The following is a 72,089-nucleotide window of genomic DNA, read 5'->3' as shown; positions in this document are numbered from 1 at the left end:
GAAGGTTACTTGGAACCAAAAGTACCCCACTCACAAGTTTCGGCCAAGGAAGGGTTTAGGGTTAGGAAGACTTTGAATTTAGACTCACCATGTTTATATGATAGAATATAGAGTTTCTTAAAGAGTTGCATGCTTGTATGTTGATAGAAACTCAGGAACATCACTTTTAATGTTTCGGCCATGGTAAGGTGGATGGTTTAGAATAGCTTAAACAGATTCTTTTTAACATGCTCAAAACCTTCATGACAATAAGATATGAAAGTTGTTTGATGCTCCCATGCTTAATTAGAGTATAGGAAAATTGGTTGCATGATATATGATAATTATGACCACAAGGGTTCTAGCTTGTATGTGAACCAAACTTATATGTATAGTTCCTTTGATGTTTTTGCCATAAAAACTTGTTTAGGTTTTCCATACTTTAGGCCACCTAAAACCTAGTTTAAAGACTTGGAAGGTTTCGGCCAAACATATGCTATGAGATAAAGAAAGGAAAAACCTAGGAAACCTAAGACACAATTTAAATGTATGCTTATAGTGCTTGACTTTTATACATGTTATGAAATGTGTTATGACTTTCTATGCTTTTATGACATTTGAACAAATTCCATGCTTGATGAGGTTCGGCCATGTAGGGTTTAAAGACCTAGAAACCTTAAAATTTAGACCTCATGTGTTAAAGATGCTTCTTATGAAATTGAGATAACATGTTGATTGTGTTCACATGCTTATATATTTAACTATGATTCAAATGGACACCTTAAAGTCTCGCCCATGAAGGGATACATGCCTTAGAAACCCTAGAACTTACATTGAACATGCTCATGTCACTCTCCATGAAATATGAAATGTAGAAAGCTAAAAATTCACATGCTATATGTTGTTAGTGACCTAAATTGATGCTAAGGGAAGTTTCGGCCATGACCACTTGTATGATGCCATTTATAAATTTATACATGATGTTAGAGTAAGTTCACATGCTTATATGCTTGCTTGAAAACCTAAATGAGTACTTGTAAGTTTCGGCCATGACATAATTTTAAGGGCTTAAAGGATTTAGGAACTAACTCAATTGTGCTTACCATATTCCTTGAAACAAATGCTATAAATATAGTTAAGGTTTCCATGCTTTATGTCATTTAGAACCTTGTTTCACACTTGTTAAGGTTCGGCCAAATGAGGTTTAAGGACTTGGAGAACTTAGAGTTCAAGTAAATCTTGTTTATAATACTTCCTATGAAAATGATATGTGGATGAATTAGGTTCTACATGCTTGGATGTTGTTTAAAACCTGAATTGGCACCTAAGAGGGTTTCGGCCAACATAAGAACCCAAAGGACTAGGAAGCTTAGTACCCAAATTAATCATGTTACATTGTTCCTTATGATTGGATGAGCACATGATACACTTTTATGCTTAGACATGTATGCTTGTGAGCTATACAAGATGAGAATTTCTACGATATGTTATGAGTTCAAAATATGCATGCTTTATGTTATGATATGTGGGTAAATTTTACATGCTTTGATGATATGATATGAGATGAAAACATGCATGCTTATGTTATGATATGTGGTTAAATTATGCATGCTTTGATGCTATGTTTAGTGCTTAAAATATGCATGCTTTCATGATATGCTATGTGGTTAAATTATGCATGCTTGATGATATGCTTTATGCTTAAGATATGCATGTTTTTATGATCTATGCCTAAGTGATGCATATTGTTATGATATGATGTATACTTAAGTGATGCATACTTTTATGGTATGATGTATGCCTAAGTGATGCATACCTTTATGACATGATGTATGCCTAAGTGATGCATACCTTTATGATATGATGTATGCCTAAGTGATGCATACTTTTATGACATGATGTATGCCTAAGTGATGCATACTTTTATGATATGATGTGTGCCTAAGTGATGCATGCTTTTATGATGTACGATATGTATAAGTATGACATGTACTTTACTTTATATGGCTTGTACCAAGAGTGGGCTCCATAAGTGCCCTCGGGGTCGATGGAATAAGACTCGGGCCTTGTTAGGGATGGGCTCCTAAGTGCCCCTAGGTCGATGGAGTAAGACTCGGGCCTAGTATGTTGCCTTGTAGGGTTCAAGATTTGCTACCTTGGACCTACATAGGTTGCGCGCAATATGTAAGTGGTACATAGCCGGGATCCCCTTTAAGTTGAGATTATGTTCAAGTATATATGTAAGAAGAAATGGTTTTAAAGATCATGAGACATACACATGTTTTTCGGATACATGTTTTTCAAAATCATATTGCATATACCTTATGATGATTTATGATATGCCATGGTTAGATATGATTATGTTATGTTCCATGATATGTCCATGTGTAGGATATGTCATGACTCCTTATGACGATATGCCATGATTAGATACGATTATGTTATGCTTCATGCTATGCTTTATGCTATGATATGCCATGACTTGTTATGATTTCTTCATGTTGCATGATATGCTTAAAAGAGTATGTTACATTATGTCATTACTAGTTGAAATGATGCCATGTTGAGACATTCTTTGATTATACTATGATTTTCGGTTTTAGTGAGTAGGAAAGGAACTTACTGAGCCATGAGTGCTCACAGCTTACTGTCCTTGTACCACAGATAAAGGAAAAAGCTGGATGAGCTAGAGGAGCAGCAGGAGAGGCAAGGAGATGTATGTGGCAGTGGCTAGGCAACCAAATAAGAACCTGCTTTAAAAAAAAAGAACTTTTAAAGAACTATGCTTTGGTATCATGAATTGTAGTACCGTATGTGTGACTTGATGTTATGTTTCTACTAATTTTGATATCATGTTATTGAGGCCATGATAGTGTAGTTCGGATTTGATGAAAGGGAAAACAAAAGAAAAGTTTTTATTAAACTAAGAGAATTATTTTAAGTCTTCCGCTGTTTTAAAAAAAAAGAAAAATTTGTACATAGAGTATCGTAGTCCCGTCCCTTTGGGTTAGCAGGGAGGGCGGGCATTACAGGTTGGTATCAGAGCCAGGTTTTTGCCAGCTCACTACACACACATCAAGCCTCCGACCTGCCGCTCCAAGTAAGAATGTTTATGCTTAATTTTCTTGTTATATGCTTATGCTTAGTTTCATGTTATATGACTTATGCTTTATTTTCTTCCTTGTTATATTGCCTATGCTTTATTTTCTTTGCTATATTGCTTATGCTTTATTTCCTTATGTTATATTGTTTGTCACTCTATTCTTTATTTTTCCTTATGTTGCTTATGCTTTAGTTTCATGTTTTGCTTGCTTATGTTTGATGCTTTATTCTATGCTTTTAGTTATAATTTAGATTAGGATTACATATTAGTAGGTTAGGAATAATACCAGAACAAATAGATAGAAACAAAACAGTACGTTAGATTGGCTAAAAACGATAACCACTTACACTAGTCTATTTGTCATTATTTAGATAAACATGGTTAGGACACGCAATGGCCGAACCGAGGGTACAGGGACTCCACCAGACCTGACACAGGTAGTCACAGACCTCCAGCGATCACTACCTTAATGGGTCGGCAACCTACAGCCGCACCAGTGCCCCCGGCAGCCCCTACTCCGATGGTCCGACAAGAGGCCTATCTGATTCAGTGGCAAAGGCTTAAGCCGGAAGCCTTCTCGGAAACTGCGAACCATGGGAGCATAATGGAACCACTGGACTGGCCTGAACACGAGAAGGTCAAATGCGCGTCGTTCTGCCTTACCGGAGATGCCCGGATGTGTTGGGACCGAGTAAAAGCGAAAAGACAAATAAACCAAATGCAGTGGACGGATTTTGAGACAGAGTTCTTAGAAGAATTCTTCCATATGCAAGTGACCAACAAGCACTATGACGAGTTCACTGAGTTCCGGCAAGGTGATCTGTCAGTTAACGAAGCCGTCAAGAAGTTCAACCGCCTGGCACGTCTGTGCCCAGAACTGAAAGGGTCCGGTTAATGTTAAAGATGCTCCGACCTGAGATAGCTCTGAACGTAGCCGGCGGAGTTAATAGACCGCAGGCTGCAGAGGAGCTAGTCAGCAGTGCTCTGATTACCGAGCACTACCAGAAAACAATGAACAAGGGCAAGAACCAAGCACTGACCGGAGGACAAAAATCGCACAATACCAGAACCGGTTGGAAAGGAAACTCAGGTGGAAAGAGGAAACAGTGGAACAACACAAAAGGTGGTCCGACCAATAAGCAAACCAAGTACCCTCAGTGTGCCACATGTGGAAAGATGCATTCTGGAGTATGTCTCCTAAGCACCAGAAAGTGCTACAACTGCGGAAAGGAAGAACATTTGGTAAGAAATTGCCCTACTCAGTCTCAGGGAGTACCTCCACAGAATAACCAGAATAGGAGTACCCCCGCACAGCTTCATCAGATGCAAACTGCCATAGAAGGGACTTCGATCAGCCAAGGAAGATTGGAAGCCCCTCCCATTATGACGAACGCCAGAGTCTACTCTCTTACCAAGGAAGACGTGGCGAATGCCTCTATTGTTGTCACAGGTCAGCTACTTATTTACAATCAGTATGCTGTAGTATTATTTGATACTTGGGCAACACACTCGTTCGTCTCAATATCTTTTATGAAGAAGCTAGATATACCACCCCGAACTCTAGAGGACACATTCTTAACAACCTTACCATCCGGGGAGATTATGCCATCGGACCATATGCTGCAAGCAGTACTCATTCGGATCGCAAACAGAGAACTCTACTGCGATCTGATAGTACTTGATATGCAGGATTATGACATAATACTGGGTATGGATTTCCTGAGCAAGTACGGCGCTTCAATCGAGTGCCGCAAAAGGAAAGTGGTTTTCCGACTCGAAACTGAACCAGAGTTTGAGTTTTACGGGGAACCGAAAGGAACGGAGAAGTTATTGTCATCTATTAAAGCACAAAGGATGTTAGATAAAGGATGTATGGGGTTTCTAGCACACGTGGTTGATACCAATCAAGTCAAAGACCCGAAGCTAGAAGATGTCAGGGTAGTATGCAACTATCCAAAAGTATTTCCTGATGAACTACCAGGGTTGACCCCTGACAGAGAGATAGAATTCGAGATCGAATTGATTCCTGGTACTCAGCCGATCTCAAAAGCACCTTATTGTATGGCTCCGGCTGAATTAAAGGAGCTTCAGGAACAGTTATCCGAATTACTCGACAAGGGACTTATTCGTCCTAGTCACTCTCCATGGGGAGCTCCAGTGCTGTTCGTAAAGAAGAAGGATGGGTCTATGCGAATGTGTATAGACTACCGAGCGCTGAATAATGTGACAATCAAGAACCGGTACCCACTCCCACGAATCGATGACCTGTTCGACCAACTGAAGGGTGCGACCGTTTTCTCAAAGATAGACCTACGATCCGGTTATCATCAAGTGAAGGTGAAACCAGATGATATACCAAAAACAACATTTCGAACCCGATATGGACACTATGAGTTCATAGTTATGCCTTTCGGAGTAACCAACGCTCCTGCAGTATTTATGGACCTGATGAATCGGGTATTTACGGCATATTGATAACCATGATTTTTCTATATTATTTTGAATCACAATGCATGTTTTTAGTGATCCTTTTCATAGATTAAATCCATATTTACATCATAATTCATAATTACATGTGATTTTGGACTTTAATGCAAATTAGTAAATTTTCATGGTATTTGATGCTAATATTTGCTTATTATTTTGTAGGCATCAAATGGGTCATGGACCCGATCAGATCAGGCTGCACTTGGGCTCAAATCAAGGGCTAATCAAGTCGATCAAGCCTCGGAGCATTATAGGCCGTTCATCCAAGATTGAGCAGATCTGAGTCATCCGTTGAAGATCTGGCCCAACCAACCTAATGAGGAGCAGATCTCATCCGTAGATGAAGATCCAGGAAGTTTGATCCAGATCAGAGACAATCCAACCGTTGATCAAGCCCCGAGAAATCTGGACCGTCCGATCAGATTAGGAGAGGTTTAAAAGCTTTGAGAAGCTACAGTGTCTTGCGGGCTCGGCGTTTCCTCGCGATTTTGCTACAGTGTTCCTCCTTCTTCTTCCTTGCGGCGCCGTTGCTCCCATTCCTCGATCCAGATCCGTGAGCTAGATTTCTTCGACGACAACGATCATTAGCTGCCGGCGTTCATCTTCTGGTGATCAGAGAGTGTTGAGAGAGGTTTCTCGGACGCGACTCAGGTTCTGCTCACTGCCGCGATTCCGATTGTGGAGGTCTCCCAATCGGCGATCTTCGCATCCACCAGAGCTTAGAGGGAGGTCTCCTGAGAGCTACTGGACCTTTTCCGATCTTCATTATGCAGCAAAGCTGGGTCGATTTGGCCGATCGATCTGATTTGCGACTCAACAGAACTTGAGCTCTGTTTCTTCGGCCGATGAGGTTTCCAGATGGATGGAGCTTGAACGGAGGTTTCCGTGAGCTGTGAGTGCCCTATGGAAATAGCTAGAAGCTCAGAGATTATTGTTGAATGCTTAAGGGGTTCCGAGAGCATTTTTGTTGGTTTCACAGCAGATTGGAGAAGTTGAGTTCGGGATTTTGGTTTGTGGAATGCTAGGGTTTAGATTTCTTTGTTCTTGTCCTTGAATTGTTCATCAATTTGCTCAGATCTTCAGATATGATACTTTCTCTTGCAATTTCAATTTCGTTTGAGTTTTTATATTACAGATTTTGATTTTGTGCTTATAAATCCAGATTTTACTAACCCATTAGAATTGATTTAGGTTCTATTATGTTTCTGAAAATCTATTACTGCTTGTTTATAGGTTAGGTAAATTTGTTAGCGATTCCTTGCTCTATACAATCAATCTTGTTACTGTGATCTTGTTTTCATGTTAAATGCTACTTGAGTTTCCGATTATTACCTCTATTTCGCATTATGTTGTTGAAGATGGAATGTTTAAGTTGATTGAAATTGTGAATTGATTGTTGATTTTGTCCAATAACATTGTGTTTGAACTCTTGAGATTAATTGTTGATTGTGATTGAGAATTGAAGATTTGGAAAGTGAGATGAGTATAGAATTGGATTATAATGGTGAATGCAATGTTGATTTCGGTTCACAATTGTCTTTAGTTCTTGAGTTTAATGGCTACTGAGAATTTGAATGCTTTGTTATTGTGAATTGAAAGGGTATGTGTATTAATTAACTCATTTGATGAGATGATACTTAAGAATCTGAATTCAATTGCGTTTATCTGAAGAGAAGGAAATGGATCATGTTTAGATGAGAGTTATCTTTCTTTGATACTATTCTTGATCAAGTTGAGATTAGATTTTGATTGGAACCAATAATATGATTCATACACACCTACTAGTTATCCTTGGAAAAATATGACTTGGGACTCCTTACTACACGCATTTTCTTTAGCTTAAATGAGTTCCAATCTTTATTAATTTGGAGCGCCTTGTGACATGCAAAAAGACCGACACCACATATCTTGATAAATTTGTAATCGTCTTTATTGACGATATACTTATCTACTCGAGAACCCCAGAAGAACATACTGAACACCTGAATACTGTACTACAGATTCTTCAAGAGAAACAACTATATGCAAAATTCTCCAAATGCGAGTTTTGGCTTGACCGGGTAATATTCCTAGGTCATGTCATCTCCAAAGATGGAGTTATGGTGGATCCAAGAAAAATCGAAGCTGTAAATAACTGGAACAGACCAAGGAATGCCAGCGAAGTCAGGAGTTTTCTCAAGCTAGCAGGCTATTACAGGAAATTCGTAGAGAATTTCTCTAAAATTGCAGCCCCTATGACAGCCCTCACCAAGAAAAATACAAAGTATGAATGGACAGAAGCTTGCGAGAAGAGTTTCGCGGAATTAAAAAGGAGACTGACCAGTGCTGCGATTCTTACTCTCCCGGAAACCAACAGAGGCTTCGATATGTACAGCGATGCTTCCATCTCAGGACTTGGAGCTATACTCATGCAAGACGGCAAAGTCATTGCCTACGCTTCTAGACAACTTAAAGAGCATGAGAAGAATTATCCCATTCACGACTTAGAACTAGCAGCCGTGGTCTTCGCTCTCAAAATATGGAGACATTATTTATATGGAGCTCAGTGTAAGATTTATACCGACCATCAGAGTCTGAAATATTTCTTCACACAAAAAGACCTGAATATGAGGCAACGCCGATGGCTTGAGCTAATTAAAGATTACGACTGCGAGAATCTTTATCACCCAGGAAAGGCGAACAAGGTGGCCGATGCACTCAGCCGGAAGTCCAGTGCCACCTGATGTAGCTATTTTAAAGTTCGAGGACGAACTTTTTATGAGGTACGGGGTACTGTAACACCCACTAAGCTTTTAAGATAAATATGAGAATGATGAATTTGCCTTAGAAAAAAATATTAGTAGAATGTTGAACCAAAAAGAAATAAAAAGAAATAAAAATAGGGAGTGGTCAAGGATTGAACCTTGAACCTCTCATGATGTAAATGATAGGATTAATGGGTAATAACCAGTTGGGATAGGAATGATATATTGATAGCAAAGGAGGGAAACTCATGATAAGGATGAGAGTAAAAGCTAGCCAAAAGAAAGCAAGAAAAGAGCAAGAGAAAGGCAACTTGCCTTCCTTCTTTTCTCTCCCTCTTCCTCTCCCTTTGCCGTGACTTAAAGAGGACAATTAAGGGGATTCATTCCCCCTTGTTTCATCATGAATGATGAGACAAATAAATAAATAAAATAAAATAAAATAAAAAGAAGGGGGCTAAGGGAGAAGGAAAGCAAAAAACTAATTTTGCTACCTCTTCCCCCTTAACATAAAAGGGAACATGTAAAGTGAAGATTTTATTTTTCTCTCATTTCTCTCATTCTCTCCTCTCCACCACCGAGAGCCTCAGCCCCCTCTCCTCCATTTTCTTCCCCCAAAACAAGGTTCCTCCTAGGATACAAGGAAGGCTACCAAGGGAAATCAAAGAAGGAGAACAAGAAGAAGAGACCTTTCTTCCATCACCACACTTTAGAACCACAAGCGAAAAGGAAGTAAGTATCCCCTCACCTGTGGTACAAGTGGTTTTAATGTGTTTTTGGATTTTATGAGGATTTTAAAACCTAGAAACAAAGTTGTGAAAATTCGGCCAAAGAAAGGACTTGTTGATCCTAGGAATGTTTAATATAAGCCTTGATTCATGATAATCTTTCTATGCTTTGTAAGAAGGTTTTCTCTCATATTTTTATATATATGTGATGCTGGATTAGAGATGTACCTAACCCTAGTGTTTCGGCCAAAAAGGTTTTATAAGGGCTAGGGAATTTATTTGTTTACCTAACTTGCACAAAACCCTCTAAATAAATGGTTAAGGATCCATTATTGTTTTCATACTTGAAGGTTACTTGGAACCAAAAGTACCCCACTCACAAGTTTCGGCCAAGGAAGGGTTTAGGGTTAGGAAGACTTTGAATTTAGACTCACCATGTTTATATGATAGAATATAGAGTTTCTTAAAGAGTTGCATGTTTGTATGTTGATAGAAACTCAGGAACATCACTTTTAATGTTTCGGCCATGGTAAGGTGGATGGTTTAGAATAGCTTAAACAGATTCTTTTTAACATGCTCAAAACCTCCATGACAATAAGATATGAAAGTTGTTTGATGCTCCCATGCTTAATTAGAGTATAGGAAAATTGGTTGCATGATATATCATAATTATGACCACAAGGGTCCTAACTTGTTTGTGAACCAAACTTATATGTATAGTTCCTTTGATGTTTTTGCCATAAAAACTTGTTTAGGTTTTCCATACTTTAGGCCACCTAAAACCTAGTTTAAAGACTTGGAAGGTTTCGGCCAAACATATGCTATGAGATAAAGAAAGGAAAAACCTAGGAAACCTAAGACACAATTTAAATGTATGCTTATAGTGCTTGACTTTTATACATGTTATGAAATGTGTTATGACTTTCTATGCTTTTATGCCATTTGAACAAATTCCATGCTTGATGAGGTTCGGCCATGTAGGGTTTAAAGACCTAGAAACCTTAAAATTTAGACCTCATGTGTTAAAGATGCTTCTTATGAAATTGAGATAACATGTTGATTGTGTTCACATGCTTATATATTTAACTATGATTCAAATGGACACCTTAAAGTCTCGGCCATGAAGGGATACATGCCTTAGAAACCCTAGAACTTACATTGAACATGCTCATGTCACTCTCCATGAAATATGAAATGTAGAAAACTAAAAATTCACATGCTATATGTTGTTAGTGACCTAAATTGATGCTAAGGGAAGTTTCGGCCATGACCACTTGTATGATGCCATTTATAAATTTATACATGATGTTAGAGTAAGTTCACATGCTTATATGCTTGCTTGAAAACCTAAATGAGTACTTGTAAGTTTCGGCCATGACATAATTTTAAGGGCTTAAAGGATTTAGGAACTAACTCAATTGTGCTTACCATATTCCTTGAAACAAATGCTATAAATATAGTTAAGGTTTCCATGCTTTATGTCATTTAGAACCTTGTTTCACACTTGTTAAGGTTCGGCCAAATGAGGTTTAAGGACTTGGAGAACTTAGAGTTCAAGTAAATCTTGTTTATAATACTTCCTATGAAAATGATATGTGGATGAATTAGGTTCTACATGCTTGGATGTTGTTTAAAACCTGAATTGGCACCTAAGAGGGTTTCGGCCAACATAAGAACCCAAAGGACTAGGAAGCTTAGTACCCAAATTAATCATGTTACATTGTTTCTTATGATTGGATGAGCACATGATACACTTTTATGCTTAGACATGTATGCTTGTGAGCTATACAAGATGAGAATTTCTACGATATGTTATGAGTTCAAAATATGCATGCTTTATGTTATGATATGTGGGTAAATTTTACATGCTTTGATGATATGATATGAGCTGAAAACATGCATGCTTATGTTATGATATGTGGTTAAATTATGCATGCTTTGATGCTATGTTTAGTGCTTAAAATATGCATGCTTTCATGATATGCTATGTGGTTAAATTATGCATGCTTGATGATATGCTTTATGCTTAAGATATGCATATTTTTATGATCTATGCCTAAGTGATGCATATTGTTATGATATGATGTATGCTTAAGTGATGCATACTTTTATGGTATGATGTATGCCTAAGTGATGCATACCTTTATGACATGATGTATGCCTAAGTGATGCATACCTTTATGATATGATGTATGCCTAAGTGATGCATACTTTTATGACATGATGTATGCCTAAGTGATGCATACTTTTATGATATGATGTGTGCCTAAGTGATGCATGCTTTTATGATGTACGATATGTATAAGTATGACATGTACTTTACTTTATATGGCTTGTACCAAGAGTGGGCTCCATAAGTGCCCTCGGGGTCGATGGAATAAGACTCGGGCCTCGTTAGGGATGGGCTCCTAAGTGCCCCTAGGTCGATGGAGTAAGACTCGGGCCTAGTATGTTGCCTTGTAGGGTTCAAGACTTGCTACCTTGGACCTACATAGGTTGCGCGCAATATGTAAGTGGTACATAGCCGATCCCTTTAAGTTGAGATTATGTTCAAGTATATATGTAAGAAGAAATGGTTTTAAAGATCATGAGACATACACATGTTTTTCGGATACATGTTTTTCAAAATCATATTGCATATACCTTATGATGATTTATGATATGCCATGGTTAGATATGATTATGTTATGTTCCATGATATATCCATTTGTAGGATATGTCATGACTCCTTATGACGATATGCCATGATTAAATACGATTATGTTATGCTTCATGCTATGCTTTACGCTATGATATGCCATGACTAGTTATGATTTCTTCATGTTGCATGATATGCTTAAAAGAGTATGTTACATTATGTCATTACTAGTTGAAATGATGCCATGTTGAGACATTCTTTGATTATACTATGATTTTCGGTTTTAGTGAGTAGGAAAGGAACTTACTGAGCCATGAGTGCTCACAGCTTACTGTCCTTGTACCACAGATAAAGGAAAAAGCTGGATGAGCTAGAGGAGCAGCAGGAGAGGCAAGGAGATGTGTGTGGTAGTGGCTAGGCAACCAAATAAGAACCTGCTTTAAAAAAAAAAAACTTTTAAAGAATTATGCTTTGGTATCATGAATTGTAGTACCGTATGTGTGACTTGATGTTATGTTTCTACTAATTTTGATATCATGTTATTGAGGCCATGATAGTGTAGTTCGGATTTGATGAAAGGGAAAACAAAAGAAAAGTTTTTATTAAACTAAGAGAATTATTTTAAGTCTTCCGCTGTTTTAAAAAAAAAAAGAAAAATTTGTACATAGAGTATCGTAGCCCCGTCCCTTAGGGTTAGTAGGGAGGGCGGGCGTTACACATATTACCATGGACTTTGTGGTTGGTTTGCCGAGGACACGATGAGGCCATGACATGATTTGGGTAATCGTTGATCGATTAACCAAATCCACGCACTTCTTAGCGATCCGAAGGACTGATCCCTTGGATCAATTGGCAGATTTGTATTGCCGAGAGATCATCAGATTACATGGTGTCCGTTTGACTATTATTTCGGATAGAGACCCCCGGTTTACGTCCCGTTTCTGGCAGAATCTGCAGTAGGCCTTGGGCACTTAACTCTAATTTAGTACAACTTTCCATCCGCAGACTGATGACAGTCAGAATGGACTATTCAGACTCTAGAGGACTTGCTGAGATCGTGTGTATTGGATTTTGGAGGCAGTTGGGAGGACCATTTGTCATTGGTAGAGTTCGCCTACAACAACAACTTTCATTCGGCTATTCAGATGGCACCGTTTGAAGCATTGTATAGTAGGCCTTGTCAGACACCCACCCTCTGGGATGAGGTTGGGGATGCCCAGCTGTTGGGACCTCAAAGAGCTCAGCAGGAGGCAGAGTTGGTCCGTACTATCAGACGGAGAATGTCAGAGGCGCAGGACTATCAAAAGAGTTATGCTGATCGGAGACGCAGATCTTTGGAGTTCTCTATTGGCGACCATGTTTTTCTGCGAGTATCACCCACGAAAGGGGTGAAGAGATTTGACCTCAGAGGTAAGCTAGCTCCGCGATACATTGGTCCTTTCCAAACCTGGAGAGGATTGGAGCAGTAGCTTACCGGCTGGCACTACCACCGTCCCTGGCAGGCCCTTTCCAAATCCTAGAGTCGATTGCTTCTTGCTTCATCGGAGACTGACTTGAGCATCGGAGAGCCATCACCGGAGATCTCTTACCTGGCTCGGCACTGATGCTGCTTGTGTTGCAGGGAAGCACAAAGTCCTTCGAAGGTCAGCAGGAGCACCATGTCCCCAACATCCACCTCCTCGACTTTTGGACAAGATCATATTTGGTGTCGTCTGTGGGAACTTTCGCCTGAATCTGAGGCGAGGATGTGAAAGACGTTGGATGGCTAACCACCGTGACACTCATGCAAGAGGAGTTGAAGATTCTTGTGCAAGCACGAGTAACAAAAATAATGGAGCAGCAACAACAAGCGCTAGCCGATCGGCCTGCACCACAACCTGCAACCTCGGCGGCCGATAAGCGAGCAGGGTAAGAAGATCGAGCGGAACAACTCTCCGTATGGGGGTAGAACCGAAGGCCGACCGGCACCCAAGGAGAAGTGTCGCCCGCGCCGATCCCCTTCTATCGGGCTCTATTCCAAACCCCCTCGGAGATAGCCCAAGCCCATCAAGAGCAGGGATCATCTTCTGATGAGGCGCCTGTTCGGAATGCAAGGAAAGGAAAATCACCTTGAAGTGTCGTCTCCCCCGAACAAATTAACAGGCAGTTCTCAGAGGAAATCTTACAGGACCCTCTGCCTCGACACTACACCCCCGTTGGCGATTGGGACGTATAATGGGACGATCGACCTAGATGATCATTTAGATCGGTTCGACAACGAAGCAACACTGCACCAATACACAGACGGAGTGAAGTGCAGAGTCTTTCTCACGAGTCTTTCCGGATCGGTGCAGCGATGGTTCAGAAGACTGCCGGATGGCTCGATATGAGGTTTCAAAGACTTCCGAACCACCTTTCAGCATCACTTCGCCAATAGCCGATGCTACCAAAAGACAAGCATCAACCTCTTCGCCCTGAAACAAGAGCCTAAGGAGGCGCTCCGTGCGTACATCCAGCGCTTCAACTAGATGGCTATGGTTATCCCCTCGGTCTCATCTGAGACCATGATGAATGCCTTCACCCAGGGGCTCGCTGAAGGAGACTTCTTTCGCTCATTCATCCGGAAGCCATCCTGGGACTTTGATCACGTGTTGAAAAAGGCCAACGAATACATCAACGTGGAAGAATCCCAAGCGGCCAAAAGGAAGGAGACGCCGATCGAACATTCGACGTCGGTCGAACGTCGACCAACTAGCACCCTATGTCACCCAAAGGACCGAGGGCTGAAGGATCATGACTGCATCAAGAGACTAGAGCACATGCCGTGCAACACGTAGTGTCTAGTCGACCTAAGGCATCCAAGGGCAAGCTATGGACGTCTATGTTTTGCTTGTTCCACTAGTCGACAACGCACAACACACAGGACTATCGAGGACTGATGCCAATCATCAACCGATCGGCCCCTAGAGGATATCGTCGTCGCTCTCCATCTCCTGATCAAAGGGATCACCGCCGCTCGACCGAGCGGCGAGAAGAAAGAGGGGAGCACGAGCGCCATCACCATCAGCGGAGGGAGGAAATCGATCTCTCCAGGATCTCGGTCGAACGGAATAGGTCGTCCGCTCGAGAAGAGGAAAATAGAAATAACGCTTCCTGGGGAGAGTGGCATGATTGCCGGAGGGCCGACCGGCGGAGATTCCAATTGGACTCGAAAATCATACACTCGGTGGTTGGAGATCCATGCCGTCAGATGCAGCAAGGAGAAGGCCGAAGGACCTCAGATCATCTTCAGCCCTAGCGATCTGGAAGGGGTCAAAATCCCTCACGATGATGCTTTGATCATCCGATCGGTGATCGTCAATTACACCATCCACCGAACCTTTGTCGACACGGGGAGTTCAGTGAACATCATCTTTAAGAAGGCATTTGATTAGCTGCAAATCGATCGCAACGAACTATTGCCCATGGTGACCCCACTTTATGGGTTCACAGACAATGAGGTCTTGCCAATCGACCAAGCAAGATTGGTCATCTCGCTAGGAGAAGAGTCATTTAGGAGGACCCGAACCACCAACTTCATAGTTGTGGATGCACCATCAGCCTACAATGTCATTTTGGGCCAACCAACCTTCAACAAATTCTGGGCGATAGTATCCACTTACTGCTAAAAGATTAAATTCCCAGTAGATGACCAGGTGGGCGAGGTCAAAGGCGACCAATTGGCCGCTCGGCAATGCACGTGGAGATGGACAAGGCCGAGGCCAGAGCAGCACGGAAGGCTCCATGGCTAGAGGTAAATGTTATTACCGAGAGACCTCCCACCTTGGTATATGAAGAAAAGGAAGAATTATAGATCCATCCAAGCCGATCGGAAGCCACAAATTTCGTGGCTGCCGACCTGGAGGAGAAGCAGAAGGCAGAATCAATCATTTACCTCAAGAAAAATCACAAAATGTTCACATGGTCGACACATGAGCTACTCAGAATCTCCCCAAGCGCGACCCAACATGAGTTGCACGTCTGACCGAACGCTCGACCGGTCAAACAAAGAAAATAGGACTTTAGCACCGAGCAGAACGTAATCATCTGGGCAGAAATAGAAAAGCTGTTGGAGGTCGGCCACATCAGGGAAGTCCAATTCCTGAGCTGGCTCACCAATGTGGTACTAGTCTCCAAGCCGGGCAACAAATGGTGGGTTTGCATCGACTTCTGTGACTTAAACAAGGCATGCCCGAAGGATTTCTATGTGCTACCCAGGATAGATCAATTGGTGGACTCGACGACAGGCTGTGAGCTGATCTGCATGCTCGACACATATCAAGGATACCATCAAGTGTCGCTCGCCCACGAGTACCAAGAGAAGATCATCTTCATCACGGTCGATGGAACATATTGCTACAACGTCATGTTGTTTGGACTGAAAAACGCTGGAGCCACCTACCAAAGGCTAATGAATAAAGTATTCCGACAACAGATCGATCGTAATATGGAGGTATACGTCGATGACATACTCATCCAATCCCTCCGAGTGACTAACCTATGCGTAGATATCGACGAGACTTGCCGGGCGTTGAGAGCATACAAGATAAAGCTGAACCCGGGCAAGTGTCTGTTCGGCGCAAAGAGTGGTCGCTTCCTAAGCTACATTGCCATCGAGCGGAACATCGAAGCAAGCCCCAATAAGGTCCACACTTTGCAGAAAATGCCTCCACCTTGGAATTTGAAGGAAGCTCAGAGGTTGACCGGTCGGATCACGGCATTGTCCCGGTTCATATCCAAGTCATCCGATCGGAGCCTGCTATTTTTCAAAATACTATGTCGAGCCACAAAATTCCAATAGGACACCGAGTGTGATCGAGTGCTGGAGGAGCTGAAGGCGTGACTGAGTGTGACGCCAAATGCGTAGGGCCAGAAGACGTCGATTACATCCTGAAGGAAGTACACCAAGGCACTTGCGGGGGTCACCCGGGCGACTGTGCATTGGCTTGAAAAATACTTCTGGCCAACCCTCCAGGAGGACGCCGCTCCGACGATGGCCATTTGCCTATCTTGCCAAAAGTACCACAACATGCCGCCTAACTAACTGAGGAAATGAAAGTGTCTACAGTATCGTGCCCGTTCGACTAATAGGGCATGGATATTGTGGGGCCTTTCCCCATGGCAACCAGCCAGCGGAAGTTCCTGCTAGTGGCGGTAGACTACTTTTCAAAGTGGGTCGAGGCCGAACCATGGCTAAAATCACCAAACGAATGGTCACCAAATTTATCTGGCAAAATATCATCTGCAGGTTCGGAATCCCACACCGACTCGTGTCTGACAATGTGAGGCATTCATCAGTCGGGAGCTTAGAAAATGGTGCAAAGGCTATAACATCCAATAGTCTTTCACCTCGGTGACCTACCCTCAAGGTAACGGGCAAGCGAAAGTCACTAATTAGGAGATCCTTAGAGTATTGCATGCTCGACTCGACCACTTGGGGGGCAGCTGGGTCGACGAGCTCCCCAGCATGCTATGGGCTCTTCGCACGACTCCGAAAGAGGCGACCGGCGTAATCCTATTTCAGTTGGTGTATGGCGGCGAAGCAGTCATCCCAGTGGAAGTGGGAGTAGAATCCAATCGGGTATAACACTACGACGAAGGGAACGTCGAGCGGAGGATGATGGAGCTTGACTTGGTGGACAAAACAAGGACAAAAGCCGTCGTTCGGCTAACAACCCACCGGCAATGCATGAAGCAAAATTATAATCAACAGGTGATCCCTAGATCCTTTCAGGTCGAGGATCTCATCTGGAAGAAAGTGTTGGAGCAATTTAGTGACCCTAGGTTTTGATGTTTGGGAAAAGGTTTAAGTTAAGATTATTGTTATATTTGATATGCATTATGAGTGTGCAGGATACATGTACAATAAGGAAAGTCTAAGTGTGATCTTGGCAAAGGAGGAAAGTCCAATGATGAGTCTTGGCGGTGTAAGTCCAAGCATGTAGTCTTGGCAAAGTAAGTCCAAGTGTGACTTGGCAATGGATGAAGTCCCAGAGGCGCAACCTCTTGGCAAAGGAAGACCTGACAACAATGACAAGGCCGATGGAAGCTCCAGAAGGCAAGACGTGAAGGATGGGGAGGCATCCGAGGGACGCAAGGCTGATGGAGGAGGCTAGAAGGCTAAGTTTAGGTTGGTCAGGCGAGGATGAGTGCTGAGCGAATGTACTCGAAGGGTCAAATCTTAGACTCTAGGGGTTTTACTGTAGCAGCACTACAGCAGTACTGTAGTGGTACTGTAGCAGTCGACTGGTACAGTTGACCGCGCAGTCAACTGGGTGCGAACAGAATGATTCTGTTCATTCAGTTAGTGTGGAGCAGTCGACTGCATGTTTTAGCAGTCGACTGGTATCGAGCCGTTGGGATGTAACGGTCGAATTTTCACAAAGGGCAATCGACTGCTAGTTTTGACAGTCGACTGGTAGGCAGGGTTTTCTAACTTGTGGCCTATATAACCAAGGATTGGAAGCTTGGTTAAGGTTGACGAAATTAGTGGTGGTTAACCCTAATTAGAATCTCCAAGTGCCCAAGTGATCTAGCGTGCTTGTACGAGATTGTGGTGAGGTTTCTCCACCCAGAAGGAGCTACGTAAGCTAGCCGGAAGTTCTCCGGGGAATCATCCACCGACGGATCTGGATCGTCCACCTTATGGACAGTCGTGGAGTAGGAGTTTTATCTCCGAACCACGTTAAATCAACGTGTTAGGTTTGTTTTCTATTGTTAGCATCTGTATTTTGTTTTCCGCTGCGTACTAACAAGTGTAGGAAGTGATGATTTGGGTGAGACGCTATTCACCCCCCCTCTAGCGGTGTCAAGGTTCCAACAGAAAGTAAAGTTGATCGGCGATGTCGCCAAGCTCAAGGCACCAAGGGCAGGACCATTCAAGGTCATGTAGAAGCTCTGTTCGGGCGCCTATTATTTGGAGGACGAAGAAGGGAGGCAGCTCGAGAGGCCCTGGAATGCGAACCATCTGCAACCCTACAGGGTTGGATGAGAGGTGCGCAAGTGAATCATGTATTTTACGACTATTATATGTTTTTCGAGTGCAAGGAAAAGTTTGAATAAAAAAGCAGAGGCCTCTTTTAAATGGATCTCCATCAATGGTCGAGCGGTGACCTTAAACCCCGGTACAAATATATATAAATCATCAAACGACGACATTAAACCCTCGTCTCTACTAACGGTCGAGTGACGATCTTAAACCCGGGTACAAATATATATAAATCATCTAACGACAACGTTAAACCCCTATCTCCACCAACGATCGAGTGGCAACTTTAAACCCTCGTCTTCACCAACGGTCGTGGGCGACCTTAAACCCTCGTCTCTACCAACGATCAAGTGACGACCTTAAATGCTTGTCTCCCCCAATGGTCGAGTAGTAACCTTAAACCCTCGTCTCCACCAATGGTCAAGCGATGACCTTAAATGCTTGTCTCTCCCAACGGTCGAGCGGTGACCTTAAACCCTCGTCTCCACCAACGGTCGAGTGGTGACCTTAAATGCTTGCCTCCCCCAACGGTCGAGCGGCGACCTTAAATCCTCGTCTCTACCAACGATCGAGCGGTGACTTTAAATCCTCATCTCCACCAACGGTCGAGTAGTGACCTTAAACCATCGTCTCCACCTATCATCAAGCGGCGACGTTAAACTCGGGTCTTCGCCAAATCGTCGAGTGGCGACGTTAAACGCAAGCCTGCTTCGAACCGTCAAGTGGCGATGTCATATCCAAAGCTTCATCAACTAGACAAGAGGCAACGATAGACCCAAGACTACGCAGGCGGTCGAATGGCTGACTACAGATGAGGGTTGCCCGAAGGCCCCCAAAATGGCAGACGAAGGGCCCGTCCAAGAGAACGCACCAGAATACTTCAGGTCAGCGACTTGAAAAGAAAGGTGAATCAAGCGATCGCGCATAAAAATCACAGCCGAACGGAGGAGTTATGAGGTTACAATACGGCTAAAGGAAGACCGGAAGGTGAACACACTAAGAAAAAGTCCCGTCGAATGGCTGGGCATGCATTAATTCTTGAAAGCTTACAGAAGATATTACAAAAGATTGAGCTCTCGGCCTCACTCTAAGTAGTCTAACACGTCGTTGGGCAGAGCCGCGGTAAGCTTATCCTGACTTATGACTTTGCTCGTCACAACGGTCGGCAAGTGGCCCCCCTCGTGAAGCTGACCAATCTTCCCTTCGATCGCCAAGTCAAATAAGCGAAGGGCCCGATTGGTGAATCTGTCACAGAACACATCCGAATGGAGGTAGGCTTGCTTCATGGTTTCAAACCTGCTCCCTTCGGCATCCTGGTAGATACGTAGCATCACGCAGGAGCCCTCTAGCTCATCCTTAGCAGCGGCTATCTAATCCCTGAGGGACTTCTCCTCGGTCGAGCGACTGTTCCGCTTGACCCCCAAAAAATCCTCGGCCTCCTTGAGCTTCTGGGCGAGCTTCCAGGCCTCTTGGTTCTTCAATTCGAGGTCGTTGATGGCCCATTTGTTGGTCCCTTTGGAAGCCTGCAAGAGGGAAGGGGTGAATTGCCCTGAAAAATAAATTCAACCTTTCTCGAATTTTCAACTAAATAAATAGCACTTGTAATTAAAACAAAAAGAGACTAAAAAAGAGAACAGACACAAAATAGTTACTTGGTTTGCAATCAGAGGATTCCTAATCTAAGGAAAGTATGGTGCACTATCTGACGATCTCCTTTGGGTGGAGTAGCCTGTTTACAATGTTGACAGCACAAAAGAAAATGTAGAAATGAAAGAACTGGACTACATGTGAGTTATTTAAACTGTGAAAATCAGTACTATATTTATAGCACTATTCGGGGCGCCCTGAAGGGTTCCGGGCACCCTGGGGGATAAAACTTTATCCCCGACATGTCGATCAGCGTCCACCTCATTCGTGATGAAATTTAGGTTCCGGGCGCTCGGAACCCCAAAGTCAACTCCGATTGACTTTTTCGGTACGGGTCCTCTGCTCTGTTTCATCTTGTCTCAGTCTGGGTCTTCAGCTCCGGCTCCGTTAGCTTGGGTTATCTCGGTCATCCGGAATAGGACTCACCCGAACCCAAGTTCCAGTCTTCTCCTTGAGTAGCCTTCCTCCCCGGCTTCTCGTCCCTCGAACGTCGCATACGTTCTTCTCGTCCACCGGTGTACTCTTCCGCGGCACCGCATCCCTCGGATGCACCAAGCCCGTTGGCTCTCTCCCGTGCCATCCTTCTCGCTGACTGCGTCTTCCGCTCGACTTCCTGTGCTCCTAAGCTCCTGCACACTTAGACACATGGGTTAAACCAAACAGGACCTAACTTAAGTCGTTTGATCACATCAAAACACCTTAGGGTTCCAACAATCTCCCCCTTTTTGATGTAAGCAACACAAATTAAGATAGGGTAAAATAAACATAATATAAAAATAAATAATGTTGCAAATAAGTGTAAGTAAGATTTTTCAATGAAAGAGTTTTTAAATACACCTCCCCCTATACTTAATATTCTGCTCCCCCTTTGATCACATAAAAAATTGGGGTTCTTTTAATAAGTCTAAGGAATTTAAATTTTAAAAAGAATTGGCAAGTAAAGAATAAAAAAAATATCTATGTAAGAAAAATTGCTAAGTAGGAAAACTTTTGATTTTTTAAGTTAAAAATATGTGCAACGGATTAACTAACTTTAAAAAAATATTTTAACAGAAATAATTCAAATACTATATTTTCTAAAAAAAAATTCTTAAGTTAGTAAATTTAAGTTAGATAATTTTACAAAAATAAATATTTTTGAGAAATTTCTAAAATTACATTTTTTTAAGAAAAAAATTGATTTTTTTTAAGTTAAAAAAATTGAGAAATTTTTTTTCTAAGTTTTAATTTTCTAAACCAAATTAGTAACCCTTTAAATCATTAAAACATTATTTAATTTCAATTTTAATGCTTTTTCAGTTAGTTTATTAAACTGTTTATTTCAATACTTAGCTTACAGGCAGTGACGAGGTACTAGACCTTCTTGGTTATTGGAGCAACAACCACTTTCTTAGACAAAGTCTCATAAAGAAATTAATTGTTTAATTTTCTCGCTGAAAATACTAAGTTTAATTTTAATTTTTAAGTTAAACAAGTTTTTGTAACCCAATAGAGGTTCCTTCCTATAGGGTTAATTAAATATTTTCTAGGTATGGCTTTTGATATTTTTCTGATTTGACTTTGGTGAAACCTATAGTACCAGTTTAATTCTCTATAATTTCTAAAAGCAGAAATATTTGAACAGGTAGACTTTTTCAATTTTTCAATTTCTTCTTTTAATTTTTCATTTTCAAGTTTTATTTTATCAAAATCTTCTATAAGACATGATTTTGATAAAATTCTTTTTATTTCTACGTTTTCATTTTTAAATTTATTATTTTTATTTTTAATTTATACATAGAATTTATCATAGATTTAAGTCCAAAATAAAGCTGATCAGGAGGTAAGAGGCATACCTCACTTACCATATCAGACTTGAAGCCTGACTCTCCCCCTGCTTCGTTGTATTCATCTGAGGTCGCTCCCCCTTCATCGATGCTGGGTTCTGATGTACTTTACCCTTCATAGCTTGCCATCAGTACTAGCCCGACATATTCTTATATCTCGGACTAAGATGATGAACTATCATCCCAAGTAGCTTTTAGATTCTTGTGCTTCTTGGGTATCTTGACTTTACCCTTCTTGAGTTCTGGGCGATCCTCTTTTAAGTGTCCTTCTTTTTGACACTGGTAGCAACGAACCCTTCTTCTATTTCTTAGATTCTTCTTATTCTGCATGTCTTTAAATTTATTAGATCTATTTTTTTAAATCCCTTACCATATAGGCTTCTTTATCTTCTTCTGAATCTGACTCAGGTTCATCCTTCTTGGTTGCATTTAGCGCCATAATCTGGCTTGATTCTTTTATTGTCCCTACACAACTGGTTTCATATAATTCAAGAGTAGAAAATAATTCCTCTAGGATACTTACCTCTAGGTTCTTTGAAATGTAGTAGGCGTCGATGATTGACGTCCATTCTGGAGTTCTAGGAAAAGCGTTGAGTGCATAGCATATGATGTCCCAGTTGGTTACCGTTTCACCAAGATTCTCAAGTCCGGTAATTAACACTTTTACCTTTGCGTGTAGGTCGACTACTTTCTCACCTCTTTCCAGACGGATGTTCGTCAGTTTGTTCCAAAGTATATCTCTCCTTACGAGTTTGGCTTCGAATGTCCCTTCGTAGAGTTCCAGGAATTTTTCCCAGAGTTCTTTGGCCGACGAGTAGCTTCCGATGCGGTTGACTTCTTGAGGCGACAGCATGCGCAACAAGTGATATTCCGTTCGGTTGTTTGCAATGGAATCACTTTGGTCCTTCATTGTCCATAGGCTCTCTTCTTTTTCCTCTCCATTTTGATTTGTAAGAGCTACAAAACAATATTTTATAATTAGATGAATTTCAAAATCAATTTTCAGAAATACCTCCATATGACGCTTCTAGTGTGCGAAGTCCCCTTCAAATTTTGGTGGAATGATGCTTGGTCTGGCCATTGGTTGCTTGCTTCGGTTATCGGTTAGTCCTTTTGAAGCGTCCTTGCTCTGATACCACTTGTTGGTTTCTTTGGAGGTCGGCAAGAGGGGAGGGGTGAATTGCCCTGAAAAATAAATTCAACCTTTCTCGGATTTTCAACTAAATAAATAGCACTTGTAATTAAAATAAAAAGAGACTAAAAAAGAGAACAGACACAAAAGAGTTACTTAGTTTGTAATAAGAGGATTGCTAATCCAAGTAAAGTATGGTGCACTATCTGACGATCTCCTTCAGGCAGAGTAGCCTCTTTACAACGTTGACAGCACAAAAGAAAATGTAGAACTGAATGAACTGGATTACAAGTGAGTTATTTGAACTGTGAAAATCAGTGCTATATTTATAGCATTGTTCGAGGCGTCCCGAAGGGTTCCGGGCGCCCTGGGGGGGGGGGATATTACAATAAAGAGCTTACCCCAGTGGCCATTTGGGTATAACTATTGGCCAAGGCGCTTGGAGGGAGCATCACCGCCCGGGCTCGGGCGTCCTCCCAAACTTCGGCAAGCTGCCCCCGGATGAGGATTTGGTGCTTGGGGATCCGGGACTGGGCGCTTGGCTCGCTGTAGTCCTCTATTGGCAGATGGAGGATCGCCATGACAGATCATCGACCGCTCGGAGCCGAGTGGGAGGAGGTCGCTGGACCAGAAGCTGGTAGGATCCCGAACCGTTGGACTGCTACGGGCTTTGGTGGTGGTGGCAAGAAGGCCACGGGCACTGCGGCTACGGCCCCTTGCGGCAGCTCGGCCAAGGAGGGTGTCCGATCGGACGATGATGCCTCCATGGTTGCTTGGAGCAGAGCCAGAGTCGAAGTCTCGACCCTCTCGACCGATCGTGCACCTGAGGTAGCGGAGCGTGAAGACGGCTCCGCTTGGCGCCTCTTGCGCCGGGTTAGCGGCACGTCAGAGGGGCGCTACTGCATCTGAGGTTAGGAACTTAGGGTGGCCCCTCCACTCGGCGCATGGCTAGCCGTGGCTCTATTTATGCGAGTGTCTCCTCACTGAGCCCGAGCGGGTCTTCGTGAGAGCCGATTGATTGTAGACCTCGGCTCGTCAGCTCTTCGGTGGCCACCGCCTCGATCACGACGTCTGAAAGCTTCACTTTGCCTGCCATCCATGCTCGCATCATGACTCTGGCTGCAGAAGAAAAAGAAAGATTAGTTAGCATCAAAGGGAAAGGATAAAGTGGTTGCATACCTAGGTTAGTCGACAACCCAATTCGGATCAGACTCAAGCAAAAAATGTACAATACACCCTCCAGCAATAGCTTGTGAATGTGAAATTTCTGATCAGCCAGCATGAAAGCTGTATGGAGATAGTCTGAGCTACTCTTATATCGCTTCAGGTCAGGTTGAGGGGCCACTTCAAGTTGCCAACAGGTCGCGAATTCTGGCCGCTCGGGGAGACGCATGAAAAAAGTATTCTTTCCAGTGTTTATTAGAGGTCGACATTTTGTCAAAGAAAACTAGGCCAACCTGAGACTGGAAAAGGAAGGTCCCCGACTCAGATTTCTTGAGGTAATAGAAGTAATGGAAGACTCGAGGAATAAGAGGGATGTTGTGCAGCCGGAACAAGACGGTGACGCCGCACAGCAGACGAAAAGAGTTCGGTACGAGTTGGGGGAGGGAGATGCAGAAGTATTTACAAACGGTGATAATGAAAGAATGGATGGGGAATCGCAGACTGGTGACAAAGTGGTCTCTGAACAGATAGATGGTGCCGATCGAAGGATTATTGGGCCGATCGGACGAAGAAGGTAGAACGATCTTGTGCCGGGGGGAGGGGGGAGTTCAAAGGCATTTTTCAGAGCCTCTGCGTCGCCCGCATCAAACCGGGACTCTATGGCAGTATACCAGAGTCCGAGAATGGCGGCTGATGGCTGCGAAGAATTTTCCATGGCAAAAATAAAAGGAAAAACGACGAGAAAAGATAGGGGGAGAAAGGAAAGGCAGTTGAAAGTAACCTAAAAGGTCGTGGGAAGGCCACTGGAACAAAGTAAAAACAGAAACAAAGGAGAAAGCTTACTGGAAAAGGAAGAGATCGCTGGGAAAGAATTGCAGATGGTTGTCGGAGTGAAGTGTGCAGAGGAGCAGCGGTCACTGGAAACACGGAGGGGGACGCAAGTGTGGGCAAGAAGCTGACGCTGCGGGTTTATAAATATTGCACTCGGCTGACTGGAGCCGTCCGATCTAGGTCACAGAAACCTAGGACAAGATCTTGCCGTTGAATTTAAACTGCCACATGTCACCATCAATACCTATCACGTCAGGCGTGTGGCGGCTGCGGGCGTGACACGTGGTGTGCCACCATAAGTCAGCAATTAAAGATGGCATGGGAACCTATTCTACCTTAATAAAAAGGGATTTGCACGCTTCTTGAGAAATCAGGGTGACGTGAAGCTAGCCTGTGTTCGCCCAGGACAGATGGAGGAAAAAGTCTACAAGTGTAAGCCTTTGCTTATCCGATCGAATCAAAGGAGCATGCTTATGACTGAGCGACCACCTTCAAAAGGCCGATCGGCAAGGGTCAGGCCCAGCTTGATCAATCCATGCAAAAAGGAAGGCTAATCGGATGGAACCTGCTCACGCAATAGTCCAGTCAGTCGGACCACGACCTCCTTCAACTAGACTTGAAGGAGAGGCATGTGATGTAGTGATAAGGAGGGGCCCACCTTAGGAAAGGTCTTCGCAACAATGGAGGTCAAAGTCAAGACGGTCAACGCCCCTATCACAAGCCGGGCGGGCGAGTGGTTTGCCCGACTGAGATCTGAAAGGCCTGACCCGATATCATCACTAGCTCGGCCATCAGCTGAGCTAGGACGCTCAAGATAGGAATGAACGTCAAAGTGTCTGCAGAAGTAGACCGAGCGATTGCCCTGCTCGGTCTTACATCCATACTCAGAACATCAGTTGAGTAGAGTCATAGCTGAGCAGACCACACATGAACAACTCTACTATCACCGAGCAGCTATCCCGTTCGGTCAAGGTGCGCGTACGACAACAGTGGAAGTATTGGCCGAGCAGCTACCCTGCTCCGCCAAGTAAGTCGATTCGTCAGCTAGACAACGGAGATTCCAACCGAGCGACCATCCTGCTCGGCCTAGCGACATACGACACTAGGACAGGGAACTCTCAGCTGAGCCACCTTCCCGTTCGGTTGAGCAACAAACACCGCGGGATATCCTTTGACATTCTTTTGAGAGTTAGTGCCACCGATGGACGACATGGTCAGGTAGAAGATCGTACGGCGGAAACTTCCACTATCACTTCAGAGATATGCTCGGCTCGTTAAGGTCCTGTGTTAGGGACACTTTACTGACAGGGAAAGTTTGGGACAACATACCCGCTTTAAGAAGCGTGCATACACGCTACAGAAGCCCTATATAAAGGGAGGTCCAGGCATCGGTGGAGGTATGCTCTTCTCGCGATCTCTATAGTTGCGCTACAGTTTCCTTTGCTTCTTACTTCGTCGAACACTGACTTGAGCGTCGGAGGGCCATCGCCGGGGATCCCTTGCCCGGCTCGGCACTGACGCTGCTTGTGTTGCAGGCAAGCACAAAGTCCTTCAGAGGTCAGCAAGAGCTCCACGTCTCCAGTGTTGGTGTGGTTAGCACTAACGGTCTAACTCAGGTTTTGATGAATGACAAATCAGGTTAAGTTAGGTGTGTCGTTATCTAACACTCTGATCGAGCGTGCAGGCTAAGTTCAAATAGGTTGACGGGCTGACCAGATGTCTGGCACGAAGTCCAAGCGGGTCGATGGGCTGACCAGATGCTTGGCGAGAAGTCCAGCTAGGTCGACGGGCTGACCGGATAGCTGGTGAGAAGTCCAAGCGGGTCGACGGGCTGACCGGATGCTTGGCGAGAAGTCCAGTTAGGTCGACGGGCTGACCGGATAGCTGGCGAGAAGTCCAGACGGGTCGAAGAGCTGACCGGACGTCTAGCAAGTGAGTAAAGGTAAGTCGCTGGAAAGGAGTGACTGTGAGGACGCGTTCCCGGGAAGGGAACAGTAGGCGTCGATCCGGCTTAAATCCATTTCGGATATCTAAGTCGAGATCGTGACTAGATTCCGGTCTCGGAAAGACGGAATCTAAGTCATACTCCTTTTGTTAAGTTATAAACTGTGCTAACACTTTGTTTTGCAGGATATACATTATCTATTTGCCTCGGACTAACCTTGTTTTGCAGGAAAGGTGTTCCCTGGAAAAAGGTGGTCCGGGCGCTCGGAAGGGATCCGGACGCCCGGGAGGCAAGTTTCATCCTGTCACATCGTCGCCAAGTGGAGCTCGCTGGTTGGACCTGCCACGTCTCACCAGGGCGCTCGGAAGGGATTCGGGGCGCCCCGAGCCTCATATAAAAGGAGGGTTAGGGGTGGAGCTCAACACAACAACTGAAAAAAGAGATCTTCTACTGTTTGCTCTGCGCTCCTGCGACGCTAACGAACCTCCGACAACACACGTTTTCTTTTCGATTCATTCCTTTGTCGGTATTGCTGTCATTTTCATTAGCTTTTTCTGTACTTAGTTTGTAATAAAATTCGAATTGCTAGTGATTGCTCACCGAAAGCGATCAACGACCGCGGGCCTTGGAGTGGGAGTCGACACAGGCTCCGAACCAAGTAAATTTGGTTTGTGTTAGCATTATTTTTCTATTTTTGCTGCGTTTATACTCGAATGAATTGTTTATTCGATATTCACCCCCCCTCTATCAAACGTCTACGATCCAACATGTGGTATCAGATCAGGTACCGCTCTGATTTGGTGCAACCACCAATCAGACAAAGGGGGGTCTTTTTAAAGAAAAATTAGATATCGTTCGTTCTTAACTGCCTTTCATTTTTTTCCTCCAAAACTGGTTTTGAAAAATACATCGTCATCTTTTCACAACTATTTAGTATCGACAAAATAATACATTTTCAAAATTTTGAAATAATATATTTTTTAAATATTTTATTAATATTTTAATAATATTTTATTTTTTTCAAAAATAGTGAAATATTATTTTTTTCCAGCACTGCTAATCCAAGACCAAGTCTTGTGTTTTTTTTATCTATTTCTCTGTGTGCAAGAATTATGCCTCTTCAAGAAGGATGGAACCCCAAAGAACCACCACCGTACGATCAAGATTTCAACTACTGGAGGCGAAGAATAGAATGTTTCTTAGGAAGTCTAAACTTTGACTATTGGTTGATATTGAGAAAACCTTCTCAGAACTCATAACTAAACGTAAATGTAAGTAAAATTATTTGTAATGTTTTACCTAACAATGTTTTATGCAGACTAGAAAAGTACAAAGATGCACATGAGCTTTGGACCCAATTGATCAAACTTCACGAGGAGTCGATGGAGCTCGAGGATCAAGTAAAAATTGAATCCGAACTCGGGTCAAATCCAATCGAAAAGCCTACTGAATTAGAGGATGCAGTTAAGGTGAGTAATATTTACCAAAATACCCCTGCTAATAGTAGTTTAAAGAATATACATGTTAATTTGGATATTTCTGAAAATATCTGTGAAGATAGTGTAGCTGGCAATACTTACAAAAATACCCCTAGGATATTTTCTGATAAAATAAATCTAATTAATTTAGAAAATTTAGAAACTCTGAAAATAATTAATAACCCTAAAAATTCAAATTTAAACCTAAACAAATTTGAAAATTCAAACAAAAAAGATGACAAGGTCAATATTGATCTAGATAAAATTAAGAAATTATTTATTCTAGACAATATTAATTTAGAAAGTCTTATCCAAACTTGAGATAATCTAATTAACAAAAAATTAAATATTAAAGATAAAACTTATTTAATAAATTCCACTAATTATATCAACTTAAAAGATAAAGAAAATATAAGGATAAACTCAAACACTCTGATAAAAACAAAAATAAATTTAACAAATTTAAAATTAAATATTAAAGATAACATATTAAACAAAGATAATTTGGAAAATTTAAATTAACCGCTAATAAAAAATTAAAAGATAAACCTTTAAAGAAATATAATCTAATTAATTTAAATTTAAAAATAAATAAAAAATTAAACTTTAAAAATAAGGTATTAAAGAAAGATAATTCAATTAACCCAATAAAATTGAAAGAAAATTTAAATATTAAATATACTCTTTTAAAGAAAGATAATTTGACGAATTTAATTAATTCAAAATAAAAAACTTAAATTTAATTAAACATTAAAACTTAACTAAAACCAACTCTAATTATACAAAAATCTTAAAATAAAAAGCCAATAATTCAGGGGAGGCTCCAAAATAGCTGGCACCTCCAAAACTAACCTACTCGACAGGGTAACTCAAACCAACCTACCCGGTAGGGTAACAAGGACTAATTAGAAAGGGACCACGTTTAACTTGATTCACAGTATTGGTGAAGTTTTGGATGATAGTACGTTAGGGAAGCTTAGTCTATGCATGTCTAGGAAGATATAGTTTCGACCTGGTGCATTTGCCTAAGTGGAACTAGCCGAAGCTACCCCTTATGGATCCTAACTAGTTAGACCAAGGTTTTGTATTAAGTTCAGTGGATAGGACTATTTGGAAAACCTTGAAGGCATGGTTACTCTAATGATGTCCAGGTGACTCACCATAACCCAGAAATTTATCCAGTGAACGCCTATTTGTTGAACCCAAAGCTAAACCTGAATCTAACACAAGTTAAAAACAAACCCTAAACTTGAACCTAATTCATCTCACAAAATTATAGGATTCTCTGATTGAAAACATAAATCGGGTGAGATGACTAAGGAATTAAATTAAAATTAAATTAAATTAAATTAAATTAAAATTAAAAATTAAAATCAAATTAAAATAAAATAAAATTAAATTAAATTAAATTAAAATAAATTAAATTAAAATAAATTTAAAATTAAATTAAATTAAATTAAATTAAAATTAAAATTAAAATAAAAAATAAAATAAAAAAATAAAAATAAAATAAAATAAATTAAACTTAATTTTTTTTAAACAAAAAGAATTATTTTAAAAATTAATCTTAAAAATTAAACTTAAACTTTTTTAACTTAAAAATTATTTTAACTTAAAAATAATTTTAACTTAGAAATTATTTTAGAAAATTATTTTAAAAAAATATTTTAACTTAATAAATTATTTTAACTTAAAAATAATTTTAACTTAAAAATTATTTTAAAAATAATTTTTAACTTAATAAATTATTTTAACATAAAAGATATTTTAAAAAAATATTTTAACTTAATAAATTATTTTAAAAATTATTTTAACTTTAAAAATTATTAATTTAATTTAAATATTATTTTAAATTCTTTAAAAACCATTTTAAAAATTCTTTAAAAATTCTTTTAAAAATTCTTAAAAAACTATTCGAATTTTTTTAAAAAAACATTCTTTAAAAACTATTTGAAAATTTCTTTAAAAATTATTTAAAAACTATTTGAAAAATTCTTCAAAAATTCTTTTAAAAATTCTTTAAAAACCATTTTAAAAATTCTTTAAAAATTATTTTAAAAATTATTTTAAAACTATTTGAGAAATTCTTTAAAAATTATTTTATAAATTCTTTAAAAACCATTTTATAAATCCTTTAAAAACCATTTCAAAAATTCTTTAAAAATTATTTTAAATATTCTTTAAAAACTATTTGAAAAATTCTTTAATTTTTTTTTAAAAAAATTCTTTAAAAACTATTTGAAAAATTCTTTAAAAAATTCTTTTAAAAATTCTTTAAAAACTATTTTAATAATTCTTTAAAAAATTATTTTAAAAATCCTTTAAAAATTATTTTAAAAATTATTTAAAAATTATTTTAAAAATTCTTTAAAAAAATTATATTAAAAATACATTAAAAAATTATTTTAAATCCTTTGAAAAATTATTTTAAATATCCTTTTAAAAAATCCTTTAAAAAATTATTTTAAAAATCCTTTTAAAAATTATTTTAAAAATTCCTTTAAAAATTATTTTAAAAATCCTTTGAAAAATTATTTTAAAAAATCCTTTTATAAAATCCTTTTAAAAATCCTTTGAAAAATTATTTTAAAAAATCCTTTTATAAAATCCTTTTAAAAATTATTTTAAAAATCCTCTTTAAAAGTTATTTTAAAAAAAAATTATTTTAAAAACTCTTTAAAAACTATTTTAAAAGTTCTTTAAAAAATATTATTTTAAAAATCCCTTTAAAAATTATTTTAAAAATCCTTTGAAAAATTATTTTGTAAAATCCTTTTAAAAAATCCTTTTAAAAATTATTTTAAAACCCCGTTTAAATGCTATTTTAAAAATCCTTTGAAAAATTATTTTAAAAATCCTTTTAAAAATTATTTAAAAAAAACCTTTTAAAAATCCCTTTAAAAATTATTTAAAAATCCTTTGAAAAATTATTTTAAAAATCGTTTTAAAAAATCCTTTTAAAAATTATTTTAAAAATCGTTTTAAAAAATCCTTTTAAAATTTATTTTAATAATCACTTAAAAATTTTTTTTTGAAACCCTTTGAAAAATTATTTTAATAAATCCTTTTAAAAATTATTTTAAAAATCCTTTGAAAAATTATTTAAAAAAATCCTTTTAAAAATTATTTTAAAAATTCTTTAAATATTTATTTAAAATTTATTTAAAAATTATTTTTAAAATTATTTAAAAATTATTTTAAAACTTATTTGAATAAATTCTTTAAAAATTCTTTTTAAAACCATTTAAAAATTCTTTTAAAAATTTTTTGAAAATCCTTTTAAAAATTATTTTTAAACTTAAGTTAACTTTACTGAAAATTTAAATTTAAATTAAAACTTAATATTGAAATTACAATTAAAATTAAAAATTTTAACTTAAACTTAAACTTAAATTAATCACTAATTTTAGTTTAAATCAAAAATCAAAACTGAATCAAACGTATGTTAATTGCCTTGAAACATATTTCATTTTAAACACTGTTTTAAAAATCCCATTAGAAATCCCTTTAAAATATATAAATAAATAATAATAATTATAATAATAAATCTTTTAAATTCATTTAAAACTTAGACACCTATCTTAAAAACTTAAATTCCATTAACTTAAACTTTAAACCTAATCATGTAAAACTTAATTGTTTAAGTCAAACGTTAGTTGAGCACTAAAATTGACTTGAATTAAACCCTACTTAACTATGTTTAATAACTTTAACTTCATGCTAACTTCAAACCAAATTAATCATACTTAAAAGGAGTAAATAAAAAATAATAATAATTATAACTAACACGTTCATTGGCCAACTCAGTCAATTAATACAAAATTTAAATTATTTCACTAAGTATTAAATTATTAAATCAAGTAAAAATTAATCAATAAATTATTGATAATGGTTAACTGTTATTGAATTAATAAAATCTTATCTTATTTAACCTTAAACTAAAGTTAAACACCTAAATTTAAAATTAATTATTGATGAATCAAACTCAAATAAACAATTATACCAATGATACAAAGATAATTATGTGTTACTAAATCTCCTAGAACACTTAGGTAGAAAAATATGTTAGGGCTTTAAAATTTAACACACCAAAACCTTAGCATTATATTAAGGGGGAGTAATAAAATAAGGAGGATTAATAAATTAAGGGAAAGTAATAAATTAAAAGAGTATCAAATTCAAGGGGAGGTTCACATCTTTTTATATTTACTTAAAAAAAAAATTATTCCCCTAATTTTTTTTTTAATTTCTTAGATTTTTTAAAATTTCTCTTTAAATTTTCTTTAGAAAATCCTACCTCAATTTAAAAAAAAAAACTGAGCAATTTTTTTTTAAATTTTATGTCAGATTCAGGGGGAGGATTAATTAGTCTCATATTTATTTTTTCCTTTACTAAAAATATTTTAAAATTGGTTTTTGAAAAATACCTTCTTAAAAATATTTTAAATCTATTTAACAAATCTGACTTATCTTTGTAAAATCTAATTTGATAAATTTGGTTTTGAAAATCTTACTTTTGCAAAATTGTCTTTATAAAACTTATGTTTAAAAAGGTGTTTTAACTTTACAAGCTTATTTTGAAAATTTCAATAATTGGATCTAGCTTTAAAGTTTGATTTGAAAATTAAACTTCACTTCATTTTGAAAATCTGGATTTTGCAAACTTAGACTTGAAAAATAAATTTTAATTAGTTTTGAAAAGTAGATTTTTCAAACTTAGTATTGATATTATAGTTTTGCAAACTTATGTTTGAAAAGTATTTCAAAGTTGAAACTTATTTAAACCTTGATTTTCAAATTCTGATTTTGAAAACTTATGCTTGAAAAACGTATTAAAGTTGGAACTTGTTTTGAAAATTTAATACTTGATCTTGAAACTTTGGTTTTGCAAACTCATGTTTGAAAATTGTTTCAAAATTAAAACTTTTTGAAAATTTAAAATATTTCTGATCTTGAAATTTGAAGCTTAAACACTTATGTTTGTAAATTAGACTATCTAAACTTAGCTTTCCTAAACTTGTACTTGAAAATTAGCTATGTTACAAAACCTAGTTATTTTACAAAAAGTTAAGAAAAGCTAAATTACTATGTGTTAAAATGTAAACTTCCCCAAGTTACCTTGACATGTCTCTTACATTTTAACGTTGTCTGTATTCTGTATTTTTGATTGCTTAACTTATGCCCTTGTTTGATGAATGCCAAAGGGGGAGAGCTAGGTGGTCAAGTTAGAGAAACAAAATGTCAAAGTTAAAAACTAACTTAAACCTCATGCTAGAACAAAATGTCTAACTTAAACCTCATGCTGATTTTTACTCGCATATTTTTCACTAACTTAACCAAGTAGTCATTCCATCAAAAAGGGGGAGATTGTTGGTGCGGTTAGTACTAACGGTCTAACTCAGGTTTTGATGAATGACAAATCAGGTTAAGTTAGGTGTGTCGTTATCTAACACTCTGATCGAGTGTGTAGGCTAAGTCCAGATAGGTCGACGGGCTGACCGGATGTCTAGTAGGAAATCCAAGCGGGTCGACGGGTTGACCGGATGCTTGGCGAGAAATCCAGCTAGGTCGACGGGCTGACCGGATAGCTGACGAGAAGTCCAAGCGGGTCGACGGGCTGATCGGACGCTTGGCGAGAAGTCTAACTAGGTTGACGGGCTGACCAGATAGCTGGAGAGAAGTCCAGACAGATCGAAGGGCTGACCGGACGTCTGGCAGGTGAGTAAAGGTAAGTCACTGGAAGGGAGTGACTGTGAGGACGCGTTCCCGGGAAGGGAACAGTAGGCGTCGATCTGGCTTAGATCCATTTCGGATATCTAAGTTGAGATCGTGACTAGATTCCGGTCTCGGAAAGACGGAATCTAAGTCATACTCCTTTTGTTTAATTATAAACTGTGCTAACACTTTGTTTTGCAGGATATACATTATCTATTTGCCTCGGACTAACCTTGTTTTGCAGGAAAGGTGTTCCCTGGAAAAAGGTGGTCTGGGCGCCTGGAGGGGATTCGGGCGCTCGGAAGAGATCCGGGCGCCCTGGAGGCAAGTTTCATCCTGTCACGTCGTCGCCACTTGGAGCTCGCTGGTTGGACTTGCCACGTCTCACCAGGGCGCTCGGAAGGGATCCGGGGCGCCCCGAACCTCATATAAAAGGAGGGCCAGGGGTGAAGCTCAACACAACAACTGAAAAAAGAGATCTTCTACTGCTTTCTCTGCTGCTCTGCGCTCCTGCGACGCTAACGAAGCTCTGACAACACACGTTTTCTTTTCGATTCATTCCTTTGTTGGTATTGTTGTCATTTTTATTAGTTTTTTCTGTACTTAGTTTGTAATAAAATTCGAATTGCTAGTGATTGCCCACCGAAAGCAGTCAACGACCGCGGGCCTTGGAGTAGGAGTCGACACAGGCTCCGAACCAAGTAAAATTGGTTTGTGTTAGCATTGTTTTTCTATTTCCGCTGCGTTTATACTCGAATGAATTTTTTATTCGATATTCACCCTCCCTCTATCGAACGTCTACGATCCAACACCCAGCATCCACCTCGACTTTCGGACAGGATCAATATAGTAGCAAGATGCTTTCTCAATTTATCAAACATCTAACACTTTGTTTGGGATTGTTTGGGAGGACGTGAGGGAAAAAGGAGGGAAGGAGAATTAGAATTTTGAACTAGGGGTGATCGGTATGGTATATCGATATCAAAATCATATGTCGTACAAAAAAATTCGATATAAGAAAATTCATACTAATATCGTACCAAAATTTTGGTATACCAAATTTCAGTATGGTATAAATTTCATACCATTTAGCTCAAAACCTTAGTATCAATATGATATATATCGTATTAAAATACTAAATCTAATATTGATATCGAAAAATTAGGTATAATATAATACCATAACAAAATTTTTGGTATATCGAAATATCAGTATATTTTGCTATATTCCGATACAGTAAGTACAGTATACTAAAAATTCGGTATCCCCCCACCCCACATACACACTTTGAACCTTGTTTGGAAAGGAGTGAGCTAAAGGAAAGGAGAGAGGTATATAAGGGGAAGGGGGACTTTGAACCTTGTTTGGAAACGAATGAGTCAAAGGAAAGGAGAAAGGTATATATAAGGGGAAGGGGGACTTTGAACCTTGTTTGGAAATTTGTGAAGGAAAGGAAAAGAAAGGAAAGGAAAGAAAAGGTAGGGATTGATAAGCTTTAATTTTTTTACCCATTAAAAGGGAGATTTTCTTACATCCCAATTTAGGGTGTAAGAAAGGAGAAGGGAACCTAATCTTTTTTCCCATTCTTATCCTTATTTTAAAATATTATTTCCCAAATTATCTCTATTTTAATTTTATGCTTTTTTATCATGTCTTTCTACTAGAAGTGTTTCTCTCTTTGCATTTCTCCTTTCTTCTCACGACACAAGCTGCTCCTCTTCTTACTGCTGCCTATTAATGTGTCTTCCTCTTCTTGTGGCCGCTTCATCATCTTCTCAAGGTTACTTCAATGTCTAATTTAAGCGAGAGTATTTTTTTAACTTTATATTTAACCTTCATCCCTTCTCATTCCTCTTAAATAGGTTAATATATATTAAGTTAATGAACTTTCCCACACTTTAAAAAAAAAAAGGAATATAAATACTTTACATTTCCTCCTTTTCTCTTTCTTTAATGAATCTTTCTTTCACCCATCCAAACGAACCTTTTTTCTCCCTAAAAATTGAATCCTAGCTTAAATGAATTAACGAATGAATTTCTTTTAATAAATGGTTGACTTGAGTCATATGTTATCTGTAATTTTTAATTTACCCTAAGTAACAAACTTGCATAGAGCCAATTAAATCATCTTAAAATTAGTTGGTAAAAGTTGGACACATGTTAATTAATAAAAAAAAAAACCATCAAAATTGTCAATCTTGTCGGAACTTTGGTTCATTATATTCACAACCTTGATTAAAAGAATTTCATGCTAAATCTAAATTTGTGTGTGAGAGAGAAGGGGCCAGACATAAAGTGAGGAAGTATTGGCGATGGCGGCGGCGATGGTGAAGAAGTACGGTCCTCTCGCCGGCATGCTCTACGTTCAGGTGGCCTACGGCGCGATGTTCCTAATCAGCCGCTTCGCCCTCACCAGCGGCATGAGCCACTACGCCTTCGTCCTCTACCGGCAGCTCATCGCCTTCGTCGCCATCTTCCCCGTCGCTTACTACTTCAACAATTCCATGCAACTCAGCAAATTAAGCTGGAAGAACTTGAAGCATATCTTCTTCCTCGCCCTGATCGGGTAATTAAATAGTCAATTTTCCTTTTAATTTGTTCAGTATTCCTCACTTTCTCACCAGGTGCATCGATCGCGTGTCGATCGTGCAGGACGAGCATAAGTCAAAATTTCTACTACGCCGGACTTGCGCTCACTTCCTCCACTTTCGCCAGCACCATGAACAATCTCCAACCCGCCATCACTTTCCTGCTGGCCTATCTCCTCAAGTAATAATTACTCGTTAATCAAGGACTAATGGATTATTTTCATCATTTTCATTTATTAATTAATTTCAGTTACGTTGTTGATCAGATTGGAAGAGGTAAAAATAAGGAGATGGGAAGGGCAAGCAAAGGTGGTCGGAACACTAGTGTGTGTTGGAGGTGCAGTGGTGATGACTCTCTCCAAGGCTCATGGTGAGGGCCTACATGAAGTGCTCAAGCTGGTCATCCATGGAGAGGAAAGTGGTGCCAGCTTCATTCTTGGAGCCATTCTTACTATCATTGGATCTGCTTCCTGGTCTCTCTTCATAATCTATCAGGTCAGTGAACCCTAATTGCTATTATTATTTTTTTAATTTTCAGATTGTTAATTGATGATGAGTGTGAAAACAAGATGTGAAAGATTGCTAGCTAGATTTAGATCTCTAACTTTGAAAGAGTATTTTCGTACGTACATGTTCTCTGAATGATCAATATATAAGATCTAGACAGTAAAGGTGCATGGCAAAGCAAAAAGCAACTCATGGCTATTGGCTTGGATGAGGTGGCAAAAATAATGTCGACTAGGTTTGTCGGAGCATGAAATTAAAATTTTAAATAAAACATAAGTAAAGAAATGACAAAAAAAAAAAAAAGTTTAGGTGGTGTTTGGTTATCTCTTATGAATCAGAATGAGAATGAGTATAATAGTATTGTGGAATGGAAATGAGTATGAGCTTGAGTATCATTCTTAAAAATAATGTTTGGTTAGTTAAATATTTTCAATCGGAATGAATTTAAATTTTCTTTTTTACCCTTAGAAGAAAATAAGAGAAAAAATTAGATGGGAGAAAAAGTTGAATGTGAGAGAAACATATGATGAGAGAGAATGATGAGAGATAAAATGTGATGAGAAATAAAGTGTGATGAGAGTGAAAGTATGATGAGAAAAAATGAAGAGAGGGAAAGTGTGATGAGAGAAAATGAGGAGAGAGATCGTGATAGGAGAAATTGAGAAGAAAAAAAATATGATGAGAGAGAAAGAGCAATGAGAAAAAATGAAGAGAGAGAAAGTGTAATGAGAGAAAATGAGGAATTGAGGAGAGAGAAAGTACAATGAGAAAGTGTAATGAGAGAGAATGTGTGATGAGAAAAATGAAGAAAAGGTAAGTGTGATGAGAGAAAATAAGGAGAGACAGTGTAATGGAAGAGAATAATGAGAGAGAAAGTGTGATGAGAGAAAATGTGGATAGAGAGTATGGTAAGAAAGATTGAAGAGAGAAAAAACTGAAGAGAAAAATGAAGAGAGAGAGAATGAAAAGAGAGAGTGCGATGAGAGAGAAAGTAGAGAGAAAATGATAGAGAATGTGTGATGAGAGAGGAAATATGTTGAGAGAGAAAGTGTGATATAGAATGAGGAGAGAGAAAGTATGATGAGAGAGAACAAGGAGTGAGAGAGTGAAATGAAAAAAAAAAAATTGAACAAATATACTAAGGATATTTTCGTCCAAAACTTAATTCTCATTTTCATTCCATCAAAACCCAATAGAGAGGGTGAGTTTCATCCATACCTAAGTTTTTGAGTTTCAATTCATTCTAAAATTTTGATTCCATTCCCATCAACCAAACACAAGGTTTGGGAATGAATCCGTTCACTCATTCCGAAACCCCTAAACCAAACACCACCTTAATTTTTTTATGTATTATTATTATTATTATTATTAATTTTGTATAGATTAATTTTAAAGATAATCAATCCTATCATATGAAAATATTTATAAGGGGATAAATTATTCAGCATTTAGCATGTAAAAAGTGAAATCCGTCTTGACAGTTTCCAATGACTGCCTTACACTTTTGGGTGAGAGTAAATCAGGAAATTATAGATAGTCCCCACAAGAGAGGGTATGGTCCCACGACTTTATCGGGATCTGACTCTTGCACCATTTAATAATTCTAATCCATTGTTACCATCTCAACTATGCCCTTGAGGCATAAGGTGCTGAATTATTCTGTAAAAGGTAAAATTCGTTATTATAGGAGTCTCCTCATGACTGTCCCATATGATTAGAAAGGAGTAAACAAGAATGGAGGAAAAATCTGTCATTGATCATTAATAGTGTTACTCACAGAGTTGTCAACAATATAATAGAAAAGATATATCTTGTGAGGTATACAATAAGAAGTGGAATTCGTCACCCTAGCGACTCCACACAGTCGGTCACACGACCATCTGTGAGGAGGTAAATCGGGAAGCTATAGTTGGCTAGTGCTGAGAGGAGTTTTTTTTCCTCGACTTTGTCGAGATTCAAATCCTTATCCTAATAGTAGCAACTCTGCCTTGCATTAGTTAATTCAACCCTGTCCCAAGGACCCATGAGGTATACTATAATTAATAATCCCAATTAACCTCATTAACTATCCCTGGGGGTGACCAGTCTGACCCCACGGAAGTTTCCCACCGACCATTAGGGTAAATTGGAAAGTACACGTTGTGGCTAGCTTAGAAGTTCAATATCTTTTGGTTGCGCCTATGAGGTATACTACAAGCTAAGTCAATTAGTGGCAGTAATCATATTAATCTTCGAAATAAGGTGACTACAACACTAAAAAAAAAAAAAACAGTATTACCGACATATTATTTCTTCGTAGTTCCGCCGGAAGAGATATTTATCGACAAAAAATAAAATTTGTCGAAAAAGTATACTCCGACGGAATACATATTCCGTCGGTAAATATACCGACAGAAACATATATTCCGTCAGTATATATACCGATGGAACAAGTATTTCGTCGGAAATTTTGCCTTAATATACCATAATCCCATTTAGAGATTACCGACAGAATTGGAAATTCCATCGGTAATTCCATTTAGGGATTCCCGACGGAATGCCCAATTTCGTCGGTAACTACCGATGGAATTGGGCATTCCGTCGGAAATTACCGATGGAATTGGGAATTTCATTGGTAAATATTGAACAATATTTACCGACTGATTATTAATTTCATCGGTATTCCGTCAGAAAATTTTAAAAATTCACAGATTACATTTTAATTCAACCCATATACTGTATACAATTTTTATACACATAAAAAACCATCACAAACGATGACATTTTCATGTATACAAACGATATAAAAAGTTCACAATCCACAAATACATTTCGCATTCATACATTCATACATTTCACAACCCAAATAGTAATAGAAAACTCATATATATCCATATCTATAATAGAAACATTCTTACAAACAAAATAATAGAAAAAGGTTACAATAGCCAGTCATAATCTAAATAATACATCCATATCTAAGATTACAATAGAAAATCCTACAGAATGTCAAATATGATAGATTTATATTATATTTATATATAACTAAAAATGTTGCATATGTATTATAAGTTTTAATACCTGGATAGTCAGCATGAGCAAATGATGCTCATCAATGACAATAGGCCTGGACTCCTGAAACATATAATAACACAAAATTTAAATATTAATCTAGTAAATTATCAAACCATAATAAATATATTTTGCATGAGTTATGGATGATAAAAAATTTTAAGTTATGGTTGAACAAATCTCAAGAAAAAACTAATGATCATGATCTGATGGATCCTGAGTCTCCTGTGGTGGTGGGGGCAAATGACCTACAAACGCTTGCATCTGAGCCATGAGAGCATCTTGTTCCTGTTTTCACTTCCGATCATCCTCAGCTCATTACCGCTCAGCCACCATCCACTCATTCATCTTCTGATCCATTGAGGCAACTTGAGTACGCAGTTCTTGATTTTCTCGTCTTAAAGACTGCATCTCAGTAGAAGAAGAAGAAGAAGAAGAGGAACCATTAGGAGTCCTCAAATGATCAAATACGACTTTAGCTTGGGAGCCAAGGCCGTAGAGGGTGGAGTGTTTGTCCATCCATCGACAACAACATAGTAAATATCATTTAGTGCATAGATGGATAGAGACTGTGACTCCCCCCACCCTCTGCTGGTGGCTGAGATGCTTGAGCCACTCTATCTGTAATTTGATCCTGTGTGAAAAATATAATATGAATATTATTTAATTTAATCATAATTATAAAAGTTAATAATGATAGAAAGTTAAATGTAATAAAGTAAATAATATTACGTGTATGGTTTTCGATCTGAGATCAACAAATGTGTCATCCTTTTTCTTGTGGGTCTTAAGAAAGAACTCCATACAAGTAGGCCCGTTTATGTTCCTACATACACAAATAATTTAGAACAAATTTATATAAATTTAATAATAAATATAAAATTAGTTTATTTAACTTTAAATTAAACTCACCATGTCACGCCCCGGAAAAGTCCCTGTCCGAAGAAATTTCGGCAGCATCTCCCCTGTACGGCAGACAATCTGAAACTTTCTACATCGCCCCCAAGGCCATACATACATCGGCCAACACGGCCGGAACAATAAATAATAAATAAATCACACATCCAACATCCACGCAGTTTAATAGTGAACAACTAAGAAGCAATGATAAGAAGACTCAAAAACAACCCTACTCAACTACACTCATAAAGCACAAAACTGATGTCCTACTCCACTACACTCATAAAGCTCAAATCCGACGATAAAATCAACTTACCTCTTCTGCCGTCTAGGCAGGCATGTAGTAAAACATATCCAATCCAAACCCATCGAAAAATAAAAAATCCATATAAGATCCAAGTGTATCAAAGTAGAACAAGTCTCAACATAGTCTAGTAAAGAACACCAAAAGATAAATAAACATCCTTGTGGACTGCAGGGGACTAGCGATAGGAACTCTCTCTTCGGACAGCATCAACCTGAAAATAACAACAGAGGAGGGTGTGAGTCCAACACTCAGCGGGTATCAACTGATTTGCATAATAAAGAAAATAACAGGCAGCACTAATCATGCGTACAGTCTTCTGATACAAGAAGGATAAATGCAACTGAAACAAAACAGGAGAAAACTGTACTAACCAGGACCAAGGTATAAGTACAACAGGTCGTCAGACCGATAGTGTCATAAATCCTGTATGCATGTCAATCATATGCATCTATATAAATGCAGCAAGTAAATGCAGCAAACACAAGCAATAAATGCATCATGCATATGATGCAAATGTCATGGTCACCCATGACGCCAGTCAGTCATCTTACACACAATGGTGAGACCGAGTGGGTAGGGCTGTGACAACCGTGCACTCTGCCATCACTGCCCCTGATGAGTGACCGAGTGGACGGGATGCTGTCGGAGTACACCTATCCTCCTACCCCAAATCATAAATGGGGGAGCACAATGCTCTCATCTCCCGGTACACGATGACGGGGAGGAATCTCTGCCGGCTACCATGCTGCGTCACACTACCCATGAGCGGACCAACGGAGCCAAACAGAGTCCAACCGCCTGCCGGCTACCATGCTGCTACACTACCAGTGGAGCCAAACATAGCAGAACCGTCTGCCGGCTACCACGCTGAGTCACCAGACCAACGGAGCCAAACAGCAGAACTGCCACACACCTGTCTGATATACCACTAACCCATGAGTGGTGGTGTGTACAGATACATGTAATTGGCGATGTGCTCTACAATAATGGAGCAGACTATCGCACAGCATGCAATCATGCAATATGATGCATGACACTAAACATGGCAATATCCTGAACAATCCATATATAACTATAAAATGTGTACCACAGGACAATAAATCAAAATAAAGGTACACAGATCAGATAAGGTATCAAAAACCCTAGGTCCTAAATATAATATACAATATGGTTGTGTCACTACCTCTATAAGCATGTATGATCAGGTAAATACTAACATGATGTGCATAATAATAAACAAACGACATGTAACAGGTCGGGTAGTGATCAACCGAAGCAAATGAGAAACATAATCATTGCTATATGTTAAAAACATTATTATGCATATCAAAAGACATAAAGTCAAAGTACCCGCCTCCAAATAAGAAAAGTCCAAATCTGGTAATCAAGATACTCGTCTCGCGTCAAAGTCTTGTGATATCAAACATAATGTCTAGTTTAGCTAATTCTATCATACCACAATTAGCCAAACTAAATTCTAATCCAATTTAAGAAGTTTTAAATTGGATTCAACTAATCCATCCAATACAATTAATGAACCCTAATCAACACATAACAATCTATTTCTTAATTCCAACTCATACCTAATTCAACCTATACATGATCAACAACACAAATCAAATCCCTATGTCATACCTTAAAATCTATAGCCGTTCTTACTGCTGGATATACCCGTTGTCGGAGATTCATTGCCGGAAACTGTGAATAGTTGCTGTGGAGAACACATAATCACTGTACCACAACAATTAACCCTTCCGGCTGAAATCTTCACTGAACAGAACATGAGGAGATAAAAAATCTAACTAAATATAGCATCAGATCTCAAATTCCAATCCAGTACTCACTTACCTTCAAGATCGCCGGAGATCAGAGAGTAACAAGAAGAAGGATCGACCACTGATGCTAGGGCACAGCACTGTATGGTGGTCGGCTGTGGCCCAAATCTAGGGCACGGTGCGGCTCGGGAAGGAGGTGAAGGTGAGGCTGGCGTCACTGGCAGAAGGTCGGCGCTAGGGCTCCTGTGGCTGGCGTCAGCGGGCAGAGATCAGATGGGAGAGGGAGGGGTGGCTCTCGTCGCCGGCGGCAGAGGGGGTCAACGTCGCCTGTGCTGGTCGGCTCCGGCAGCACAAAGGGAAGAAGGGCTCGGATCGGGAGAAAGAAGGGAAAGTGGCGTCGGCGATCGGTCGGCACTGCTTCGTGTGGTGTCGACTGTGGCGGCAGCTCGGGAAGGAAAATGGAGGAGAGGTGAGGGGAGTCGGGTTCGGTGAGGAGGTGAAAACCGTCGCATAGCAGCAGTTAGGGCAGAAGATCGGGAAAAAAAAAAAGGAGAAGGCGCGGGGGAACAGTGTCGGGGAACGGCGTCGGGCTTAAAACGCATTGAGGAGAAAAAAAAAAGGAAAGAAATAAAATAAATAAATAAACATTTCCTCACTTAATTAGGGTAGCCTAAATATGCTTTCCTAGGCCCCATTTTTATCCCCGTAAACTCGTCCATACGAGCTCCCAAAAATTTCTGAAAAATCTCCAAAAATTCTGGAAAATTCCCCTTTATTATTCATCATTTGTCTGGTATTTTACACACCATATCTATGGCATTCTCAACAATGGATCTGGATCTTGACATATGCCGAGCAGTTTTGGTGCTCGGGCCGCCTGACTCTGTATTTCTGTTTGTTCTAGCCTTTTCTGCATTTTCTTGCCACCTCTCTCCAGCCCAGGTGGTCGTCCATGCACTCCATACCACCTCGGAAACATACGTCGTTCTTGTGCCATTCTTTCTGATGTAGTACATCATGTCTCTATACAGTTTGACACAATAGCTATTCCATGTAGCCATAAATTGTTCTTGTTGGCCTTCTTCCCATGTATACCTTTTCTACAATTATAAGTTAAACATTTAATATATGAAAGGACAAATATAACATGGAATATCAAATATATTAAATTACTTACTACAAATTCATTATAGTAAAACGTCTTCATGTCCTGGTCTACATGTCTCCATATAGTACCAGAAGCGCACACTCTTTCTTTAAATTTTTTGGTGATGTAAGATAAAATTCGATGGCTATCAGGAATGAATCTGTAAGAAAAAAAATATGCATAACATCATACTAATAACAAAAAAAATACTAATAATAAAAAAATACTAATAAAAAAAATACTTACATGCCTCTAACAACTCTAATAACCTTATAGCCACGGGGTGCTACTGCTTGCTGCTCAGCCATAATAATATCTACAAAATAATATTACAACACAACATATATATATACTAAAGTTTACAAACATACATGACATCAATACAAAATAATATGCAAACATAACTTAATTGATGAACAATAATGCTAATATTTTATCATTTTTAACATCTAACTAATCAACAATAACAGTTTCTAAGTCCTCATCGCTAGACTCTATTAGTACAACTTCATCCTCACTATTAGATATCCCTCCATCATCTATCTCCTTGTAAGTAACATTAACATCTGCAAGTAATTGAGATGTAGATTGGAGTTGTGCATCAACTGAATGTCTCATCACTTCGTCATTCTGAAATGCATCATGGTTCTGAGCAGTGATGGTGTTCGACATTTCTATTGTCGAGTGAGGCTTCGATTTGCAAACAGACAACCATTCACTAGGTCTTCTTCTCTTCGTAGGGTATTCAAGATAAATAACTGACCCGCTTGTACTCCGAAAATAAAAGGTTCAAACTTATTGAACCTTTTATTTGCATTAACCTCAACTAAATTATAATGTGGATGTATTCTGGTACTTATTCTTGGGGTAGGATCGTACCATGAACATTTGAATAACACACACCTTTTTTATAGGTAATGTAGTTGTTTATACAATAATCAATCTTCTCTACAGGCAAACCTAAACCTCTAACTAATTTCTTTGTACTGTAAAAATTATCCATTATTATGTTGTCAGCAGGGAGCAACTCTGACATCAATTGACATATGTCATCATAACATCTTTCTGAAAATGATGTTCTTCTTTCATATTCAATATCTTACAGTAGTTGATAATTGCGAATGACCAAAGGGAATGCCTTCCCACACTTCTCTTTCACTAGCCTTTAACATTTTATATAGTTGCTGATATTCAAGTGTTGGTATTTTGTTGATATTGGAATAATCAACTGCAACATTCATTGCATCATGAACCATTGATTGCATTCCAATATCATAAGTCGATGATTCAGGTGTAGTAAAAGTTGTACCAGATGAAGAACCACTAGAAAGCCAAATTGATTCATACAAATAAGGCTTTATGTGACAGTACCAATTATAATAATTTGACACAAAATCATTTCTACATATATGTACTTTCACAGTATCCTCATCACGGAAAGCTCTATTTTGACATTTTTTATGATTGCACGGACACCGTAACTCGGCACCATTCATATATTCTGGATGACTCTTAGCAAAGTTCACAAATTGTTCTACTTCAGCAATAAAATCATCTCTAATAAATTCTTGTTCTAATTGATTATACATCCATACCTTGTTTATAGACATTGCCACCTAATGACAATACAATTTAAAATACTATTAAACTTGTACAATTTAATTTAACATTAAATAAAGTAATCAAACATAATATAGTGTGAATAGTTTCCATTGAACAACATAATAGGTTAGATCATACATAACATTCACTTTCTATTGAACATTCAATTTAGTGAACCAAAACAAACTTAGATCGTTTTTCCATATATTAAACATGTAGTATCTACCAACACTAAAATCACCATATATATGACTATATCATGTTATATATCAAAAATACTAACTTAACCTACATATAAATTCAATTATATAAATTATACTTGAATATGTGTAGTCCAACCGGAGAAGAGCAGCAATTGTAGTATACTGCAAAAGAAATAAAATTTAGAGAAAATTAATAAAAAAATATGACATTCTAAGATAAATTCAAAAGGAACAAGCCGATGGCTGCCTAACCTACGCACTAGCAGCCAACAAAGAAGCCAACCACATGCTGTTTACTGCTATTGGCGCCATCACACCCGCCAGCCGAGTGCTAGCGGTCATCATAGTCGCAGCCGCGGGCTGGCGGCCAACACAGCCGCCAACCACGGGCTAGCGGCCGCCATAGCCGCTAGGCGAGTGCTGTGCCGGCTGCTAGTCACTGCCAACATCGGGAGGAGCAGGAAAGAGGGAGAAAGAGGGGACGTACCGAATCACCAGAGATCTGGATCGGAGGAGAGGCCTGGAGATCGGGATCGGAGGGGAAGAGAGCAGCAAGCGCGTGTGAAAGGAAAAAGGGGGTCGGGTGCCCTAAAAAATGGGGTTACCGACAGAAACAAAAAATTTCATCATAAATACCGACGGAAAATTTATTCTGTCAGTAATCTATGATTGTACCAACAAAATTTATTTTTCGTCGGTGATTATCGACAGAGTATTACTGTTTTCCTTGTAGTGCAACAAGCTACTGCTAAGAGACAAAAAAAAATAAAACATTATTATTTCATATTTTAATGAGAATTCTCTAATTAATCAAGAAGGATAAGAAGGAATAGATGATCATAGGTCAATAATATTAGCAGAGTAGATCTAAGTCTAGATCTTCAAATTAAAGATGTTCAATGCTATACCTGCAAGGCATAAGATAAAAAAGAGGAATTATCCAAAGGAGAAGGTAGAAACTTAGGGTACTATAAAGATAGTGAAGCTAGCTCTTAGGATATTGTTGTCCTTACTATCTTGGAGAATATAGTACACAAATTTAAGTTGTGCAATTTAACAGTTATAACGAGAGGGGATTATTTGATACATTTTATGATTGATGCGGCGATAAGGGAAAGCCCACCTGTCATGGGTCAGTTGACACGGTATCGGTCAAAGTCAAGACGGTCAACGCCAGGGCTTACGGAAATAAACTCAGCCAAAGGTGGCTGTCTGTTTATCCCGATCGGTAAACGAGTAGGTTGAGAGGATCATCTGGCCGGTCAGATGAGCAGATCACCCGGCTAGTCAGATGAGCAGACATTATGGGCCAGTCGAAAAATAAACAAGCCCGTAGTCAGTTGTTCCGGGCGGCAAGAAAGCAGGTCGCTTGAACTACCCGTCCGACGCAAAGAATGACACTGCACAGGAGGAGAAAAAAATAAAAGAGAACACTCCGTCTATCATTAATACACAGAAGTCAAGACAAAGAAGGACACTCTATCTATCATTAATGCACGGAAGTCAAGACAAAGAAGCCTTCCTCCGACAATTAATATCATTAAATAAGGACAGACGAACGATCACAAAGAAAGGTATAAAAGGGTACGCCAGGTATGATGAAAGGCAAGATCATCATTTTCTTGATTATTCATTCTCTCTTCCTGATTTTGACTTGAGCGTCGAAGGGCCAACGCCAGGGACCCCTTCCCTGGTTTGGTTTTGTTTTGCAGGATTGAAGTCTTCTTCCCGTCAATGGTCACCCCATCCCTGGCTGATCAATTTGGCGTCATCTGCGGGAATGTTGCCTGTATCCAAATAAGAAGATGGAAGACGCTAGACGACTCACAATAGTGACGCTGACGCAAGAGGAACTCGATGCACTAATACAAGCTCGAGTGATGAAAATATTGGAGCAACAACAACAGGTGTTGGCCGATTGGCCAATGCATGAGCCTGCTACCTCTGCGGCAGGTTGACAGGCGGAAAGAGAAAGAGAAAATCGATCGGATCAACTTTCTGCTTGGGAGCCAAATAGGAGATCTATCAGCTCTTATGAGGGCACCCGTAATGCGCTGCCCCCCTTTAACCGAGCGCTATCATAGGCTCCCCCGAAAGTAAGAGGCCGAGCGGATAGAGACCGGGGATCTTTCTCGAATGAGACGCCCATACGGGACGCACGAAAGGGAAAAGCACCGAGGGAAGACAACTCACCCGAGCGGGTCAATGAATAATTTTCGGAGGGGATCCTAAATGACCCTCTACCTAAGCTTTACACCCCACTGATGATCGGGGAGTACAATGGAATAACCGATCTCGACGATCATTTGGCCAAATTTGACAATGCGGCCACCCTTCACCAGTACACAGACGGGGTGAAATATCGAATATTCCTTACTACTTTTTCTGGATCGGCACAACGGTGGTTCAAGCGGTTGCCGAACAGCTCGATCTATAGCTTCAAGGACTTCCGAGTGGTATTCCTACACTACTTTGCTGGCAATCGCCGACACCAAAAGACTAGCTTGAATCTCTTCTCGCTGAAGCAAGGGCCCCGAGAGGCCCTGAGGGCCTATATCCAGTGCTTCAATCAGGTGGTGATGGACATTCCAGCAGTCTTCTCAGATGTGTTGGTAAACACCTTCACCCAAGAGCTCACCGAGGGAGAGTTCTTCCGATCGCTCATTTGCCGGCCGTCGAAGGACTTTGGTCATCTCCAAAAGAAGGCCAATGAGTATATTAATGTGGAAGAAGCTCAGGCGGCAAGGAAGAAAGAGATGACCACCGAGCCTGCACTAGCATCCGAGTGGCGTCAATCAAGCAGTCATCAACCACCTAAAGGGCCTCGGTCGGGAGCCCTTTCACACCAAGAGACTAAGCCACATGTTGCACAACAGGTGGTGGCCGCTCGTCCAAGAGGCAAGAGGTGGACACCAATGTTTTACACTTTCCACCAATCAACAACGCACAACACCAGGGATTACTACGAACTGGCAGCTAGTAGGTCAGTTCCACGCGGATACCACCACCATTCGCCACTTCCAGATCGGCTTCACAGAAGCCGATTTGTAGAACGAAGGAAGGAGGAGAGGACGACCGAGCCACGCCACTAGCATAGGGACCAAATCCATGCCCGAGACTCTTTTGAATGGACCAGATCACCCGTAAGGGAAGAAGAGAACCGGAACAATGCCGCTCCAGGGGAGATAGGAATGATTGCCAGAGGGCCGACCGATGAAGATTCTAACCGAGCAAGGAAGTTGTATGCTTAGCAGTTCGAGATACATGTTGTTGGATGCAGTAAGGAAAAAGCTGAGGGACCGGAGATTAGCTTCGAGTCTAAGGATTTGGAAGGAGTGGAGGCCGCCCACGATGATGCCTTAATCATCCGAGTGGTAATTGTCAATTATACAACCCATCAAATTTTTATTAATACAGGGAGCTTAGTAAATATCATATACCGGAAGGTATTTGACTAATTACAAATTGATCAGAATGAACTACTGCCAATGACAACTCCGCTCTACGGCTTCATAGGCAATGAAGTGTTGTCGATCGGCCATATCAAGTTGGACATCTCACTCGGAGAAGAACCCCTGAAGCGGACAAGGACCACAAATTTCATAGTGGTAGACGCGCCCTCGACCTATAATGTTATTTTGGGCCAACCGACACTCATTGAGTTCTGAGCGGTGGTGTCCACCTACTGCCAGAAAATCAAGTTCTCGATGGGGGACAAAGTGGGTGAGGTCAAAGGAGATCAGTTGGCCGCTCGGCGTTATTACGTCGAGATGGTCAGAACGGAAGCACGAGCCGCTCGGAAGACACCTCATTTGGAGGTGAACGCCATCACTGAAAAACCCCCCACGCTGGTCTATGAAGAGAAAGAAGAAGTTCAGATCCACCCTAACCGCCCAGAAGCAACTACTTTCATTACTGGCGATCTAGAGGGTGAGAAAAAGACGGAGCTGATAGCCTGCCTCAGACAGAATCACAACGTGTTCGCTTGCTTGACACATGATCTTTCTGGTATTTCACCAAGTGTGGCTCAGCACGAGTTACACGTCCGACCGGATATTCGGCCAGTGAAATAAAAGAAAAGAGACTTCAGTGCGGAATATAACTTGGTCATCCAAGTGGAGATAGAGAAATTACTGGAGGTCGGCCACATACGAGAGGTACAATTTCCAAGCTGGTTTACTAACATCGTACTGGTCCCCAAGCCGGGCGACAAATGGAGGGTCTGCATAGACTTTCGCGACCTGAATAAGGCATACCTGAAGGATTTCTATCCATTGCCCTGGATAGATTATATGGTGGATTCTACGGCAGGCTGCGAGTTGATCTACATGCTCGACGCATATCAAGGTTATCACTAAGTGTCATTCACTTGAGAATATCAAGAAAAGGTCAGCTTTATCACGGCCAACGAAACGTTCTGCTACAACGTCATGCCGTTCGGACTAAAGAACACCGACACTACCTACCAGAGGCTCATGAACAAGGTATTTTAGAGGTAGATCGACCGCAATATAGAGGTATATGTCGACGACATATTTAATAAAATCTCCAAGAGCTATTGATCTTTGCACAGACATCAAGGAGACCTGCCAAACTTTGAGGGCTTATGGAATAAAGCTGAATCTGAACAATTGCCTGTTTGGCGCTAAGAACGGTTGATTCCTGGGATACATTGTCACCGAGTGGGGGATCGAGGCCAATCTAAGAACGGTCAAGGCTCCCTGTGTCAGGCAAAAAAATTACAGTGGGATGACGAATGTGACGGGCGTTCGAAGAGCTTAAAGATTATCTCAACTCCTTGCCTATATTAGCTAAGTCGAGCGCAGGAGAGCCACTCTGGATCTATCTATCATCCGCCAAAAATATAGTCTGCTCGACATTAGTTATGAAAAATGGGCAAGAGTAACAATCCGTGTATTTTTTAAGTCATATATTGAAAGATGCTGAATCCCGCTACACTAGTATAGAAAAATTAGCTTACGCTTTAGTATTAGCCGCTCGAAAATTCCACCCCTACTTCCTCTCCCATCCAGTCATCGTGATGACCAACAGTACCTTGGGAAGAGTCCTCCTTAACCCAAAAGCATCCAGTCAACTAATCAAGTAGACAACTGAGCTAAGTGAGTTCGACATCTAATACCAGCCTTGAACGATAATAAAAGCTCAGGCCTTGGCTGATTTCATCAAAGAAATCTAGAATGACGAGCTAGAAGCAACTTGAAGAATATATGTTGATGGCTCTTCCACCCGATAAGGTAGCGGGATCAACATCCTGCTCATTTCCCCAAGGGAAGACCGAATGTAACTTTCTGTTCAGCTGGATTATCACGCCACCAACAACGAGGCTGAGTATGAAGCCTTGATAGCCGTCTTGCAAGAAGAGCGACATGTCAAAGCCACAAAGGTCCTCATTCACTCGAACTCCTAGTTGGCCTCGCAGCAGCTAATGGGGGCATTCGAGATTAGCAACCCCTGACTCAAGTAATATGCAAAAGCCTTCGAGAAGTTAAAGATAAATTTTCAAGAAGTCACGGTACAAAAGATTCCTCGATCGGACAATCAAGCAACAGATGAACTAGCTAAGTTAGCTAGTTCATTATCACTGGTTGTTATCAGTCAGCCGATCAAACAGGTTTCATTGGTGGAACACATCGATCGGATGGAGGGAGTTGCCTTTCCGAGTGACTGGAGAACACCATTAATTGAATTTCTCCGATCGGGTGGTATGCCGGTCGATTAGGAGGCAACGCGTTTATTAAAGAAGAGGGTTGGCCGACTCACCTTGGTCGGAGATCAGCTGTACAAAAGAGCCTTATCTAGGCCCTTGCTCAAGTGTGTTGGACCAGATAACGCAGCATACATCTTGCAAGAAGTACACCAAGGCTCCTGTAGAAACTACCCGGCGCGGCCGTTCACTAGCTCGAAAGATTCTCCTGGCCGGATACTTCTAGCCAACTCTCCAAGAGAATGTAACTCGGTTGACAGCCACATGCCTGTTATGCCAAAAGTATCACAATAGTTCGTATCGATAGACTGAAAAGATGAAGTCATTCTCGGTATCTTGCCCGTTCGACCAATGGGGTATGAACATCATGGGTCATTTCCGATGGCAACTGGTCAGCGAAGGTTCCTACTCATTGCTGTGGACTACTTTTCAAAATGGGTGGAGGTTGAGCCCTTGGCAAAGATAAGTGAGCAAATGGTCATCAAGTTCATCTGGTAGAACATCCTCTATTTGTTCAGCATCCATCGCCTACTCGTCTTGGATAACGGGAGGCAGTTCGCAGGTCAGAAGCTCTGGGTGTGGAGCGAAGTCTATGGCATCCAGCAGGCCTTCACCTCAGTCACCTACCCCCAAAGCAATGACCAAGTGGAGGTTACAAACCGGGAGATCCTCAGAGGCTTACGAACTTGGCTCGACCACGTAGGAGGTAGCTAGATCGACGAGCTCTCAAGTGTCTTGTGGGCACTTCTCATGACTCTAAAGGAGGCGACCAGTGTAACACCATTCCTGCTGGTATACGGGGGAGAAGGGTGGTTCCTATAGAGGTCAGAGTAGAATCCGACCGGGTGCGACTCTACGACAAGGGAAATGGCGAGCAAAGGTTAACGGAGCTTGACTTGGTGGATGAAGCGTGTGATAAGGCGGTCGTTTGGCTAATGGCTTATCGACAACGGATGAGGTAGAACTACAATAGGAGGGTGATCCTGAGGTCCTTCTAGATCGGTGATCTGGTGTGGAAGAAAATCAAGCCGGTCGGTGATGTCACCAAACTCGAGGAGCCATGGGTGGGACCTTACAAGGTTGTACAGAAACTCCGCTCAAGGGCCTATTACTTGGAAGATGAAAACTGAAGACAACTAGAGCGGCCATGGAGTATAAATCATCTTCAATCCTACAGGCCCGGGTGAGTGGTGCGTGAGAAAATATAAATGTACTTGTGTATATGCCTTTTGAATGCAGGGCCAACATAAATAAAAACTAAAGTTTTCCACACTCTTGGGCCGATCAGGCCAAGTTAAAAGTTGAGTGGTGACTATAAACCCTTGTCTCCATCAATGGTCGAGCGATTACCTTAAACCCCTGTCTCCATCAATGGTCGAGTGACGACCTTAAACCCCTGTCTCCATCAACGGTAGAGCGGCGACCTTAAACTCATATCTCCATCAACAGTCGAGCGGCGACCTTAAGCCCATGTCTCCATCAACGGTTGAGCGGCGACCTTAAACTCCTATCTCCATCAAAGGTCGAGCGACGATCTTAAACCCATGTCGTCATCAACGGTCGAGCGACGACCTTAAACCCCTGTCATCATCAACGGTCGAGCGGCGACCTTAAACCCCTATCTCCATCAGCGGTCGAGCGACGACCTTAAACCCCTGTCTCCATCAGTGGTCAAGCGATGACCTTAAACTCCTGTCTTCGTCAGTGGTCGAGCGACGACCTTAAACCCCTGTTTCCATCAACGGTCCAGCGGTGACCTTAAACCCCTATCTTCATCAGCGGTCGAGCAGCAACCTTAAACCCCTATCTTCGTCAGCGGTCGAGTGGCGACCTTAAACCCCTGTCTTCATCAACGGTCGAGTGACGACCTTAAACCCCTATCTTCGTCAATGGTCAAGCGACAACCTTAAACCCCTGTCTTCGTCAGCGGTTGAGAGACAACCTTAAACCCATGTCTACGCTAAAACGGTCAAGTGACAACTTTGAAAACAAAACGGATCGACCGGCTAAGCAGATAATCCTTTGCCGATCGGAAGAAACACGAGGCCCCACGAGTTTACGTGATACTTGAAAATCGAGCTGAGAAATTAAAATACTAAGAAGAAAATAAAGGGAAGAGAATAAAGGTTAGTCTGATGGACAAGCATTCATTGAAACTTCAAAATTTTTATAGAGGCAAAACGTTCAAACTGACTCACTCTAGATAATCTAAGACATCATTAGGTAGCGACTCAGTCAGTTTGTCCTGACTGATGACCTTACTTGATGGAGCAGCAGGGAGGTAGCTGCCTTCCCTGAGTTGGCTGAACACCCCTTCAATCGCTAGGTCGACCAAACGAAGAGTCCGATCGACGACTTTGTCATTAAAAGCATTTGAGCGGATGTAGGCTTACTTCATGAGATCAAACCTACTCGACTCAACTCCCTGATAAGTCTCCAAGGCCACTCGGGAGGCCTCTAACTCTTCCTTCAACTTGCTTAGCTCTTCATCCTTGACGTCGAGTTGGGCCTTCATTGTAGTCGGCTGGTCGATCGTCCATCCCGCTCTACCTTAAAGGCAACCTCAACATCCTTCATGTTTTGGGCCAACACCCAAAACTCTTTATTTTTGATCTCCAGATCTTCAATGACCCGGAGTTTCCTAGTGTTGGCCGAATGGATTTTGGATTCAAAGGTGCTGGCCTATTTATTGAGTCGAACTAATTAGGTGGTTTGCTCGGCATTTTTTCCTTTCTCCGCCTCCAGCTGCTCGGCACTCTTGGCCAGATCGGCTCTAAGTTGAGCCATCTCAGCATTCATCTGCTCTAGTTGCGTATGAGAAGCAGATGATTGGTCACTCGGCACCTTCAGCTGCTTGACTTCTTGTTCCAAAAATGCGAGCCTCTGACACATGGTCAGGCTCTCCATCCAATACCGCGAAGAACCATAGAAATATAAGAGGTGATCGGAGATAAATTAAAGAACATACAAAAAACTTACCCTAGTGGGCATCTAGGTATGGCTGTCTGTGAGCGCCCCCGGAGGCATGACTACTGCGCGGGTTTGGGTGTCTGCCTATATCTCTGCGAGTAGACCTTAAATGATTATTTGGTGCTCAGGAGCTCGGGATTCAGCGCCGTCCGACTCACGCCATTTCTTAGTCGGAAGATGGATAACCACTGTTATGTTTCGCCGGCCGCTCGGGGCTGATTGGGATGAGGTGGCTCTGCCGGACGATCGAGACGTCGACGCCGGTCAGATTTCAAACTTTTGAACGCACCGGCCCAACAAAAGCACTCACCAAGTGCGGACCTTAGAGTAGGAGTAGTTAAAAGCTCTGAACCAAGTAAAACCAACATGTGTTAGCGATTACTTTTCTCTCTTTATTTTTTGCTACATTCTCTCATGTTACGAAAAAAGTAAAAAAGTGACTCACACTATTCACCCCCATCTAGCGCTTTACGATCCGACATCTTCCTCCTGGACTACCACCGTACCTGACATGCATTACTCTAACCATGAAGATGAGTTCTTTTCAACCTGGAGCGTCTAATGCATGAGGACTCATTGGATCTTTTATTATTATTATTTTTTATAATTTTTAGATTTTTTTAGTATTTTAAGTATTTTTGGTAATTTCTATCTTTTGCGTCTTAAGATTTTTAGTCTATCTAAAAATTTTAGGATTTGAGTCGGTTAGGATTTTTTCTTTTCTATTAGATTTTTTGTTTTCTTAAAATTTTTCCTTTCTTGCGCATCTTAGAGTTTTTGGTCTATATAAGGATATATTTAGTTGATGTTTAGGAGAAGTTTTTAGATTAATAATATTTTTGACAATGTTGTTATTTTTCTATTTCCTAGTATTCTTCTTCGAATCAACAGGTTGTAAAAGATTACTTTCTATATTGTATGTGAATCATCGATTCTATAGTTCATAAGATAATCATTATCACACTCAGTGTTAGAGTCAATTGTATTAATAAGAATGCTAATATAGAGTTAGGAGGGTGATTCATGGTAGGTGCTTCTAAATGACATGGAGGTTGGGAAATACCTCTATCAAGAGTGGTATAATGCACCTCAAGACAATAGATGGCAAAAAAAACAAATTTGTTAGTGTAGGATTGAGAAATGCGATAGAGGAGGAGGTTAATATCGCTCATAACTTTTCTGGTTTTTGTGTCATTCTTATATGTTAGAGTTAGTACATGCGGCGAAAATAATAATATATAAGAATAATACAGAGAATTTTACTTGATTCACAACTCCTAGGTTGCTACATCCAAGGCTATATCTCAAGTGCGAGCACTACTACTTTTCTCCTTTCTGGATACCTTATGGAGGTAGAGAAACCTCTTACAAATTTTAATTACAAACACCAATATAGAAATTAACACATAAGCATATGATAAAAACAAACCAACTCATGTTATCTAGTTCGAAGCCTTGAATGTCACAATACTCCTCCTAGCACTTCCTGAATTAGATGAGTAGAGATTAGAAGAATTTTTTAGCACGAGAATGAAGATGATTGCTTGTGAATTGATTCTAAGTCTCTATATTCAAGCCTTTTTTATAGGACTTTATCGGTTGACTGAACATCATTTCCAGTCTATTGATCAAGATCCAATCATGCCAAATCAATGCTTGACTTCTGCTTTTTCTGGTCAATTGATCATCTAGTTTGGTCGATCAATTTGGGCACCGTTCTGCATTCCTATCCAGATTCATTAGTGGATTCAGACACTGTTCCACTTGACTTTCTTATTATGAGCATTGTAGAGTGATGTAGGTCCAATCCAACATGACCATTTGAATTTCAAACGATCATAACTTTTGACTCGAGATTCTAAATCAGGCTCTGTCGATGCCCACGAGTGTAGAATTTGAAAATCTATGTTTATTACTAGGGTACCCATAACCGTTAATTTTAAGGCCCAAATTTCATTGTTTTGGCCTTCAACCGAGCCTCTGAAGATTTTATTACTATTTTTAGTCATTTCTATTTTATGATATTTTTCGTATTCCTGGTAATTATGGGTCATAATTAATTTATAACAGAATCTTATTTTATTAATTTTAATTTTTGTCAAGAGATTTCTTTTTCCTAAAAAGATTTCGTTTCTTTCTTTACAAGATTGGATTTGAGATCTATATATTGAGATTTCTTTTCTTTCTTTGTCTTAGGGTCTAGGGTCTATATAATACATATCTATTTGTATAAGAATTCATCCCTCTTTTATTTTAATAAAGTATCATTTTATGGTAAATTCAACGAGTTTCCTTTACTTTTGGCACTTTCTCTTCTTCAATTTCTCCTCTAATCTCTCCTCTTATTAGCTCGTAGGATAATCACTATTTTGCCCAGTGACATAGTGCACATGAAAAATGCTTTCGGAGACTATGCAAACATTGTGAGAGACCACAAGACTTGTAAACAGAGTTTTTTTAGCCCAACTTCTGATGATAGGGAATAGATATTTTTTTCCCCTGTTTTCTCTTTATTGGTATTGAGAGATGAGTGTAAGTACAACATGTGGAAATCAATTTGATTAATTTTAATTTTCTCTCATCTATTACATAGATTTTGGGTTTTCTTCAAAAGAGTACTAGTCTTACATCAATAAATTACTCTTATTCTCTTAGTGTATTTGTGTTATAGAGAAATATTCTACCATATGGTCATGTGGTGAAGATGATCTCACATTTTATAGGAATTAACTTAAAATTTATTATTTCAAAGATGGCCTAACTCCATTAAATTGTATTGGAGAAACTTTGCATCCCAACATAATTAATTGTATTAGTTAAGAGATAGAGATGGATAAGGAAATATAGAGTTGAGAATGTAACCAATGATCCGGGCTCACTGATCATTATATATAACAAATGATCTGAAAGTAGCCATTATAATTTACCCCTTATTAATAAATGTGGAATTTTCATATCAACGGTTCCCCTAGATCGAGTTGATCTCACAGATATAGAGGGAAGTAAATGTTGAATTTTATTTTAAATTCAAAGCATTTTTTTTAGTGTTTTTAGTCCCACATTGCTAAGTGGAGAAGCTTGGAAGGGTTTATATAGGAAGCCCTTCCATCCTTGCTTAGCAATGATAAGAGGACCTACACGCATGCGCGGGCCAAGCCCAAATCGAGTGGATTTGAGGGGTTCGAGCCGGAAATCCATAAACCGGGCGTCACGTGCGCGATTAACTGCTGGTTTGGTTCAGTCTGAACCAAACCAGTTTGGTTTCCGGTTCTGGTTCGGTCTGAACCAAAACCAAACCAGAGTTTGGTTTCGCGCGTGAGGAAGGGATGCGAACTTCGGTTTTTGTTCCGCGCGTGAGGAAGGGACGCGGACGCGACACTGAGGCGCGTTTCCTCGCTAGCGAAGCAGTGCTTCGTACCTTCTCAGAGTGAATAAAAGGGGACTTGCAGCACCTCTATTCTTCACTCAAGTCTCGAGCTTTCTCCCTTCTCTGTGCGATTCTTTCTGCTTTCTTCTCGTCTTTCTTGTCCTGAGGCTTGGTCTTTTGCCGGCGATCTGAGGTTGGTCCGAGTGTTGCGTCCATTTTGGAGTGCACCTACGGACGAGACGAGCGGTTGTGGGATCTTGGGGGAATTTTGCCGGAGAGCCTTTGTACCGTGAGGCGGCAATAAATTCTCTAAGGACAGTCGGCGTGCCGACGTTTCAACCGGATAACTATATTCTAAACCCTACTCCTTTATTTATCTGTCTATTGCATGCTATTTTTTGTGCAAATATAATACTGCTTGTATTGCTTCATTATATAACATTCTTAGAGAATTTATTACCTGTATCAATAAACATGATGAATGATAGGGTAATAGGATCTGATGAGGCTAGTGCTAGACCCGAGAAATTTTATGGGCAAAACTTCATACGTTGGCAACAACGGATGAAATTTTGGCTTACTACGCTAGGACTATTCTCCGTTATAGAAACAGACCCTCCTTCACCTAATGAAGAGGAACCTGCCCGTAGTGCTGCCTTAGAGAGGTTTAAGCAAAGGGATTATCTCTGCCATGGGAGAATCCTGTCTGCCCTCTCATACGCACTATTTGATGTGTACTGCTCAACCTCTTCAGCTAAAGAGCTGTGAAAATCTTTGGATAAAAAATATAACTCCAAAGATTCTGGATTAGAAAAGTATACTGTGGCAAAATTCCTGAACTTGAAAATGGTTGAAGGCAAATCTATGGTTGAGCAGACACATGAATTCCAAGTTCAAATTCATGATCTTGCTGAAGGAGATATGTCATTACCTGAAAAATTTCAGGTCTTGTCTATCATCGAAAAATTGCCTCCGAGTTGGGAAGATTTTGGCATGACTCTTAAACATCGGAGAGGTAAAATCTCTCTAGAAGATTTGATGATTGCCTTAAATATCGAAGAAGAACATCGGAAGCAACATAAAAATGATGATACAAGAATGCCTATGGATTTTATTCCAAAGGCAAATGTAGTAGTCTCATCTGACAAGAAGAAATTCAAAAATCAGAAAATGAAGAACAAGATGAAACCCAACCCAAAGGTTCAAAAGAAAACTGGAACCAAACCTAAGCCTTGCTGGGCATGTGGACAGGTTGGACATTATGCCAAATTCTGCCCTAAGCGAAAGGACAAGAACCAAAGCAATACGTCCAACACCAAGGCACAAGTAAATGTCGTGACTGCTAGTAACGACACCAGCGATAGGTTTGCTACCTTCAAACCCGAACTAAACTTGATCTATCAACCCAATGAATGGTTAGTTGATACAGGTGCTAATGTACACTGTTGTACTGATCACTCTGCCTTCCTTACTTATCAGGTAATTGAAGGCACTTCCGTGACCATGGGGAACCATTCTACAGCCAGGGTGTTTGGGATAGGACAAGTTGACCTGAGGTTCACCTCTGGAAAAGTCCTGTCACTGCATGAGGTACATCATGTTCCAGCGGTCCGTCGGAATTTGATTAGCGGATCAAAGTTAGTCTGTGTTGGTTATGAGTTGAACTTCAAATGTAATAAAGTTGTAATATTACATTTAGGAACCTTTATTGGAAAAGGTTACCTTAATGAAGGTTTATTTAAACTCAATGTAGAAAATGCTACTTTAAATAAAACTTCTGATATTGGTTGTTCATATAACATTGAGTCTTATGATCTGTGGCATGACAGATTAGGACATGTCAATTTTAATACCGTAAAAAGGATGATGAATCTTGACATGATCCCTAAGCATGCTATAAATGATAAGAAAAAATATGAAATTTGTGTGCAATATAAACAACCCCGTAAACCCTTCAAATCAGTTGATAGAAATTCTGATATTTTAGAATTGATTCATACTGACTGTTGTGAGTTTAACGGTGTAATAACGAGAGACCATAAAAGGTATTTCAATACCTTCATTGATGACCACTCTCGTTATTGTTATGTTTATTTGCTAAAAACCAAGGATGAAGCTTTAGATAAATTTATGATTTTTAAATCTGAAGCTGAGAATCAAACCGATAAAACTATTAAGAGGTTAAGGTCTGATAGGGGTGGAGAATTTACCTCGAACCTGTTTCAAAAATTTTGTCAAGATACAGGTATAATCCATGAGGTAACTGCTCCATATAGTCCTCAATCCAACGGTATAGCAGAACGAAAAAATCGAACCCTTGAAGATATGATTAATTCCATGTTAGGTAGTTCTGGGTTACCCAACTTTATGTGGGGGGAGGCTCTATACACTGCATGCCATGTGCTAAATAGAGTCCCAATGAAGTCAAGGGATAAAACCCCATATGAGCTTTGGAAAGGCCGAAGGACAAGTTTGAAATACCTTAAAGTGTGGGGGTGCCTGGCAAAGGTACTAGTACCTGAACACAGAAGGAAAAAACTTGGTCTAAAGACCGTAGATGGTATCTTCTTGGGTTATGCTCAAAATAGTATTGCATATAGGTTCCTGATTATTAAATCAGAAATTCCTGGAATAGATGCAAATACTATTGTAGAACTTCGCGATGCTACATTTTTTTAGGATATATTTCCTATGAAGACGAGAACACCTCAATCTAGTATTTCTACTAGAAATGAGCCTTCTTCCGTAGAGGTCCCATTATCCGTAGTGGGTACACCTTCCTCAAGTCACTCTAGACTAGATGAATCTAGTGAGTATACAGAACCGAGAAGGAGCAAGAGGCAACGTGTGTCTACGGATTTAGGCCAGGACTTTATTACCTATAATATAGAAGGTGATCCTGTGACATATAGAGATGCTATGACTTCTCCTGAAGCTAAACACTGGAAAGAGGCTATTAAAAGTGAAATGGACTCTATTATCTCTAATGCCACTTGGGAGTTGGTAGATTTACCTCCTGGGTGTACCACTATAGGATGTAAATGGGTGTTTAAGAGAAAACTAAAACCTGATGGGTCAGTTGATAAATTCAAAGCCCGCCTAGTTGCTAAGGTATTCAAACAAAAAGAAGGGATTGACTATTTTGACACTTATTCTCCTATTACCAGAATTACTACAATCCGAGTGTTAATTGCATTAACATCCATATATCATCTTAAGGTCCATCAAATGGATGTCAAAACGGCATTCCTAAATGGAGATCTAGAAGAAGAGATATATATGGATCAGCCTGAGGGATATGTAGTCTCTGGAAATGAGAATAAAGTCTGTAGGTTAGTCAAATCTCTTTATGGTTTGAAGCAAGCCCCAAAGTAGTGGTACGAAAAATTTGATAGAGCTATGCTATCGTTTGGCTTTGAAGTAAATGACTCTGATAAATGTGTGTATGCTAAAATGAAAGGTGATAATTGTATTATCCTATGTTTATATGTAGATGATATTCTACTATTTGGAACTAACCTTTCTATTATTAATGAGACTAAGGCCCTCTTAAGTGGTAAGTTTGATATGAAGGATATGGGTTGTGCTGATATGATTTTAAGGCTGAAGTTGACTCGTTCAACTGATGGAATAACAATTTCTCAGTCACTCTATGTTGAGAGAGTATTAGAGAAATATAGTTATAGCCAAGTTAAATTTGTTGTCACACCATATGACCCTTCAAAAATTCTCCACAAGAATAATAGTGGTGTGGCAGTGTCTCAATTAAGATACTCACAATAATAGGTAGTTTAATGTATTTAGCTAATTGTTCTAGACCTGATATTTCTTTTGCTATAACGAAATTGAGTAGGTTTACCAGCTATCCGGGCAGAACGCATTGGGATGCATTAGACAGAGTACTCAGATACCTAAAAGGTACTATATCCTTGGGCTTGTAGTATGGGAGATTCCCTGCAGTCCTGGAGGGATATAGTGATGCTAGTTGGATAGCAGACACTGCTGAGTGTAAAGGTGTTACTGGTTATGTCTTTACACTTGGAGGTGGTGCAGTTGCTTGGAGGTCTGTTAAACAGACGATTATATTCCGTTCTACATCTGAGGCAGAATTGTGTGCTTTAGATACCACGGTAACTGAAGCTGATTGGCTTAAGGGTCTTCTTTCAGAAATTCCCTTAATGGTAAAGCCAATACCTTCTATTTCAGTACACTGTGATAATCAAACAACAATAGCTCAGATTAGAAGCTCCAAGTATAACCAGAAACAGAAGAGACATGTACTAATAAGATTGAAGTCTATTCGTGAGCTAGTGTCTCTTGGAGTGGTGTCATTGGACTTCGTAAGTTCAAAAGACAATATTGCTGATCCACTCACAAAAGGACTTGATTATGAGAAAATCAAGAGATCCAGTAAGGGAATGGGACTGAGGCCTATCCTGGTTTCATCTATAACGGCAACCCAACCTATCTGATTGGAGATCCCAAGAAGTAGGTTCAATGTGGTATAAACAAGTTATAAGGGTGAACCGTAAGCATCAAATTAATTGAGATATAATCTCATAGTCTCTTCCCTGGATAGATGCTTGACTGCTAGTAAGGATGAGCTTGGAGGCTCTTAATGAGTTCAAGGTCTTATTGACAGGATGCTTGCAGTACATCCTTGGAGAACTCACTTATGTAAGTGTAACTGTGTGGCCGCAGTGTGGGGGGTCTAGGCAACTCCCCTTAGCACTTATGAAACAAGATTCGGTGGCATGGTCGTAATGCACCAACCCAGAAGGATTCAACCGTCGCCCGTGATGAGTTGTTACCATTTGACATCACATATAAAAAGGTTTAAGTTCAAGACTTAGTTCACTTCAAACCTATGTGAATAAGATTGGTGTACTTAGGTGAAAATTCAAATCGGAAGGTATTTTCACTAAAAGCTCATTGCAACCTAGCCTCAGGACATATTTTTTTTGTTTTTTGTTTTTAACCGAAATGATTTGAATTTGTGGGGGATTGTTGAATTTTATTTTAAATTCAAAGCATTTTTTTTAGTGTTTTTAGTCCCACATTGCTAAGTGGAGAAGCTTGGAAGGACTTATATAGGAAGCCCTTCCATCCTTGCTTAGCACTGATAAGAGGACCTACACGCATACGCGGGCCAAGCCCAAATCGAGTGGATTTGGGGGGTTCGAGCCGGAAATCCATAAACCGGGCGTCACGTGCGCGCGCAGGGGGGTGCAAATCCCCAGCCCGTGGGCCTTGTGCTCACGGGCGGCTCGGTCTGTTTTTGCTGGTTTGGTTCAGTCTGAACCAAACCAGTTTGGTTTCCGGTTCTGGTTCGGTCTAAACCAAAACCAAACCAGAGTTTGGTTCCGCGCGTGAGGAAGGGACACGGACTTCAGTTTTGTTTCGCGCGTGAGGAAGGGACGCGGACGCGACACTGAGGCGCGTTTCCTCGCTAGCGAAGCAGTGCTTCGTACCTTCTCAGAGTGAATAAAAGGGGACTTGCAGCACCTCTATTCTTCACTCAAGTCTCGAGCTTTCTCCCTTCTCTGTGCGATTCTTTCTGCTTTCTTCTCGTCTTTCTTGTCCTGAGGCTTGGTCTTTTGCCGGCGATCTGAGGTTGGGTCCGAGTGTCGCGTCCGTTTTGGAGTGCACCTACGGACGAGACGAGCGGTTGTCGGATCTTGGGGGAATTTTGCCGGAGAGCCTTTGCACCGTGAGGCGGCAATAAATTCTCTAAGGACAGTCGGCGTGCCGACGCTTCAACCGGATAACTATATTCTAAACTCTACTCCTTTATTTATCTGTCTATTGCATGCTATTTTTTGTGCAAATATAACACTGCTTGTATTGCTTCATTATATAACAGTAAATACAGGTACACAGTTGAAAACGCATGACAGAGACGTTAACCCCAAGTCGTGACACCCCGAGGATCGAATCCTAAACCTCTCGGTCACAAGACCATGCACCCCCAACTATGCTACGCCCTGGGGACAAATTTACCCCTTATTAATAAAAAAAAATGTTGATGCAATTTTAATAAATGTTAATAGTTATAAAGCATATGATTTAAGAATTAATTATAGTAAGTTTAGTTATGTAATTTTTCTAATTAAGTACTTTGACTATGTCATTCTAAATCTTAATTTCTAACTATCTTATGAATTATCTGGTAGGCATGGATTGTGGAAGAGTACCCTTCGCAACTCACTCTATCGGCTCTTGTTAGCGTAATGGGAAGCCTTCAAGGCATTGTTATCGCATTCGCATTTGAAAATCCGAGGGCATTAATCTTACACTTGAACTCGCAACTTCTCATCGTCGGCTATAGTGTATTCCATTTTTTATATATATATATCTTTAAATATTACTAAAAAACTTATGCTACCTTTCATTTTACTAATTTTTTATATAAATTATTTTTTTAAAAAAAAATGAAATTATAGGGAATATTTTGCTCGGGCTTGGGTTTCTTCACCATCATGTGGTGTGTAAAGGAAAAGGGTCCGGTTTACTCCACAGCATTCAATCCTCTCGCCACTCTACTTGTCGCCATACTAGAGCCTCTTCTCCTTCACGTGAAACTCACATGGGGCAGGTCGGTTTTTCCTACTCTTTCTATATAGCTTCTAATGCGGTTGATTTATTTTAGTTGCATTATGTTAAATTTTTCAATGGCCTTAATTAATTACAAAGTAGTACAATATTGCTAACAATTTGCATTATATATGTTCAGCTTGACAGGCATTGCGATGGTGATAGGAGGGCTCTACTTGTATCTGTGGGGCAAAGCTCAAGATGTAAAGCCAAGCAATAATACTTTAACTCAATGCTCTAATTCAAATGAAATAATTATCACCAGGGAAGAACCAGGCAACCGGGAGCCATTGTTAGCTAAAGACAATTATGCATAATTTCAATTATTTCCAAGTTATATTTCTAAGTTATATTCAAATAATTAACTAGTGGAAAAAATATACATGATAATATGTCATAGTTTATGATGTTAATTTTTCTCTTGAACTCTATATGTATGAAAATGAGAGAAGTTGCTCCGAAGGAAAATTTACTAAATATGTTGACGTAGTTAGTATTTGTAGGAGTATTTACTCTAATAAATTTTGGATCAATTAAATACCATACTAGATATCTGACCTCCGAAGGAAAACTGTATTAGAGTAAATGCCGTGATTTACATGAAGTACGGTGTAATACTTGATATTATCTTCTGCAAGAATTTTCATTAACGAATAAAAAATGTAGAATTGTAAAGATATCTAGTGTACATTTTTATAAGCATGTGAAAAGATAAAGGCTTGAACATTGTCATTAGCATGTGTTCAAAGTTAGAAGACTCTCATAAAAAAATGTTATCGGTTTTATATCAGAAGGAGCGGCCACAGCATTCTAATTTTTACATTAAAAATAATATTATTTTCTTCCTATCTCTCTTTCAATCTTTTAAATCCTCTCTCATATCATTTTTCAATGCATCCCTTTTCTTCATAATTTAAAAGAGTTTGCTATGTTTTTATATCAGATCTACTATTAGATATGATATGATCTCATATTATATTCACGGTTAATCTGATAATTTTTCATATCAGATCTATTTTGAGCCTAATATTATCTAATATCAAACCTAGCATGGGTTTGATATTCTCCATATCATGTTCAATCTGAGCTTGATATGAAAAATATCAAATTTAGATTGGACTTAATGTGGTCCAATATCAAGTCTAGTGTAGGTCTGATATTTTTTCATATCAACTCATATATTAAAAAATAACATGAGATTTAAGAGGTTGGTGGGAGGGATAAAAAAAATATATTATTATTTTTAATGTTGTTTTTGATAGTTTTAAAATTAAGATATTTTTTCTTTTGATAAATAAAGAAATGCGATCACACCTTTACTAAAAAAAGTCTAAATATCATTATATAAGTGTGTCCATCGTAGATTATATTAGAGAAGAAAACAGTTTCAAGAAATACGGATAAATAACATCTCAGTACAAATTATTTTTGAATTATTATTAAAATGATAAATTACTGACCATGTAATTGAAGTTTTAGAATATCTAAATTATGTCTAAGTTTTAAAATTATTAAATTATATATTCAATTATATTTTTCCACTCCAAATTGATTGCTAAGCCTGTCATGTTCTTACAATTATTACTCTTAATATGACCTATGAAAATAATATTTAAGGATATAGATATAATCAAGAGAACGAGACGAATACATAAAACTTATATCCATGTCATTCTAAATTTTTTAGGTCCATCGGTTGGTTTTGGCTCAGTTTTGATCAAAATTGGCTGATGAATCTAGAAAGCTGAAATAACATGGAACTAGGTTCTATATATTTATCTAGTTCTCTTAATTATATTCATGTCTTTAAACATCACTAAAATATATCATATCTAAAGCAACAAATTTTTAAACATCAATTGGATTGATTTGTGTTCAAAGAATCATTGTTATTAATATAGTGTGTCCAATTGATATTTGAGAGTTTAAATATAAACAGGAGAACTAGTGCACGCTCTCTAGGTTAATCAACCAATTTTGATCGAAATCGGATCAAAATTAGTTGATAAATCTAGAGAACTCAAAATTATATGAAATTAAATCCTATGTGTTCGTCTGATTCTCTTGATTATATTCATAAAATATTAATTTGACACATTATATATTAAGAGTTGTGTTTTTTTTAACTAGCTAGTTTTTGATAAGTTGAAATTTACCAAATAATCAGGAATAATAAAAGGGGTAAAATAGATATTGAATATGTGATTTGAAAATTTTAAAATTTAGATATGTAATTTGGATATACTAGAATTTCCGTTACCAGTAATTTGTCGTACGTTATTAAAAAAAAAATTATACCTTACCTCTTTGGAGAGGAGAGGAGAGGAGAGGGGGAAAAAAAATCATTATTAATTTTATCTTGGTTTGGGAGATCGGAGATGAGAGGAGCACAATAATTTTGTTATCTTTATTGGCCAAACTCTCGCTTATGTACGATAGTTGTTGCTTATGATTTCGAAAGACAATTCACTCTGTACCATAGCAATGATGTAGTTAGATCATTCATTAGATAATTAAAAGATTTAAGGGTTAAATTTTAATTGTGATACATTATAGGAATTTTTTCTTTCAATGAAGAGGAGACCTAAGAATATTAATTGTTTAGATAAGACTCTATACATACTTTCTGATTTATCTTGATGGTCGATAGAAAATTTCCGTGAAGTTGAGCCAATCTTCCCTAGGATTAATCGATTCAAAGATTGAATATTTAGTGTCAACTAAAAAAACTAACAATTCATTACATCAAAGTCGTGGTGTGATAACAAGAGCTTTAGTGTTTCTCTTAAGCTTTCTGGATTTACCTGGTTGACAGAATATGAGACCAGACCATCTTGTTAGATATTTAGTTATCCTAATCCACATGAATTCTACAACTTTACAAATTCGTATAAGAAAACAAAACAAAACAAAACAAGGATCTAGTAGCATCGAATAATATGACACAACATACATTACATAAACTAAAACTAAGACGAAGAACTTGAATACAACGGAGTTGACATCATCTACGAAAGCATCGTCCCAAATTTGAAAATCCTATGTAGAAGAAGGAGCTAGTAAGAGTGCTGAGTTTTTGGAGGAATTAGGCTGACGACACAGTAATTGCTTCACCTATGGGGAACAAGGAGATTTGTCAGAATATAACAAATCCAACGAGGATCAAATCTTATATATATGGTGAATACGCATCCGTTATCAGCCCATAGATAATAACAATGTGAGTTATGAGTTATACATATATAAACAACCCAAACCTTATAACGGTTAGTAATTAGCCCTAAGAGTCAATCATGAGATGATTAGGTCTTTTGTATTACTTATTGAGTTAGACTTAAATAAACTCACTCATTGGATTGAGTCCAATCCGAATTAGACACATTGGATTAATGGGTACTCAATAAGTTAGACTTATTGGGTTATTGGATTAATGGTTAATCCAATATAATAAATCCAACCCATTAAGAGGAATACAAAGAGACAAAACCCCTTGGTATTCATGGGATGAATATAAATAGATTTTGTCATGAATTTTTTATTAAGAGTTGATGAGATGAAAAATGAGATGAAAAGTGTAACTTTTAGACTACCCTCTTCTTCCTCCTCCTTCCATGGACGATTCTTCAAGTTTTGCCCGAACCACTTTTCTTTCTAGCATAAGAAGATGGTTCTTCTTCCAAGGCTTCGTCGTGTGACGAACGAAGGATATGTTGGTGTGGATACCGTAGAGGTTCGGACGCTTGATCGTGCTAAGATCTGGATCTAAAGAAAAAGGTTGCTGTCGGGATAGCGAAGGGCACGCGACAAGGGTATAATCCTACCATGTAACTTAGTATAGATTGTTTTTAGCAATATTTCTTCCCTTCGTATGGATCTGCTGGATAGAGGATCTAGTTATTTTCCACTGCACTTTCACATGTTTAGCGCGCTAGATCCCAACGATAACCATTAATTAAATCATATAACAGGTTTGTTTCTTAACGACATAAATCCGTATGCTTACAAAATAACATGATAACCCATTAATTATATATTCAATTCAACAATCTCTCACTTGGGCATGTGATTCTATATACAACATACGAGTATAACTTTAGCTGACGTCAACAACAATGCCAAACTTTATGGGTACTAAATACTCATGTAAATAATCTTGTCTATTAACTTTACTAGTATAGAATTAAAGAAGTCATAGTTACTATAATATAACTATAATAAGCTATAACAGTAATCATAATATCAATGTTATTAATGATATAGATCAAGATGTTGATGTGTATCATGGAAATTACATGAAATGTGATCTGTACATGTCAATTTCTAATTGCTCTTAATGATGATCCAAAAGGATCTAATCATATTTGTAAATACTTTATACTAAATTATAACAACAAATCATGATCTAAATAATATAATTCCAAAAGGAATTTATATTATATTTACAAACATCTTATGCTAAATAGAAGTAGTAAATCATGATACTTTATTTCAAAATATCAAACAAATAAAATACCCACGAATGTTTTGAACTTAAGTGCGTACAATAATTAAAACAAAATGTTTGTATTTATTAACAAATGTAGAGCAACATAGTAAATACAGACTCCCACTAGGTATGTCCTTCTTCTATAAGAAGGATCCCCATATCCATAACATGTGCATGAAACCTTAGATACTAAGTGTTGGTCCCTTGGCGACCGACTAGAGGGGGGTGATCAACCCTGCAATTTCAATCGAAATACCTTTCTCTTTCTTCGACATTAACTTCGATAATAAAAAATAAATGAAATAACTAAAAGAAATACAAGGCAAAAGGTTACTTAGTTTGTAACCAGGGAGGTTGCTAGTCTAAGGCAAATGAAGATCTTTAAGTCGACTCCCTCTTTAACACAAGTCGGAGGCAGAGAAACCTCATATAAGACATTACAGCTACTGAATAGTATAGAACAAGAAAGAATTCACGTACAGAGAAAGTATTATTCAAAACTAAGAGGACTAGAGCTCTATTTACAGTTCACTAGTCGAAATAGCCATTTTAATAATGTGGCATCTCCAAGCGCCTAGATGGGGATCTGGGCGCCTCCAACGTGGCAATTTATCCACTATGCAACGATTACGCAACAGTGGCAGGATAAAATTTTATTCCCTCCTGGGCACCTGGACTATGTTCGAGCGCCCGAACCATTGTTGACGCAAACCCAAAAGTGATCCATGCTGCAACGGCTTGTAAAGGGGGAATGGCTGGCACCAAGGGGGTCTGGGTAGCCAAAGCAGTTCATTCGGTGTCTTCTCCGGTTGCTTGGGTGATCCTCCGGCCTTCTAGAGTTAAGCTCACTCGAACCTAACTCCGACCTTCTCCTCGAGTAGTCTTTCGCTCTGGCTTCTCATCCCTCAGAAGTATCATGTGTGCGTCCTTCTCGCTCCATCGATGTACTCTTTCGTAGCTTCTCATCTTTCGAATGCACCGAGCTCGTTGACTTGATTCTCATGTTATCCTTCTCATCTGTCACGTCTTCCGCTCGACTTCTTGCGTTCTTAAGTCCCTACACACTTAGATGCAAGGTATTAAAATATGCAGAGTCTAACTTAACTTGATTGATCACATCAAAATCAACATGGAGTACTTTCACCAAGTCCTTAGTGAATGGATATGTGACATGCTTATCATCACCTGAGGACTCTGAACTCTTAGTGAACGGATCTATGACATGCTCTATCATCATCTAAAGACTCTAAACTCTTTCTTTAACTACTAGAAACTTAATGTCAATGTGCTTAGATTTTTGATGAACTACAGTTGTCTCGATATAAAGTTCTATGACTTTATTATCATTGATGATCCTCAATGGCCTGTAAATGCCATCAACTATCTGCAATGCTATGATAAAATTTTGCAACCAAATCTTGTTATTGGATGCTTTATAACATGCTATTAGCTCTGCCTCCTAGTAGAAGTGGATACTAGCGTCTGTTCGATACTTTTCCATGATATAGCTCCTCAAGTAAGCATGAAAATATAACCCGAAGAGGACCACCTACTATCTAAGCATCCAACAAAATAAGAGTATCAATACCTAATCAGTTCCACATGGCTAGATTGTTGGTGCAGCGGGAACCGGCAAGAGGGGGGTGAATTGCCTGCAAGTAAAAAATAACCCTCCTCAAAGCTTTTCAACTCTCAAATAAGTGCAACTAAAAATAAACAGAGAAATAGACACACAAATTTTACCTGGTTACAACCAAGAGGGTTGTTAATCCAGGGTGATGAAAGGCTTAGTAAGAAAACTCCTTATTTGAAGACGGAGAAGCCTTTTACACTTTGAGAGCACAGAGGTTGCTTAAACAGAGATTACAAGAGTTGGTTTTTCGTATAAAATCGTTGTTCTCTAAAGCTGCTCGAGACCCTCTTTATATAGGGGTTCTAGAGCTTATCGGATGACCTGATCTTCGGGATCAGGTTTTGACTTGAGAGGGATCGGTCGATCGATCCCCACGTTCGGTCGACCGAACCTGCCCCGTCCGTGTAGTCTCGTGGATCGAGCTTAGGTTCTCGACGATCCTTTGTTCGTCGACCGATCGCCAACGGTCTCCACCGAGTTGGCCCGATCAAACCGCTCGACTTGGTCTCTGGATAACTTAGTTCGACCGATCGCAGGTTCGTCGACCGATCGCCTCACCAACGGCCGACCTTCTAACGTGGCAACGACGTGTCCGCCGCGGTTGGCTTTTAATGAAGGGTTCTGGCCGATCAATAGGTTGGTCGATCAACCGCTGTCAAGTCAACTCCAGCTTGACTTGCTCCTGCTCGCTGGGTGATTGCGACCATCCCAATAGGGCTCACCCAACCCGCCCCGCCTTTCCTAGAGCAGCTTCCGTCCGGCTTCTCATCCTCGAGCGACGCTCTTCTCACTCCACCGAGTACTCTTCAGATCT

The 72,089-nt window shown here is 39.4% G+C and overlaps 1 protein-coding gene across 2 annotated transcripts; it reads left to right on the top strand.

Annotated features, from left to right (window-relative positions):
- Window positions 1–36,674: 36,674 nt before the first annotated feature.
- Window positions 36,675–65,628, top strand: LOC122054055 (WAT1-related protein At2g37460-like). Of its 2 annotated transcripts, XM_042615896.1 has the most exons (6): window positions 36,675–36,986; window positions 37,073–37,189; window positions 37,275–37,503; window positions 64,736–64,891; window positions 65,006–65,157; window positions 65,296–65,626. In XM_042615896.1, the coding sequence occupies exons 1-6, from the start codon at window positions 36,733–36,735 to the stop codon at window positions 65,471–65,473; spliced, it is 1,086 nt and encodes a 361-aa protein (XP_042471830.1). In that variant the 5' UTR covers window positions 36,675–36,732; the 3' UTR covers window positions 65,474–65,626. The 2 variants fall into 2 exon arrangements, with proteins under 2 accessions (XP_042471830.1, XP_042471831.1); XM_042615897.1 differs by lacking the exon at window positions 64,736–64,891 and having other exon boundaries at window positions 65,296–65,628.
- Window positions 65,629–72,089: the final 6,461 nt, after the last annotated feature.

This window comes from Zingiber officinale, chromosome 3A (genome assembly GCF_018446385.1).
Source record: "Zingiber officinale cultivar Zhangliang chromosome 3A, Zo_v1.1, whole genome shotgun sequence".
Classification (NCBI taxonomy): domain Eukaryota; kingdom Viridiplantae; phylum Streptophyta; class Magnoliopsida; order Zingiberales; family Zingiberaceae; genus Zingiber; species Zingiber officinale.
The sequence above is the reverse complement of the archived record's forward strand: the minus strand, read 5'-3'. Positions and strand labels throughout refer to the sequence as shown.

Coding starts and splice junctions, on each gene's coding strand:
- LOC122054055 (XM_042615896.1), top strand. CDS start 36,733: ATGGCGGCGGCGATGGTGAAGAAGTACGGTCCTCTCGCCGGCATGCTC. Junction 37,190..37,274: donor CTGCTGGCCTATCTCCTCAA/GTAATAATTACT, acceptor GTTGTTGATCAG/ATTGGAAGAGGTAAAAATAA. Junction 65,158..65,295: donor GTGAAACTCACATGGGGCAG/GTCGGTTTTTCC, acceptor ATATATGTTCAG/CTTGACAGGCATTGCGATGG.